Source organism: Vicia villosa, linkage group LG5, assembly GCF_029867415.1.
Source record: "Vicia villosa cultivar HV-30 ecotype Madison, WI linkage group LG5, Vvil1.0, whole genome shotgun sequence".
Lineage (NCBI taxonomy): Eukaryota > Viridiplantae > Streptophyta > Magnoliopsida > Fabales > Fabaceae > Vicia > Vicia villosa.
Genome location: NC_081184.1, coordinates 171,851,711 through 171,912,658, shown reverse-complemented (window position 1 = coordinate 171,912,658; position 60,948 = coordinate 171,851,711). Strand labels below are relative to the sequence as shown.

At 35.3% G+C, this 60,948-nt stretch overlaps 6 protein-coding genes across 10 annotated transcripts; 3 read left to right on the top strand and 3 right to left on the bottom strand.

The window, feature by feature from the left end:
* The first annotated feature begins 410 nt into the window (after positions 1 to 410).
* LOC131603967 (probable serine/threonine-protein kinase SIS8) lies at positions 411 to 7,023 on the top strand. 3 transcript variants are annotated; one of them, XM_058876448.1, is made up of 13 exons: positions 415 to 1,777; positions 2,734 to 3,174; positions 3,262 to 3,365; positions 3,458 to 4,686; positions 4,808 to 4,848; positions 4,950 to 5,018; positions 5,171 to 5,271; positions 5,436 to 5,514; positions 5,613 to 5,711; positions 5,800 to 5,868; positions 5,991 to 6,040; positions 6,136 to 6,312; positions 6,429 to 7,023. In XM_058876448.1, the coding sequence occupies exons 1-13, from the start codon at positions 1,322 to 1,324 to the stop codon at positions 6,565 to 6,567; spliced, it is 3,054 nt and encodes a 1,017-aa protein (XP_058732431.1). In that variant the 5' UTR covers positions 415 to 1,321; the 3' UTR covers positions 6,568 to 7,023. The 3 variants fall into 3 exon arrangements, with proteins under 3 accessions (XP_058732432.1, XP_058732431.1, XP_058732433.1); XM_058876450.1 differs by having other exon boundaries at positions 1,640 to 1,777; positions 2,715 to 3,174; XM_058876449.1 differs by lacking the exon at positions 6,429 to 7,023 and having other exon boundaries at positions 411 to 1,777; positions 5,800 to 5,878; positions 6,136 to 6,274.
* Positions 7,024 to 13,073: 6,050 nt separating this feature from the next.
* On the top strand, positions 13,074 to 14,284 carry LOC131603968 (peptidyl-prolyl cis-trans isomerase FKBP17-2, chloroplastic). The gene is made up of 3 exons (XM_058876452.1): positions 13,074 to 13,490; positions 13,566 to 13,610; positions 13,736 to 14,284. Exons 1-3 carry the CDS (start codon positions 13,123 to 13,125, stop codon positions 14,088 to 14,090), a joined length of 768 nt encoding a protein of 255 aa, XP_058732435.1. The 5' UTR covers positions 13,074 to 13,122; the 3' UTR covers positions 14,091 to 14,284.
* A 4,262-nt stretch (positions 14,285 to 18,546) lies between these two features.
* On the top strand, positions 18,547 to 23,275 carry LOC131603965 (uncharacterized). Of its 3 annotated transcripts, none has more exons than XM_058876445.1 (10): positions 18,547 to 18,763; positions 18,859 to 18,928; positions 19,017 to 19,084; positions 19,168 to 19,229; positions 19,765 to 19,846; positions 19,926 to 20,159; positions 20,957 to 21,085; positions 21,168 to 21,229; positions 21,310 to 21,426; positions 22,947 to 23,275. In XM_058876445.1, the coding sequence occupies exons 1-10, from the start codon at positions 18,713 to 18,715 to the stop codon at positions 22,993 to 22,995; spliced, it is 924 nt and encodes a 307-aa protein (XP_058732428.1). In that variant the 5' UTR covers positions 18,547 to 18,712; the 3' UTR covers positions 22,996 to 23,275. The 3 variants fall into 3 exon arrangements, with proteins under 3 accessions (XP_058732428.1, XP_058732429.1, XP_058732430.1); XM_058876446.1 differs by having other exon boundaries at positions 18,549 to 18,763; positions 22,906 to 23,275; XM_058876447.1 differs by having other exon boundaries at positions 18,551 to 18,763; positions 22,953 to 23,275.
* A 951-nt stretch (positions 23,276 to 24,226) lies between these two features.
* Positions 24,227 to 27,606, bottom strand: LOC131603964 (putative pentatricopeptide repeat-containing protein At1g12700, mitochondrial). Its single transcript, XM_058876444.1, has 4 exons — positions 25,691 to 27,606; positions 24,985 to 25,241; positions 24,702 to 24,809; positions 24,227 to 24,607 (listed from the first exon to the last, which is right to left on the bottom strand). The coding sequence occupies exons 1-2, from the start codon at positions 27,355 to 27,357 to the stop codon at positions 25,211 to 25,213; spliced, it is 1,698 nt and encodes a 565-aa protein (XP_058732427.1). The 5' UTR covers positions 27,358 to 27,606; the 3' UTR covers positions 24,227 to 24,607; positions 24,702 to 24,809; positions 24,985 to 25,210.
* Positions 27,607 to 31,499: 3,893 nt separating this feature from the next.
* On the bottom strand, positions 31,500 to 38,597 carry LOC131603963 (golgin candidate 2). Its single transcript, XM_058876443.1, has 10 exons — positions 38,350 to 38,597; positions 37,062 to 38,171; positions 36,697 to 36,807; positions 36,490 to 36,549; positions 35,959 to 36,016; positions 34,735 to 34,787; positions 34,449 to 34,538; positions 33,052 to 33,177; positions 32,501 to 32,548; positions 31,500 to 32,419 (listed from the first exon to the last, which is right to left on the bottom strand). Exons 1-10 carry the CDS (start codon positions 38,401 to 38,403, stop codon positions 32,054 to 32,056), a joined length of 2,076 nt encoding a protein of 691 aa, XP_058732426.1. The 5' UTR covers positions 38,404 to 38,597; the 3' UTR covers positions 31,500 to 32,053.
* Positions 38,598 to 43,280: 4,683 nt separating this feature from the next.
* On the bottom strand, positions 43,281 to 45,040 carry LOC131608221 (ras-related protein RABA6a-like). Its single transcript, XM_058880141.1, has 2 exons — positions 44,683 to 45,040; positions 43,281 to 43,827 (listed from the first exon to the last, which is right to left on the bottom strand). Exons 1-2 carry the CDS (start codon positions 44,901 to 44,903, stop codon positions 43,398 to 43,400), a joined length of 651 nt encoding a protein of 216 aa, XP_058736124.1. The 5' UTR covers positions 44,904 to 45,040; the 3' UTR covers positions 43,281 to 43,397.
* Positions 45,041 to 60,948: the final 15,908 nt, after the last annotated feature.

Genomic DNA, 60,948 nt, shown 5'->3' with positions numbered 1-60,948 from the left:
CATCCATAACAATATTGTATCACATATGACAATGAATTCAAAAAGAATAATGGTACAACTTGTTACTCTTTTGTCCGTTATTTCTGTATAATAATGATAATACTCCCTCGTAATAAATTATAAGCAAATTTTATTTTTTAGGTTAATTGAATAATTGATGTCTCTGATTTAAATAATTATTTAATAAAAAATAAAATTTGTTTATAATTCGTTACTGCTGAGAAGTATTAATTAATAAATAAATCCAAGATGATACAAATTTTTATTTATATTCATTAAAAATAAAGTAGAGATAAAATGATAATTTAGAGATAACTTGATAGAATATTAATTTGAAGTAGTAGTGGTTAGAGATATGTACGGTGCATAAGTAAGAATGAATTATGAAATGGCATTGAAAAGATGAACAAAAAGGTGTGGTTTGCACATGAAAAATGAAAGTGAATTGAGTTTTATTTCCACTTCCACTCTAAAGTCCTTTGTCCTCTACTCAGAATCACTAAGGACAAAGATTGGGTTTTCTTGATATAGCAAAAGCTAAACCTCAAAGGGACCATTTTATTTTAGAGAACTTCACAACAAGCACTCCAACTCAAACTCTTCTCTCAACCACTTCCATCTCCGAACAATAAAGTTGAACAAGATTAAGAAAGACAAACCAACTTGGTTCTTCTTTGCTCTTGTTGGTTTCCACCATCAACACAAAAACTCCACTTTTACTTTTTTTCATGTCTGTCTCCCTGACTCACTCTCTCATGAATTGTGGGTCATGTTTGTTTTTTTCTTGTGTTTATGTGGCCCCTACTATCCTCTCCCACTTGCTTCTTCCTTTGCTGTCTTCTTAGCTTCTTCTTAATTACCCGCCCTTTCATCTTATGTTGTCTCTCCCATTTTTGTCACTCTTTCTTTCATATAAAGATCCATTCTTTTCTTCCATATATAGCTTCTCTCATTCTTCTTGTTTTCATGCTTCCTAAAAGTGTGGTTTTTATGCTACAAAAGCTTTGATTCTATTTCTATGTTATGTTATGTCTGCTGATTAGGATACTTGTTTTGTTTCATTTCGATTCAATTCAACTATCCTTATCACTTTCTTGATTCTCAAACGTGTAAAGTTTGTTTCTTTATAGCTTTTTTTATATGATTTTCTATTTGATTTCATTGTTTTGGTTTCTGGGTTTAGGAGCTTTTTTGCTGAAATAATTGTTTTTGTACTGTTGTTGTTTTTGAGACTGAGATTCATTCATGCTTGGTCTAATAACAACACTATGGAGAGGTTTTCACTTCTTTAACATTCGGTTTTTGAACAAGGTGAAAAGTTATGAAGAACATTCTTAAGAAGCTTCATATAATGTCTAATAATCAATCAGAAGATTCACAAGGTGAAAGGAGTAACAAGGTCAATGATGGTTCGTCTTCGTCGCCTACTACGCGAAAGAAGCTTTCGAATTGGTTGCAGTCAGTTTCTTCTAATAATAGGCAGAGTCCATGTAGTCCTCCATCTCCAAATTTGGCAAGAGGGGAGAGAGTGGAGCTATCGGATTCAGTGAGTTTTGGTGGTGGTTTGGATATGGTTTGTGAATCGGGGAAGCGTGATTCGGAGTCTAGCAGTTCAAGGGATCCTGAAGTGGAGGAGGAATATCAGATTCAGCTTGCTTTAGAACTGAGTGCAAAGGAGGATCCTGAGGCTGTGCAGATTGAAGCTGTTAAGCAGATCAGTTTGGGATCTTGTGACCCTGATAATACACCAGCCGAAGTTGTCGCCTACCGATACTGGGTAAGTACTTTTGTTAATAGTCCTTCCGTTGACTTACAAATTACAAGGTTGAATGAAGTCACATTCTTGTGTTGTTGTGAATTACTATAAAAAAAGTCCCAAGGTAAAACTTTACGGAACAACTATACAATCTGCAACTGCAATGTTGTATATGAATGCTAAGTGATGTAGAGTTGACAAGATATCAATGTCAATATTGTAAGATTAGAATTCTATGATGGATAAGTTGTCATGAAGTTTGATTAAATGGAGGACAATTTAATAGTAAATAATAGTGAGAGACCAAGGGAAATTATAGGGATAATCTTTGAGAAGAATTTATATTAAGTGATTTATCATTAGAGACGATTTACGATGGGATAATATGACGTTGTTTGATCTATGTAGTTGACGTTACCTCATTGGAAAGGATTTTTTTATTATGTTTTACACCAAGGGTTCGTGTGAGATTTGGTGTCTGCTTTGATAAAATGACATGTATCATATATGTTTAGAAAATGAATTTCAACAGTTCATCTTTGAATTAGTCAGAAAACATATTTTCACGTCTAATCTTCAATTGTTTGGTCATACATAATGTTAGATTATGATGTAGCTAGCTATGCGTTGTTGGGCTGGTTTCCTCAAATTCTATAGCTTTTAGGACTTTTACGTATTTTGGTCTTTTAACCTTATTATAAGATATTTGGTTATGGGACTGTCATCTCGGTTTTCCCCTTCACAGAGATATAACAACAATAGTCAAAGTTTTTTCCCACTAGATGATGTCGGCTGCATAGATCAAACGGTGTAATAATGCGTGGCTAAAACATATCTAAGCTTAAGTGATGCTTTTATTTAACAGTTTGGGCATAAAATGACTTGTTTGTGTAATTTGGTTACTTAGTTCTAGTTTGCTGTAATTTATATTATTTTTCTAACTTATCTCATATCGTAGACTTATACATGCTTCACAGAATTACAATGCTCTTGGTTATGATGACAAGATCTCAGATGGTTTCTATGATCTATACGGTGTCTTAACCGACTCAACCTCGACAAGAATGCCTTCTCTTATAGATCTGCAAGGAACCCCAACCGGAAATGATGTAAAATGGGAAGCAGTCTTGGTCAATAGGGTTGCTGATTCCAATTTGTTGAAACTTGAGCAAAAGGCCATGGAGCTTGCAGTGATAAAGTCAAGAGAAGATTTTGAAATAGTTATAGATAGAAATCTGGTGCACAAGCTTGCAATACTAGTGGCTGAATATATGGGTGGATCAGTTGAAGATCCTGAAAGCATGTTAAGAGCATGGAGGAGTCTTAGTTTCAGTCTAAAAGCAACCCTCGGTAGCATGGTTTTGCCTCTTGGTTCGCTGACCATGGGACTGGCTCGGCATCGTGCATTGCTATTTAAGGTACTTGACTTATTACACTATCATTTTCTTTTCTTAAACTATATCAAGGGAATTAGCGATCACAACCGCTATATTAATTGTCTGTAGGTATTAGCCGATAGTTTGGGTATCCCTTGTCGGTTGGTGAAAGGAATGCAATATACAGGTTCCGACGATGTGGCAATGAACTTTGTCAAGATTGATGAAGGAAGGTAAGTGTTAAATTTGTATACTTCTATTCTAACGGACGACGAAGCAAATTCGTTGTTATGTGTCTATAAGTTATGATATATCTGAATTTCAGGGAGTACATTGTTGACCTCATGGCAGCTCCTGGAACTCTTATTCCATCCGATGCAGCTGGTTCGCATATTGAGTACGATGATTCTTCTTTCGTTGCCAGTCCTTCATCAAGAGATCATGATTCGTCTCGGATTGCATCGTTCAGCAGCGGTGTTGGAAGTTCGTCCGGAGAAACTTCGGAGTTTGGGACTTTTGAAAAAGGAAACAGGTACAAGCATTTTGCCTATGCAGGGAAGGAATCTGATACTGGCAAGGATGAAGTAAAGAAACCGTTAAATGAATTCAAAAATATGCCGAACGTAGAAAAGATCAAGGCGAGGGAATCTGTTAGCAGACCTAATAATTATCCGTACACGCACGGAAGATCTCCTTCTTGGACAGAAGGGATCAGTTCCCCTGCAGCACATAGAATGAAAGTCAAAGATGTTTCTCAATATATGATCGACGCTGCAAAAGAGAACCCTAACTTGGCTCAAAAGCTTCACGATGTTTTACTTGAAAGCGGTGTTGTTGCTCCTCCTAACTTGTTTTCTGAAATTTATCATGACCAGATAGGTTCTCAAAATGAGGCCAATCAAAACGAGGACAATTCTCCAACTGAAGAAGTAGATGAATATAAATATGGAAGTGCACAGAAAGAAGCCAAGGTTGGCGATAATCAAGCTACTCCTCGATTTTTGCCTCCATTGCCTCCACACAGAACTCATCCCAAAGCAAGTCCTAGCCATCTGACGGAGCATTCTAAGCCTGTAGAAGGTTTAGGAATCGGCCATTCTCTTGATACAAGGGAATCTGCTGGACAGCAGATACAATCCGATACAGAAGCAGCACAAGTAAAGTATGGGAAAAATGTCCCGGTTGCTGCTGCTGCAGCGGCTGCGGCTGCTGTTGTCGCTTCGTCTATGGTAGCTGCCGTGGCAAAGTCAAGCACAGATTCAAATTTTGAAATTCCTGTAGCGGCAGCTGCTACTGCCACTGCTGCGGCTGTTGTAGCAACCACTGCTGCTGTCAATAATGTCAATAAACAGTATGAGCAGGGGAATCGAAGTGATGGAGAGACAGGTAGTGGTGATGGAGAGAATAATGCTTTAGGAGTAAACTCAGAAGGCGAGCGAAAATCTGATAGATCAGTAAGTAATGATAGCTCAAAATCTGATTCTGCACTAGAAGATGTTGCTGAGTATGATATTCCATGGGAGGAAATCTCGATGGGTGAGCGTATCGGACTTGGTATGAACTTTGCTTTTACTATTATGTTAGGTGGTGCTACTTTGTATAGGAACACTTGTTTTTCATTCGATTTTCTGTAGAAAAAAATAATTGCAGCCTGTGCTGTGTGTTTGGTATGCAGGATCGTATGGAGAAGTGTATCGTGGTGAATGGCATGGAACTGTAAGTTTCTTTAATTTTGATATTTATCATCTTTCATATTATGTTGTAAACTATAGATTTTAATATATATTTAAAGTATGTTTCTGCTTTTTGATTTGTAGGAAGTTGCTGTAAAGAGGTTTCTACTTCAAGATATCTCTGGGGAATCACTTGAAGAATTCAAAAGTGAGGTATAAGCCACCTCAACTTTTGCAATGTCTACTTATTTATACTCGTTGTTGATTATTGATTTTATTGAGGTGTATGATAGAAGTGCTTATTTAGTTATTCTTGCTGTGTATAATAGAAGTGCTTATTTTGATTATGATGTAAACTACAATAGGTCCAAATTATGAGAAGATTGAGGCATCCAAATGTTGTTCTCTTCATGGGAGCTATAACTCGGCCTCCAAATCTTTCAATTGTTACTGAATTTCTTCCGAGGTAACTTACAATCCTTCATTTGCATATTTGCAATTTATCTGGAAGTCGATATTTGCTAGCACTAAACTGTACTGTTTTTCGTATAAGCACTAAATGGTGTATTTTAATGTTCACGAGAAGCTATAAATGGTGTATTTACTGAGATAGATATTCATGTTTTACAGAGGGAGTTTGTATAGATTACTTCACCGACCTAACAGTCAATTAGACGAGCGAAGGCGATTGAGGATGGCCCTGGACGCTGTATGGAGTTTGTTGTCTTTAAATTGAATCAATGAAGCTTCTTCAGTCACCAAATCATTGCTATAATAATAACTAGTGAATCTCTTTTGACTCTTCAGGCTCGAGGAATGAACTATTTGCACAACAGCACACCAGTGATAGTGCATCGGGATTTGAAATCCCCAAACCTTCTTGTCGACAAAAACTGGGTTGTAAAGGTGCTCATTGAGTTGAATCTTGTGACTAATTAATCTTCCTTGATAGCATATATGCATGGTGATTTTTATTTTTTTTACTGTTGAATAGGTATGTGATTTCGGCTTATCCCGAATGAAGTACAGTACATTCCTTTCTTCAAGATCAACGGCGGGAACAGTAAGCTATCGTAATTTTTATTTCCTTCTATTGTTTGCATTGATGTTAGATAATTAGCTTCCAACTCGTTACTGCAACCGAATATATTAGTTAATGGTTGTTATGTATAATATTTTTTTCAGGCCGAGTGGATGGCTCCAGAAGTATTGAGAAATGAACTTTCAGATGAAAAGTAAGCTTTGTATTCTTTCTCGGTATTTGTTATTATATTACGATAACATGAATGGATAACAAACAGATTGTATGATTCATTTTCTTTTCTACTAGGTGTGATGTTTTTAGCTACGGAGTCATATTATGGGAGCTCTGTACTTTGCAGCAACCCTGGGGAGGAATGAATCCAATGCAAGTTGTTGGTGCTGTTGGTTTCCAGCATCGTCGTCTCGACATTCCAGACAATGTGGACCCTGCTGTTGCAAGTATTATTAGACAGTGTTGGCAGACGTAAGTGTGTTTGTTTTTCAATTCTTTTTAATTCTTCCGTTTTGAACTAATTTATGATTCAAACATATTTCTTTCTATGATAAAATGTGACTTGATATGCGATTTTTTGATTATAGAGATCCAAAATTGAGACCTACGTTTGCTGAAATCATGGCGTTGCTGAAGCCGTTGCAAAAGCCAATTACTGCTTCTCAAGTGCATAGAGCAAATGCTCCGACACCATCATCGCGAGTTCCTGAAGATCCTGAAGCATAATAGACGATTATACAGCTAACGCCATCATCGCGAGTTCCTGAAGATCCTGAAGCATAATAGACGATTATACAGCTAACGAAACAATTTCATCTTACTGCTAAAAAAGGCGAGGGCAATTTGTAAATTATTTTCCATTACTGATAGGTTCAAAACCATATCAGTTAACGTCCATTCTTATTCAAGGTTTTTTCGTGCCAGTCTTTTTTTCCTTTTTTTCTATCTGCTTCCTTTCTCTTCTGTAATTTACGACGCAGCCATTGTCAGGTTGTTCCATTCTGTTTGTACAAAATTCTTTGGCAAAAAAATGTTGTAATCAGAATCTAAATTTTGTTGTCCATAAATAGTTATTAGAAGTTGCAGTTGTAACTTCAACAGAAGAAAGGATTAAATGTAAGTGAAAAATGCTTGCTTCTGTATCTAGTGATCATGTAAATTCAGTAAATGTGTTTTGTGCCACTATTTCTCTGATTTACATATTGTTGAAGGAGTAATCTTCTTTTTTCAGCTCAAGAGTAACTGATGTATCTGGTCTATAATTTAGATCAAATACATGAGTTAGTCGATGAATCTGAAAATGAAATACTTACTTATAGTAGTGATAGAGGGAGTATTATGTTCGGAGAGAATCTAACACTGTTGGAACATTATGCATATATTCCAATATAGGGAGATGAATTGAAAAAGTTCATTAAGTGGAGTCCCACAATGTATATTAGTTGAAAAAACTTCTTAGTCCCACATTGCTTAGATTAGAAATCTTAGCTAGTTTATTTCATTATATAATGAAGTCACTTGTTTCATTTCAAAACACACCAAAAACTTAATTTGAGTTTTTCCTTCCTCACTCTCATAACTCTGCGTCTTTCGAATTGTCGAAGCGCCAACTTCTCCCTCTTTCTTTCTACTCGTTGAATTTTCCGAGTACCTTCTTGAATTCTCTTTAGAGAATAATGTTAATTTCTCCTCGTTTGAGTTGAGAAATTATAAGTATAATTTTTTCTTGGATTCTCTTTAGAGAATTATTGAAATTTCTCTTGGTTTGAGAAATTACTACGACTGGTCTTTATACCAGATACATATTTGAATGGTCCTAGTACCATTTGAGGGTGTATTTCTAGACCGATTATCTACCGTGCAAGTAGTAATCGTATAGTATAGAACTGGGCTGTTTTATCTTGGAGGCGTCGTGGTTATTAAGAGCTGCTTTGCATAATTTTGGCAGTACCGCGAAACGTCTTAAAGAAAGCGTATCGATCCGCGACTCGACCCGGTAATTTCTTTGGTGGCAAAGTTGTTAAAATCGTGATCCAACAATTTTAAGACGTTTCGAATTGCCATGGCTACTGAAGAAATTATTGGTACTTCTGCGGATACTTTCTTTGACAAACCGTCATGTTTGAGAGATGTCACTTCAAATGTTGGCAACAAATGATGATTTTCTTCTTAATGTTGAAAAAAAAATAGCTAACATTTTGACCGAGGACATTTTGTTGCTCCCTTTGGATCAACCGAACATACTAACGGTAAGAAATTTGAGGATCAAAAGGAACACATAATAGTGTTGAAGCTGAATCTGCTGCACAGATTAAAGCGAACAATTTACAGCTTAGGAATGAAATCACCTTATAGAAAGAATGATTATAACATTCTGAATAGAATCACAAATGATCTGTATGACTATTACATTAATTGCGATACTTCAAAATATGTTTAAGAGACTCTGAAAAACAAGTATGACATTGAAGAAGCTGGAGAACAGAAGAATGATTTTAGCAGCTACGTGAAGTATCAGATGGTAGTTGAAAGGTCCATAGAAACTCAAAGTCACGAACTTCAAAATATTGCTCATAAGATCATCAGTGAAGGTATGTATTTATAAGCAATTTGAATTTCTTTTATTATTGACAAACTGCCCCTAGTTTGAAAGTTTTTATGAATTATGCCTTGTTAGAAAATAAAATAATATTTTATTTAGAGACTGATTATTCTCATTAAAGAAGAATATCAGAGACATGATTAAATAGAAAAGTCTTGGTTGCTTTAAACAACAAAAATAAATTCGGTATGGTTCTAAAGCCATATGGCAAATCATTATAGAATTAGAACTGCAATATTGTGAACCGAATTAAGAATGGGAACCCTTCTATGGCCCCAATTGCTCCAACTAGACAACAACCACCACCTCAAAGAAATGACGTGGTTTTGCTTTTGTTTCAACTGTGGAAAACTAAGTCATATGGCTAAGAGATGTAGCATGTAATGCTTGAACTTGGTGTGGCCCGTAATGCACGAGTTAACCTGGCTAATGGAAAATTTATTCATATGATCATTGAAATCAACATGGATGATAGATTTGATGGTTGGTGGATAAACACAGGCGTCTCTCGTCGTGGTTGTTATGATCGTGTTATGTTTAAAACATACACGAATACTAAAGATAAGAAAGTGTTGTTGGGAGATGCCCACACCACTAATGTTGTCGATATTGGAGAAGTGGAACATGGTCCACCTATGAAAAGACTTTAATCTTGAAGAATGTCATGTATACTTCTGATATTATAAAGAATCATGTTTATGTTTTCTCTTCTTCTTATAAATAAGGAAATATTTAGTCAATTTATTGGGGTAGATTTGTACACCATCATCATAAAGAATGATATTTTTGTGAATGAAATTGATAAGTTCAAAAACTTTGTAAAGAATTTGAAAATGATTTAGTAAGAATTTGTAGTGATAGGTAATATGTATGATTCTAGTTTATTTAATAATTTTTATAAACAACATTGAATTGTACATGAAACGACTGCTCCATATTCTCCTGAAATAAATGGTAAAGCAGAAACAAAGAATAGAACTCTTATTGAATTTTTTGTTGCAATTATGATGAATTCTGGTGCTGCACCTCACTAGTGGGGGGAAATTTTATTGACTGTTTGTTATGTCCTGAATAGAGTTCCCAAGTCAAAGAGTAATATATCTCCTTATGATATATTAAAGAAAAGACAACCAATCTTGTCTTATTTGAGAACTTGGGGATGTCTGGCTTATGTCAGAAATCCGGATCCGAAACGAGTTAAACTCGCTAATAGAGCATATGAATATGTATTCATTAAATATGTAACAAACAGTAAGGCATATAGGTTTTATGACCTAAATGCAAAAGCGATCATAGAATCAAATGATGTTGATTTCTATGAATATGAATTTCCCTTCAAATTGAGAAATAGTGGGGGCACTCAATCGAGTCACATTCTTGTGATAAGAAGCACAGAAAGCAACAAAAATGTAGAAATAGAACTTCGACGAAGTAAAAGAGTAAGAGTTTCTAAAGATTATGGGCCTGACTATGCGGCTTATAATGTAGAAGAAGATCCAATAAATCTTCAAGAAGCTTTGTCTTCTCTGGATGTAGACTCATGGCAAGAAGCTATTAATGATGAGATAGATTCTCTGGAATCTAACAAGACCTGGCACTTAGTAGACTTGGTTCCTGGTTGCAAACCAATCGGTTGTAAATGGGTTTTGAAAAAGAAACTAAAATATGATGGAACTATTGATAAATACAAGGCTTGTTGTAGCCACGGATTTTAGACAACGAGAAAATGTAGATTTCTTCGATACCTTCTCTCCTGTCACTAGAATAACATCCATTAGGGTACTTATTTCAATTGCTGCTATTTATAATTTAATAGTACACCAAATGGATGTTAAAACTGCTTTTCTAAACGGTGACTTAGAAGAAGAAATCTATATGGAACAACCAGAAGGGTTTGTGATCCATGAACAAGAAAAACAAGGTTTGTAAGTTAGACAAATCTTTGTATGGATTAAAGCAATCTCCTAAACAATGGCATGAAAAGTTTGATAACTTAATGATATCGAATGGGTATAAAGTGAATGAAAGTGACAAATGCGTTTATTACAAACTTGAGAATCGCATTTACACTATCATATGTCTATATGTAGACTATTTACTCATATTTGGATCAAACATTCAGACCATTAATGATGTGAAATCATTGTTGAGTAACAACTTTGATATGAAAGATCACGAGATTCTTGGTATAAAGATCACGGGACCCGTGCAAGAAATTTCTTAGGATCAATCACACTATGTGTAGAAGATCTTAAAGAAATATAAATACTTTGATTGTAAACCTGCATGCACACCTTATAAACCAAGTGTTAAACTGTTTAAGAACACTGGTGAAAGTGTGAGACAAACTGAATATGCGAGCATCATTGGCAGCCTTAGATATGCCACTGATTGTATTAGACCCGACATTGTATATGTCGTAAGATTGTTATGCATATTTACGAGTAGACCGAGTAACAAGCACTGACAAGCTATTGAGCAAGTCATGAGGTACCTTAAAAGGACCGTATATCTCGGTCTACATTATAAGAAATTTCCTGTTGTACTTGAAGGATACAGTGATGCAGATTGGAATACCTTGTCAGGTGATTCCGAAGCTACTAGTGGCTATGTATTCAACATAGTTGGAGGAGCTGTATCTTGGAAATCAAATAAGCAGACTATCCTGGCTCAGTCCATGATGGAGTCTGAAATGATCGCATTAGCAAATGCTAGTGAAGAAGCAAGTTGGTTAAGATGCTTGCTAGCTGAGATTCCCTTATGGGAAAAACCTATGTCAGTTGTGTTGATCCACTGCGATAGTACCGCGGCTATTGCAAAAATTGAGAACCGTTATTATAATGGTAAAAGACGTCAAATAAGAAGAAAGCACAATGCCTTTAGAGATTGTATCTCTAAAGGAGCTGTAAGAATGGATCATGTACGCACTGATGAAAACTTAGCAGATCCTTTGACGAAAGGATTAGCTAGAGAGAAAGTCCATAATACATCTAAAAAAAGATGGGACTAATGCCTATACAGAAATGAGTTGCTCATGATGGTAACCCGACCTAAATGACTGGAGATCCCAAGAAATAGGTTCAATGGGTAATAACAAGTTGTGAGTAATATGAGCAGATCATGCTAGAGTAAATAAAAGAAGCATGAATCCTGAAGTAATAAGAGGATGAGATAATAGAAACTCTTAATGAGATCTATACTTTGTATGAGGGAGTACCTAGGCTACAGGAGTACTCTTGATAGACTCACCTATGTGATTGTGGAACTGAGGCCGGTTCCTATGGAATTTCGAGGCAGAATTCCTAGAGCCTTCACTAAACCGGGATACACGTGCAGGGCCATTAAAGCACGGGCTATTAGAATACACCTTAAGAAAAGGTTGTGTGCGAGTTTGATGTCTGAGATAGAGTTCAAGACAATTGTGTCACTCTTGTTGAATCGGAATCCTACTTGCTACGCAAAGGTTCAAGTCGTAGACACCTCTGCTTATGCACAATCTTAGAAACGTTTGACGTTATTTCTGAAACACTGTTTTAAATTCAAGTGGGGGATTGTTGGAATATTATGCATATATTCCAATATAGGGAGATGAATTGAAAAAGTTCATTAAGTGGAGTCCCACAATGTATATTAGTTGAAAAAACTTCTTAGTCCCACATTGCTTAGATTAGAAATCTTAGCTAGTTTATTTCATTATATAATGAAGTCACTTGTTTCATTTCAAAACACACCAAAAACTTAATTTGAGTTTTTCCTTCCTCACTCTCATAACTCTGCGTCTTTCGAATTGTCGAAGTGCCAACTTCTCCCTCTTTCTTTCTACTCGTTGAATTTTCCGAGTACCTTCTTGAATTCTCTTTAGAGAATAATGTTAATTTCTCCTCGTTTGAGTTGAGAAATTATAAGTATAATTTTTTCTTGGATTCTCTTTAGAGAATTATTGAAATTTCTCTTGGTTTGAGAAATTACTACGACTGGTCTTTATACCAGATACTAAGATGGTATTCATACCATATTTGAATGGTCCTAGTACCATTTGAGGGTGTATTTCTAGACCGATTATCTACCGTGCAAGTAGTAATCGTATAGTATAGAACTGGGCTGTTTTATCCTGGAGGCGTCGTGGTTATTAAGAGCTGCTTTGCATAATTTTGGCAGTACCGCGAAACGTTTTAAAGAAAGCGTATCGATCCGCGACTCGACCCGGTAATTTCTTTGGTGGCAAAGTTGTTAAAATCGTGATCCAACAAACACTTATGACACAAGAATGAATTCACGTTGTTAGTGTGAACGGTGTTAAGAGTCTCACACCGAATAATATATGACCTGAAACATGCTTATATGTGGAGACAATTCTCACCTTACAAGTCGGTTTTGTAGAATTGAGTTAAACTCAATTTCAATTTTAAGATGGAATTAGAGCTCGGTTCAAGATCCTTTGAATTATTTCCTAATCTGTGTTACGCTTAACCACACATAAATGTGTCTGAGTGAAGGTTAGTGAGAATGGAGGGAAAAACTTTGACATGTGCAACAAAAGACTACGATGGAATCAATGCTTGGATGCCCTCAAAGTGAGGATAAGGTGGGGACTAGCCCTTCATTGCAGCCAATAACTTTAAAGATATCTTTTTGCCTTTTTGTATCTAAACCAAATTATTATCATTATTATCCTAAACATGGCTACTATCTTTGGTTCCCCACCAATTTCCTCACTCCCCCTTACCAGAACCACTCATCTCATAGCATCTTCTTCACAAACACCTCCACCACAACAACCTCAACCCTCAGGTTCATCCTCTCCACAGCCAACAAATTTGAATGAAGATCAGACAGTGCAAGTCTCTATCAGTTCACAGCAACAGAAGCCTATTAAACCAGTAGTTTCATCAACTAAGGTTGATTCCACAGATTGGATAGCCACTTCTTTAACTAGACGGTTCGGCCTCGGAGCTGGTCTTGCATGGGTTGGCTTTCTCGCTTTTGGCATCGTCTCAGAACAAATCAAAACTCGCCTCGAGGTTTCCCAGCAAGAGGCTAATACAAGGTCTCTATCGCTTTTCCAAATTTTATTACTAAAAGATTCTGTTAATGATGACTAATGATATCGTTGTATTCGTAGGAATGTCGAGGAGACAGAAGAGGTCATTCTGCCTAATGGCATAAGGTTCGTCATCTCACACTATGATTAGAAGCTTTGAAAATTATATACAAAATTGTATGTATGTATGTATGTATGTATGTATGTATGTATGTATGTCTCATTTTAGATACGTTACGTGATTTCTGCAGATACTATGACTTGAAGATTGGTGGCAGGGATACGCCGAGGCGAGGTGATTTGGTTGTGATTGATATAATGGGAAAAGTCGAAAGCACGGGTGAAGTGTTTGTGAACACATTTGAAGGGGAGAAGAAAGCATTGGCACTAGTGATGGGGTCAAGGCCATATAGTAAAGGAGTGTGTGAAGGGATAGAGTATGTGCTGAAAAGTATGAAGGCAGGAGGGAAGAGGAAGGTGATAGTGCCACCTGAATTGGGATTTAGAGAGAATGGTGCTGATTTAGGTTCTGGTGTGCAAATTCCACCACTTGCAACACTTGAATATATTGTTCAAGTTGATAAAGTTTCCATTGCACCAGCTTGATGATGATTATGATTAAATGTAACTGTTATGCTGATTTCTTAAGCAAAAATGCAGGGTGCTTTGGATTTGTCATATGATAAATGTTCATTTTTTATGTTGTCATTTTGTATGGAGTGTGAAAATATACTTGAGGTTACTTGCTTGATACACTTGAAATTTTGCTATATTTTGTGATATGTACAAAATGTTTATGATGACTTGTGCATGTCAAATTTTAGTTGACATTCAAATGATTTTGGGAAGGAAAGTGGTCAATTTTAGGCATTGAAAAAGAAATATTCAGTTTTTGTGGCACAAATTTGAAAATAAGAAATCTTGACCAATTCTGTTGGCAATTAAAACTATTGTCTTGAAAAAATTAAGATGCTATAAAAATAAACATCTAAAATAACATAAAATTTTTCTTCTGAAACACAAAAGCTCATTGACACTTTTGCTCTTATAGCTTAACTCTTACACTTGTCGTGTATTTTAAACTTCAGCAAACTATGACTAATCAGCATTTAAGACTATCCTTGAAACTAGCCCATGACCTAATCATATATAACTTTAACAATTTTCATGTGGTCATGTTTATTTCCTATAACATGGTCTAATTATCTTTTTAATTCTATGTAAATACTTATGCAAATAAAATTAATAACTTATCAACACTTGATATAAATTTTTTTATCCTTGATTCAAGAATTTTAGAGGAAAATAAACAGTAAGATAAAATTATTATTTTAAATATATTACTTTTCAATGTCAAATCATTTAGCGGTTAGTAGTCTCTCTTTCTTTAAAACCTTACAGAAAAAACACTTTTCGAAATTACAAGAAACTAAAAATTGTAAATACTGTTAGGAAATCCTCAGAACCTCATGTAGACAGTCCAGCGACGAAAGTAGGAATCCACCAGATATTAGAAATTGGCGGCGACAATTTGTGCGACGGGGGCTTGGTCGGGCAGCGGTTCGAGTCGGTTCGCAATGGTTTAGATTTTTTCACAACAAATATGAACCCGCACTTCAACTTATAAAAAATTATTACATATTTTTATCATATGAGCTTTTTTTTTATTATATGAGATGTTTTGAGGAAGAGAATAAGAGAGTAATCAAGAGGAATTGTGATAGTGAGAGAGAAGATTATATTATTGAACTATAAGAGTTATTTATATATAAGGTAGTTGTTACTTACTCAACAAGTAATTGTCTCTTAACCCACTAAAAGTCAAAACAAACTACCACTAACTAACTATTATTAGTATAACTAACTTCTATTATAATATATTGTATTAAACTCAACATTCCTTCTTAATTCAAGCTATTAAATACTATGACTCAAAGATCCCTTCTCAACTTTATAAACTGCAATCTTTTAATGGCTTTGGTGAATAGATCGACCACTTGTTCTTCTGTTGGATAGTGGAGAAAAGAGCTTCACCTTGCTCGTCTACCAACTAGTTGTTCTTGATCTTCTTGAACATATCAAGTTGGCCCAAGTCTAGGCCAGGAAAAAGGCCATCTGCTCTTTAACACATTAGAAATATACGTCTGAAGTCTCGACCAATTTGTCTTGACACTTTGAAAATTTGTCTTCTAGCTTTTCTTGGGAGAGGAGGGCCACCTTTAACTTAGTTTCATTTTGGGAGAGCTTCTCACCGACTTCTTTGGCATCCTTCTCCGCCTTTTCCGGAGGCCGTTCTTAGCTTCAACTCTGAACACTATGACTTATCACACTCCTCAATGATAGTCTTTGGAAACTCTTGCTTCTGAGTGGATACCTCCCTCACACTATTCAAGTCAGCATCAGCTCATCGAGGAACTTGTTCGCCTGATCATAAGTACTAAGAGCACTCACTCCAATATCAAGACCAAGAGAAAAATGGCTCTCCACCATATGGGATAAATATTTGGACCCTATTCAGATCACGACCTTGAAATAGTTGGGGGAAGTCTTCAACAAAGAAGAGGTGAACACTAACATAACTTTTGGCATCATGACACTTGTTCCATCAACATGGTTGGGTAACACCTTCAGGTTAACGTATAAGGTCCTCATCCCAAAATAGGTGACCCAATCTGGTCGTCAATCTCGACCTCTTTCTCTAAGATAATAGTCTCAGTGGGCATTACGCCCTTGTACTTTTAATCTAGGGCAGAAGGAACTTCCTCCGAGCCCTTCAAGACTCATTATCTAAAGGGATCTGGGACTCATAATGGCATCCCCGACGTCTCTCTTGTTGCCCTTAATCATATTGCTGCTTGTGTGGCTTTTAGAGTTGTCAATCCATTGCTTGCCCCAAGTCGTCTTCTTTTTTGCCATGTTTGTTTTTCTCTCAACGACATTCAAAGGGGCCATTCTTTCTACAAAAAAGAAAATAAATGGTAATTGTTAAACAATAAGAGAACCCTAATCAAGCGCGCGTACGAAAATTAAACTTACGCAAGTATTTGCCAATGTCGTGATCATTTCCCCAATTAAGCTCACAATATCCTTAGAGCTCATGATATTAAACTCATCCAATACATTGACCACATATCTCTCTACTTTGGTTAAGAACCCAAATTAAATCCATTTGTAGTCATGGGATTCCACGTTTAATATAGGGGAACGTGATATGCATCATCTTCCCCGATGGTGATCATATACGTCCCTTTTCACCCTCCCACTCTCACAAACCTATATTTTCAATTTTTGTAATGGTTAGAATGATGGTGAAAAAGACCCTCCCCGAAAGGGCGCCTATAGTCACCCAAGCACCTGCGGATCATGCCTTAGTACCGTAGAAAGAAAATAAGATTCCAATGGTGGGGTTAATCTATAGGCGACGATAGACAATCTCAAACGACCTTATGAAGGCCAACCATTGGGTGTTATCTAGGAGAGAGACATTAATTATCGTGAGTACCTTAATGTCGTGAACGACTAACAAGCGTGGGGGAAATTTTCTAGGGCTACCATGGTAGCTTGCTCCACTTCAGAACAAGGCTCCAAGATCACTTTCCTCTCATCACCTGTTCCAAATAAGTTTAGATGTTTCTTGAAGGAGGCCATTTTTTGCTTACAGGTGTAGTATGTCTCGAAGTCCTCCATTCACGAGTGCTTGGATGAATCAGTCACCATTGATAAATTCAAATTTCCTGAGAAAGAACATGGAGAAATAGGATCAATATCACTACTAAAATCAGAGGTGCTCTTGTAACTCCCAAACATTCTACTTCAAAAAGCCTATAATCGATTGATCCATCAACTCTCTTGGCGTGGTTCATGCAATGTTCATACAACTTTATAATTGATTGAAAAGAATAGAAGAATTTATGAATTTATTTTTAATCAAAAATCAAAATTTTCCTAATTTAGAGAGCTAAAAGAAAATTATATTTAAGGACGATTTTGAATGGTTTAGACAAATTACTCAAATATATTTTTTTTTAAAAAAATTCTTTACAATAGGGAATTCTGAATAATAGTAAAAATAGGGAATCCTTTCCCAAAAATATCTAATAGAAAAGAAGTGATAGACTTATTATTAAAAAAATTAATTATTTTTTTAATAAAAAGATGTATAATTCTTTGAAAATGTAATTAAAGTACTCATTAGTATCTTTTGAAAATTGTAGAAATAAATTAAGATGAAAGTTAAATTTTATCAATTTTTTTACAATTCATAAAATAAATTAGATGATTTTTTATAAATTATAAATAATTTTTTAAGAAAAAATGTTAATAAAAGGATTTTAAAAAACTAACATAGTTATTTCATTATTATTTTTTTAAATATATATATTTATTTTAAAAAAAATACTTGCATGAAAACCAATATATGGCTTTACAAACAACTAATCACAACTTTTTATTAATTAAAAAATAAAATAAAATTTTTCTCTCTACCTACCCCGTGAATTTAATTAGAAACGAAATTAATTTTTTTAAAAAAAATTTCTCTTCTTAAAATGTATTAGTATTTAGTATAATGGCATGTTATTTTTAGGATACTAACCTCTTCTCATTTTATAGGTGTCTTTGAAAAAGCATGAATAACAAATTAGTTATAGGGCTTACCAAAATTATGATCATAATTATCCAAACTGCCATTAACAAAAACTATATAAAACAATGTGTTTCCTGTATGTTGTAACGCAAAATTATATTGCAAACCTGAAAAACTGAAGAGAGTTTCAGAAAATAGTTTATTGAAACAAACTTTTCAAACAATTTTTTTATATGTTATTTTTGAAAACTAAAAACTGTTTTTAAGAAAATATTTAAATAAAAATAAATAGGTGTGTGAAGGTAAAGATAAAGATAAAGTTGAATGAACAATAGTTCCTTCCTTCCCCGCAGGCATAAATTGAAAATGCAATTCAAGTTAGGGGTTTGTGTGCATTAAATGTTACCCTTAGCCAAGTATAGAGGAAATGTATTAAAACGACTAGTCGTATCGTATGGTGCTTTGCTGTCTATCGTCTTCCAATCTCAACCGCAAAATATTATTCAATTCATAAAACACCAAACTCTCTTCTTCTTCTTCTTCCTTTTCTATTTTCAAATTCTATATAATACAAAATTTCACAAAAACCAACCAATATCTCGAAAGTGCAAAGCAAAGAATATAATAATATAACATAAAAAAAATGGGCACTGTTATTGACTCTCATTTCTTAGCCCTCACTGCCATTATCACCGTAACTAAACTCTCTCTTTACATTCTTAATTCCATCATTAATATTAATTAATCTCTTTCTTCTAATATTATTAAACTAATTAATTGTTTCTTCAGATTGTTTATCAGCTTCTGTTTTTCATTGTCACTGCACTTCTCAAATTCGATAAGGTCACTGATTTTGCAGGTACTTTCTTCTTTATCTTCCAAAACTATACAATCAATTCAATTCTTGTTTATTTACTTACATATATAATCGATTCTTCAATTTCTAGGAAGTACCAATTTCGTTATTGTCGCTGTATTGACCTTAGTACTCAAAGGCTCATGGCATTTTCGACAGGTAATTGAATTCTAACGTCACTTTCATTTCATTTTTCTAATCAATTTACCTTATTAATGCTAAGAAATTACTCTTTTTTTCAGATAATCCTCACTCTCTTTGTTGTATTATGGGGTCTTCGCCTTGGTTTTTTTCTCTTACTCAGGTATACTTTCAAGGTCCTGAGTTCGAATCCTGCTAGGTGCTATCAATCCTTGTGTGGGCCAGTCCATACAGAACAAAGTTCTGGCTTTAAACGGGCCCCCCGCTAGTGGACGGTGGGATTGGTCCCTCTTGGATTAGTCGGTCGCAAGGCCGGATACCAAGATTTCCAAAAAAAAAAAAAAAAAACACTTCAATTCTGTTCAAATTATAGGGTTTCATAATTTTCTGTGCTTTTTTTGTATTGTATAATTGCATAATTGAGCATGTTTCTTAGTGTGTGTTTGGTTCTGCTGTGACAAAAATTGATTCTGGTTGAAAGTGAGTTGGATGTAAAATGATTTATAGACCAATTCGTGTTCAATCAAGGTATCGTAGCATGGCACGGTGTTCTAATCGGAATTTTTTTATATAGATTAATTCTTCTGAATTTCTCATGCTCAACTAACATAGTACCAAGACTAGTGTGAATTATCATTGGGTTGACTTTTTGAATGTTTGTTTTCTACTTGATTTCATTTCTGAATATCCCTTTTCAGGATTTTACAGTGGGGAGAGGATCGCCGTTTTGATGAAATGCGTAGTAATTTGGGGAGATTGGCTGTGTTTTGGATATTTCAGGTTTTTTATATGATTTTCTCATCTTTGGTCTTGGTTTTTATTTGATGTCTTGCAGAGTGTTTGATTTGATTTTTCACAGGCTGTTTGGGTTTGGGCTGTGAGTTTACCTGTTACAGTGGTGAATGCAAGTGATAGGAATCCTTTTCTAAAGGCTGTGGATTTGATTGGGTGGCTTATGTGGGCTGTGGGTTTTATGTTTGAAGCTACGGCCGATCAACAAAAATTGACTTTCAAAAATTCTTCGGAAAATAGAGGGAAGTGGTGCAATGTTGGACTCTGGCAATATACTCGTCATCCTAACTATTTTGGCGAGGTTAGTCTGTTATTACTTTCAAATCAGAGTGTTTTTAAGTTGGTTCAGCAGTTGAGTGCGCTTATTTGTGATTCTGTAGTTCTGCTTATTTTGTCCCTAAAGCCTCTGAAAACCCTTGTAGGTTATACCTGATAATGCTATTCTTATTATGATTACAATTTCTTTGTAGTTGATTATAGTTTATATTTTTGTCTTTCCTTAAGCAAAGATCCTCCTTATTAGACGTTGATTTGTTTCTGAAGTTGGTTTTTATGATTTGGGGTTAAGTCTTGTTTGGCTGTCTCTAAAAGTAATTTTTCCCGCTGGATGGAAAAAACGTATCAGAGATGAATGAAAAGTGTTCACCATTTAGTATATAACGGTTGAGACAAGTAAATCCTGTCACCCAGGGGATAGCTGAGTAACCTCTTTTCATGGGGGGGGGGGGGGGGGGGGGGGGGGGGGGGGGGGGGGGGGGGGAACTCTAGCAGTTAGTTCTTTAGAAATAAAATTATCGGGTTTGTAAATGGATTGATTCCCTTGTACAGTTCTGAAGCGTTTGAAATCTATCATGCTTAGAAATTATCTAGACAAATCACAGATCATATGACTTGGTAGTTGCTACATGGTTTTGGTAAAATGCCTGAATTTTTTATGTTGCTGTCTCCCTAAAACAAAACAAAGTGACTATTTTATCTTTCCTTTTTGGTGATTGGCTAATGTTTGGTAGAAGAGGTGCTTCATTTTTCTAATATATTTTTTATTTTATTGAAAAATGGTGTAAAGTATTAATCAAGCTTCATGAATGCTTAATTCAGATATTGCTTTGGTGGGGAATTTTTGTGGCATCTACACCTGTACTGAAGAAAGCTGAATGGCTAGTAATCATTGGACCGATCTTTCTCACACTGTTGCTTCTTTTCATCAGTGGCATTCCACTGCTCGAGGTTTGCTTCTTACCTCTGATTTAGTCAAAATTATGAAGCTTTTTTGTCGCATTTCTAATGATGAATTGCATAATGGAGGCAGGAATCAGCAGATAAGAAGTTTGGAAATGTGGAGGGATATAGGGTATACAAACAAAAAACCAGGTAAATTTACCTGCTCCATGTTACTACATATTTCATTGTGTCATTAAGGAGAAACAACTAAGTCAAATATTTTTTTTCAGCCCTTTAATCCCATTGCCACCAGGAGTCTATGGAAAGTTACCTGCATGGTTCAAATCAGCTTTTCTCTTTGAATTTCCACTCTACAGTCGTAATTTTCCCTCGGAAGAACAAATTTGGTGAGGGGCGATTCTAATTTCACTCTTATATAATCTTTCTGTCTGCAGAACTGTACTATTATGCCATTTTGGTTTTCATGAACACAAGTATTTTGTATTTATCTCTATTTATCATTGTGTTAACAACTTATCAAATAACATTTATTAGAAAGGAAAATAGTAAGTCTTGAGATTTTCACTTTTGATTTGATTCATGCCTGCTCTATGTATTAGAAGTTTAGAACAGTCATTAAGAACAAGATAGCAATACTTTTAACTTTTAAGCTTGTTGGTTATTCCATCCTGGTGTCTCAGACCGTTCAAATTGTGTAAAACCCGAGAGTTATCACAATCCCTAGGTTGTTAATCTCAGATAGCGGCGCGTAGCGCCGGACCTCCCAAATGCTATAGCGGCATAGCGGATAGCGGGATGACCGCTATTGTGAGCTTTTAAAAATCAAGCTAAATATTTAATATGAAAACATAAATACTAAAATAGGTTCCAACAACATACATAAATAATAAAAATAGGTTCCAACAACATTCATAATGACTTGAAAACAAAAGTTGCAACATACATAAACCAAAAGTTGCAACATACATAAACTAAACATAATGACTCAAATTAGGAATGTACTCAAAATGTCTAAATCAAATTCTAAATGTAAACAAAATGACTAAATCACATCCGCCTCATCTTCACTTCTAAGTTCCACCACATTAATATCATCTTGCTCATCACTTGATTCAATTTCAAACACTTCTTCTTCTACCTCCAACTCCTCATCTCCATTAGATACTAATGTAGCAAGTCTATGCCTAGTAACTCTTGTTGGTTCATGCCTAGATACTAATGTAGCAAGTTTATGCCTAGATACTAATGGAACGTTGAAACTAGGGCAGAATGGAACGGCTGCTGGCTGCTGTTTTTCAGTGAAGAAAGAGAATATTTATGACCTAATGCTCACTTTTAGCTTTTATAGTAGTTAAATAAAAGGGAAAGATACAAATTTGCCCTTAAAAAAATTCAAACTTACAGTTCTGACCGTATCTTCACAATAGCGGTCTGAATAGCGCTACAGAACCGCTATTGCGCCGCTATTCCACCGCTACGGCACATGAAATCGCGGCCGCTATTTCCGCTATTTCAGATAGCGGTAAACAGCCCAATAGCGTCGCGGCGAGGGCCTCAACCGCTACGCTATACCGCTATAGCGCCGCTATAGCGCGCTATTGACAACCTAGCACAATCCACATCAAGGGTGAGGAGAACCTCATAATTATGCAGCATGTTTCCTCTTCAACACAACAAGTCATCTAGCCTTTAAGCTTAATTTGCTTAGTACTTTCTGTGTTCAATTATAGATTTGATTCAAAACCTTGCATGTCTATATCATCAAAGTATCTGACTACCATAATCAGGAATTGTGATCAGATTTTAATGTCTGCGAATGTGAAATCATCTCTGAATGCGTTAAAATTTCTATTTATAAAATGTAGGTCTCAATAAATGGTATTGAATTATTTACTGTTTGCTCAAGGTGTAGAACAAGCAGTGGGAAAAGCAGTGATACTTTGAAAATCGAGTAGCCAACCGTTGGTTCTCTTGCATCACACTAAAGTTATAGTTGCCATCGTTGTCTGTCGCTGTTAGGAATTTTCTTTGGGGTTTTTCAAGCCATGTAATGTTGTTGCAACTTGCAACTTTTCTTCTTGTTTTTATCCCTTTAATTTGGTTCTTTTCTTGTATGTGATATATACTTTACGCAACTGTGCAGGAAACTAGATTATTTCTCTATCATCAATTCTTCTACTGCAATTATCATTTTGGGCCTGCATTGGCAAATATTTAACACAAATGCTTTTCACACATCTCACTTTTTAATTCTTTTGCTATATTAAATTTTTTGAAATATGATTCTTTTATGAACATATGCTGATTGTTAGTTATATTCCAATTACAAACTGGCATTCTTAATGCTTGTTATTACAATTTCTTCTCTAGTTTTTGAAGTGTATTTCTGGCCACGTTTGTTTTTAAAAAATGTGAGGTGTGAAAAGAAACTCCCTTAAATGTATGTTTAGAGTAAACACCAGTTTAGTATAAAGATTTTCAAAAAATATATTCATTGCAAATGAACAACATCAAATTTGACTTTAAATTAGATTATTTAAATATGATTATTAGTTAGAAAAAGTAATATATTTTATTCAACTAAAACCATTGAAGAACTAATTTGACATGATATTCTTGAGGTTAACAAATCATGTCTGTAAAATAGATTTCACAAAGGAAGCTGCTTTCTTTTGCTATTGTTATTAAAGAGTTTTTTTGTTTTCACAAATTGTGTATCCAAACCATACAGTGTAACAAAAAATATGTATCTAAATGGCATAAATTTAGCAATTTCTTGGATTTACACATCTACATCTGAACTAATGTCGGACCAACTGTGCAGTTTTTGATTCTACTCAACCCAAAAGATCTTCAATATGGAGAAATGGTTAAACCAGGTTGTAAAACATGAGAGAATAATTTGAGAAGACCATTTGTCTATGCAAGAGAATATGTCTATTCTTCCATGAAGCCAGAGATTTCCAGTTCTTACTAGGCAGAAAAAGAATCATGGTACATAAAAAATGTAAATAACCAGGCACAACCATTAGTATGAAACTAAATGTGATTCAATAAAATATACGCAGGTTTTAAACCTTTATGCCTACCAAAAATGTATTTGAAGAACTGAAATTATGAAACTGCAGTCAAAATAGCATCTATTTATCATCTTATGCAGTATGCACCATTGTCCAGAGCATGATATACAAACAATGTAAATAAATACAATAAATGAATATTCTATGTTAACTTCTGGATCCTCACCACCAGTTCCCAGAGCCACAATGCTATTCTTCTCAAGGTGTACATTATATTATTTACAAGAAAGACACTGAAAATAATTCAAATCTATAACCTACTTCTCAACTTTCCATGTATATGATTTACTTTATAAGGATGTTTTGTTGCCGTATGAGACTCCAAGCAACTACTGGTTAAGAAATTAAACAAAAGCGATTCTGGATGTTTCTAGTTAGTCCAATTGCAAATCTGCTACCTAAGCTCACATATCTCCGGCAAAGACCATAAGGTAGTGCATTGAATCTTCACAAGTTCCCCGTACAAGAAACTAAGCAGTCTGATAAACTGAGAAAAACAATGTAAATATTAATGGTAAGAAGAAACTCCGAATCCTAAGAGCAAAACAATCACTGTTCTCTTAAGATAGTTCAACTTCTACCTGTACTTTCCTTGGGGATGGAACATACACTTCTCCATAGAGTATGAAGGATCACAGGGATTTAGCTTACAAGCAAGAAACTTGCTCAGACGTCAGAGTGAAATGAACCTACAAGTAAATAGCACATTACATATTTAATTGTTTGGGAATGAAATATGTAAAAATCATGAGATGCAAGGCTCCAGATTCATCAAAATCAAATGCAGCATTTGCGAGCTTAGTAAAAAGGGAAAGCGCAGGATAGAGTAGAGGTTATGAGAAAAATGGAAGCAGGTAAGTCTACCAGATTGAAAGCCAGAATTTGTAGGCAAGAATATAGCGTAACTCTGGTTCCAGCTGTTGTCTCCAATCAACCATTGAACACAGAAAATCTGATATTTGGCATTGAAAAATTATATTCTGCTTGCATAACCGTTTTGGCCTTCGCAGTCTGGATTGCCCGACGCATGTAAATCTTGACTTGCTTTGGTTGTCATGTGAAAATAGAACATGAATGACAAGTTCGGCAGTCACAGATTCCCTCCCTGTTCGCACATCAACCTGTCAGGGGTTCTAATCGTTAAAAAGGTTGTCATTTAGATAATAAAACTCAGTAATTTGGCAACAGGTCAGATCGCAAAGGACCTAAGAGCTAAGAGTTAATCCAGGAGCAAGAAAAGAGAACCAATTTCTTGTTAAAAAGACATAGTAGCTACGCACTTATGAAGGAAGAAGGGTAATAGTCTTGGCAATTTATACAAGAAAAGTTCAACCAGAGGCAGCAGCAATGACTCGAGACAGAGTATATGTTAAACATGGAAACACACACACACGTATATATGTAACAAGTGTTATTTAATTTTAATCCAACTTCTCTGACATAAGATACACATTTTCTAAGCATTTACAGTGTGTGAGAGATAATAGATTATAGAAACATAATCTAAAATGGAACTTAAGTTGATGACCAAAAGTAAGTAAATAAATAAAATGGAACTAAAGCATCTCACCTTTTTTCAATATTTACTAGACCTCTCTCCATCATCTCATGACGAAGTTTCTCTGCCTTATCGGTCTCATTTTTCTTGAGTAGTGCACCAATAATTGTATCAAAAGTTACAGCATCAGGGGAGCAATCATTGGTATCCATTTTTGATAGTAAGAGTATAGCTTCATCAAAAGAGCCATCTTTACAAAGTGCATTGATGATGATAGTATATGTTCGGACATTTGGAGGACAACCGAGCATCAAAAGGTATTGAAGAGCATCTTCTGTAATCTTCAACTTTTCACCTTTGCACAAATTGTCAACAATTAAATAGTTTGTGTAAAAATCAGGCCAAATTCCTTGAACAATCTTCCAAAATAATGAGATTGCCTCGTCAAAAGGTCGGGTTTTACAAAGCGTGTCTAACAATATATTGTAAGTGACTACATCTGGGGGTTGACCACTATCCCGCATTTCATCAAGAAGTTCCTTCACGTGTGGTATTCTGTGCAAATTGCATAAGCCATCAATAAGAGAATTGTAAGTAGCAATACTAGGGACTAAATTTTTGCGACGCATCTCTTTAAAGAGAACCAACGCTTCATCAACCATTTCATTCTTGCAATAACCATTAATCAAGACATTATAATTCAAAACATCAGGTTCCAAGCCTCTTTTGACCATTCCATCAAATAGTTCTTTAGCCTCGTCAACACTTTTTCTTAAACAATACCCATCCATCATAGCATTGTAAGTAATAATATCCGGTTTCTCGCCTCTTTTCATCATCATAACAAACACACCCTGTGCTTCTAATACCCTTCCTTCTTTACATAACGCATCAATCAATATGTTAAACGTAAAGTCATCCGTATCAACGTTTTCCCGCACCATTCTCATTAGTAATTGATTTACATCTTGCCATCGACCTACGCTACAACAACCACGAATTAAAGAGTTGTAGGTAACAACATCAAGTAAAACTCCCCTGTCACCCATCCGAGAACACAAACTAAGCGCATCCGTGACAAGTCCATCTTTGCATAGTCCATCAATGACTGCACTATACATTACTAGATTTGGTTCAACCGACCGTTCCTCCATCTCGTGTAACAAATGTAACGCAGCTTTAGTTTGCCCGTTTTTACACAACCCATTGATTAAAATCCCATAAGTAAATTCATCAAAAAGATACCCTTGGGCTACTAGGTCTTGGTAAAAGTTCAAGGCTTTATAAATCATCCCATTCGTACAAAAACCATTGATGATTGTATTAAAAGTCACCAAATTAGGTTCATATCCACTCTTAAGAATGGTACCCAATAATGAAAAAGCAAAACCCATATGAGATTGATGACAAAAACAATTAATCAAGATGCTGAAAGTAGCAATAGAAGGCGAAATTCCCCTAAGTTGAAACTGCGAAAAAAGCGAAATTGCAGTGGGATAATGTCCCATTCTCACAATAGCTCCTAAAACCTTGTCAAATTCACAAGTGGGTGGCGGAGAAAGTACACGAATCATGCAATTGAAACGAGTAACAGCAGCTTCAACATTATGAAACCCAGAACTTTTTCTGGCATAGTGGCGTTGCAAATGGCTGAAGAAGCGATAAAGAAGCAATGTAGAAGAAGGTAGAATAGGATTACGAGAGAATTTGGAAATGGCATACCTTGGATTTAGAATCATCAGATAAAAAAACCAATAGAATGATGAGATTTCAACCTCAAGATGTGTTCCGTTCCTCTCTCGTTTTCTTCTTCAACTGCGGAACGGAACTTGTTTGTCACTGTGTGTTGCAGCGAGGGTAGTGTGTGATTTTTGTCTTTAAATCAGAACCATTCTTCATTAAAAAAATGATAATAATGCAAGGTGAATAAAAATGTTATGCTGCCTAGGGTTTATGTTTTGATTCTTTTTGAGTCTCCACCTCCAACATTAGCTCAAATGCTTTGTTGCAAGAATTTTGTGTATTTCTATGTTTTAGAATATATATTAATTAAAATATTTTATTGATTTTCATCTTATCTTTTTATCATATTTATAAATGAGAATTTTCTAGAGTTTTTAAGATTACGTGCGTTTCCAAAAATACTCTCTGTTTCTGTAGATGTATCTCCGGACACACATTTTTTTACTTAACTTTGATTTATTTCGTAGGTGCATCTATCAAAACATTTATGTTATGTACCTCCGAAATCATTTGATGTTAAACTCGCGTCAGATTCTTCTCCCTCATTCTCAAAACTTTTCATTTCACCAAAGTTTTTAAACTCTCTCAAACCCTCTCAGCCTAAAAAATCTTTCTTCCACCAAAGTTCTTTTTCTCTCGAGTTCGACATCAACATCAACGACCAACACACTCAGACTCGTTCAAAGTTCAATTTAATCGATAAGTTTATGAGTTTCTGAGTCACTTTCGAGTATTTTCCGTAATAGAGTTAGAATACACTTTTAGGTGCATAAATCATTAGACAGTTTTAGAAATATAGTTTAGAGACAATGTATGTATTATTTGTTGTGTAAAACGGACGATCAAGGGCTCAACAATTGGTTTTGCAAGGTTTTGAACAGTACAAATGCCATTGTTGCATTTTGGAAGTTGCAAAACGTTCCTTAGGTGCATCTACAAAACAAGTAAACGTTAGGATAGTCCCCTAGACGCAACTCTGGAACAAACCCAGTTGTTATGAATGCTAGGTGCTTCTGTAGTTGTATCTACGCAAGCGTTCCACATGTACATCTACGGAGTTAATTTTTTTTTACTTTTGTTTTTATAACTTAATTATGGCTAGTTCAAATTTATTTCTTATACCTTGCAGACAGACATTAGGGTTGATGAGACGGACTGACTCATACATGAGAGGGTTGTACATCATACATCTGTGCAACGTCCACTAAGCCAGATAGTGTTAGAGGGTGTTGACGCCTCTGTTCCAGCAGTTCTGACAGAGACCACAGTTGAGGCTACGCCACAGCCTACTTCGCAGCCTAGTGCACATGCGCCGTCCACTTCTACTTCTTCATCCCGGAGGCGTCGGGATGATGGTGTGGGTACATCACATGCGCCGTCCTCCCACAGTCCTCATCGGGATATATCTCTGCCACCTCCATCCGGTTCTGCCTCTCCTGTGCCACCTCTAACCGATGCTGGTTCTCTTATGCCACCTCCAGAGGGTGTTGACCCAATGTGTGAGGATGCTGATGAGGCTTACCTGGAGGATCCCTCTGATTTGTTGTTGCTGACAGGATACGCCGACCAAACCGCAAGACATGTCTAGGATGGAGAGGTAACATTTATTTCTTCATTGGAAATTCTTTATTTTTTCATTGGAAATATATTATTTGTAACATTTATTGTTATTAACATTGTTTTCATTGGAATTTTCCAAGAGAGGTAGCCCCAGAAATTCTATAACCATGGGCGGAAGATATTAGCTTTGGAGCAGCCATAGGAGGCGTGGTTCCAGAATGTCCTCACAGCCTCTGATCTGAAAGACATTTGTGAGATTGGGTACACTGTGATCAACAACGGGATGCTCATGGCATTTGCGAAGAGATGGCACCCTGAGACGTCCTCCTTCCATCTACCTCATGCTGAGGTCACTATTACATTGGACTACGTCTCATGTCTGTTGCATATACCTATTAGGGGTGCCCTCCTCCGTCACGGTAGGATGACGAAGGAGGAAGCGAGAGAGCTTCTGGTTGAGGAGCTTGAGGCTGATCCATTAGATGCGTTTGAGGAGGTGAATAAGACCCGCGACACTCACGTGAGGTTTTCCTTCCTGCTGTAGAGATATTCTGATGCGCTAGTTGCGGCACGACAGACTGATAGTGACTCAGTTGAGGTGGAGATACATAGATAGCATGTTCTAAGGTGTTTCTTTTTATATTTGATTAACACTCAGCTATTTGTGGACACGAGCTCCACGTATACGGACGTCGCTTACCTCAGGTACTTTTTGGATCCCGCACGGATCCACGAGTACAATTGGGGGCGGCAACGCTGACGTACACCCATTCGAAACTGGGAGAGGGATGCCTTGTGGAAGACCAGGACTATCGGAGACAATTATTCACTATTAGTGGTAACAATCTTATATCCTTCTACTTTCTTCACTACTCTTCTACTTTGATCTCGGTATCTTTTTCATTTCAGGGGTGAATATTACAACACTTCCCGATGATCATTAGATGGTTGACATGCAGTTTGACCATCACTGTTCCATATCTTCCAGAGCGCGTCATGCGGCAGTTCGGCTACTGTCAGTCGATAACCTGCCGCCCTTCTGTCTGTGCTCGTCTCGACTTGACCCGTAGGCAGATAGATGACATATTTGCTGACTATGAGAACCACATGGTTCCGGACAAGGCTTGGGCGACTAGAGCAGAGAGAGACTGGAGCTGCGCCGATGGTACATCATGTGGATCTTCACTGTCTCACACCCCTACATGGTCCCCTTGCAGAGGGATCACCGTCCATACCACCTCATTAGGAGATATTACAGGAGCAGCAGTCTCGTTCGAACCACACTCAGGATGTGCTGCCTCATTGTCATTAGATAGTTGAGATAGAGCGAGAAGGCATTGAGGGAGGTTTCTTCCCTGAGGGGTCTGGTGCTAGATATATACTGGATGACATTATGGAGGTGGCACAGGGGGCACTGGTGTACCGCAGACATCACACCAGGACGAGTGAGATAGTAGACGATAGATGTAGAGGAGCCAAAAGAGGATGTGGTGGACGTACAAGAGGTGCTAGAGGCTGGAATGCAGATGTTGTCAAGCACACGCAATAGTAGCGACTGTGCTGGACAATAAAATTAGGGTTTATGAACGATTCGTTCATGAGTGCCGTTTTGAAAAAAATTAGATAAAAAAAAGTTTTGAAAAAAATTATACCAAAATAAGTGTTTTAAAAATAAGTGAAATACTATTTTTTTAAAATTGTGTTAAGCATTTTTTATGTGAATAGACATCTAAACAATCTTTTGTAATTTGTTGATAAATAAAAATCATAATATATAGTTTTTTTTATAAGTATCAATTAAACTCGATACTCCGAAAATTATAACATCAAACATAATGCACGTCAATAAACTTCAATGGTAAATTAATAGATAGAGTTTGACAGTATGATAACATCATAACCATAATTGGAAGAGTAGTCAAAATAACTATAATATGGGCTCATCCAATGAAATGTTTCATATTTGTCATATAATTCACAAGATAATATTATTTTTCAAAAAAAGAAAACTTCTGTAGCATATTTTATATACAAAACTCAAATCACTCTTTCAGTATTCTTTTTACTAGCATATTAACCACACTATTAAGTAATTATAATCGCTGAAAGTACGAGTGTGGTGACTAAGATTTGAACCCGGATGCCCACATAATGCGTTTCACAGTCAAACCATTGGACTATAATACCGAAATCAAAACTCTTCTTAAAAGTGACAATGTAAAGATGAAAAATGCATGTGGAAGTGAGAGTTGTTGAGATGTGCTAGAGAGCATAAGAATGGTTGTTGTTGTTGAGGGTTTTGGTGGTGGTGAGAAGTAGAAGATGCTTGGTGATGGCGTCAATAATAAACATTGTTATAAATTAAATTGTAAGTGATGGCAGAAGTAGTTGATTAACTGTTAAGTGTTTTGATTTAATCCAGTTTATTGGCCTTTGACGGATGCAGCACTGATTAATTGAACAAAATCCAAGTCTAGTGAGACAAATACTTTTTATTCACTCAAGAAACAATTAGACTTTATATGATGTTATACTCATGAAAAAAGTCATCAAGATTCCAATGCATTACAGAAATGAATGAATATATAACTAATAACTGTATATATACCAAAAATGAATCGCTTCTTCTTTACAAATTCAAACGATAATAATCCTGAAACTGCAAGCTGCATCTTTAATTAACAGTGCACTCACAACACAACTATGTCCTTCAAAGCCACCGACTAGAGGCTCATTCTGTGGTTGCATCAATGCATCCGCTGCTATACTGTACATGCTGAATACTAGTACTTACTTTTATCATATGACAAGCATTGAAAATGCAAACCCAAATCATCCATTCTTCAATAAAAATACAGCAGGACATGGCTTATCTCTGATGGAGTACCTTGTTCTCGAGTTATCTTCCACAAATCCAATGAGATTGAACTCATGGAGATAGGAAGGTATACAGTCCTATATTTTCCTTCATCATTATTACATTTTTGTGGTTATGGCTAAGTATTTTGCAACATTTCTACATGTTGACTGCGTATGCTTGATGCACTCCAGTGTAACACATCATATCCAATGTACTGAAGACAAGTTAAAATCCAAGGAAAATGAAAAGCTATAATATACATCACAACACAATCATACTCCTCCCGTGTTATTGATGTTCTCCAATGAGATTACAGCACCAGATTTACCTTCTCCCGATGGGCCGGAATGTGATGTCAGAATGTAAATCACCCACAAATGAAGGCAAACAAGGTAAATCACAGCCCATAGTTTGGCCGTTGGGTTCCTTTTTAAAACAAGTGCACCAGTCACAAAAATATAATCTAATTGTTGAAGCAATGACCCTAGCTGTTTTTTGCCAGAGTGAATTCTGGCTTTTAGCATAGGCTTCAATTTTGAATTAGAGAGCTCCCACATTCCAGATTCTAAGTCACTTGATGATGAGGCAGGATTCATAGCTGACACTGACGTGTTCTCCTCCAGCAACCTTGATACTGCCTGCTAAGTTGAAAATGAAAATTAAACATCAAAGGTATTGTGATTTCAAGAATTAGTATCATGACCTCCGAAAAAGCATACCTCAATTCTAAATGTAAGGCTTGCCTTCTCCGAAGAGAGTGATTCAACCTGTTGACAAGCAGAATAAACTTTTTTTTAAATAAAGGGGTCTCAGGTAAGTCACTAGGTTCCATTTTTGTTGCAATGAACTTTTTTTTTTTTTATATATATATATAAAAAGTTTGCATTTAAACCGATTGGATTCTGTAAACCAGATGCAGATGGTTTGTCGATCATTCTTTTTACAAACTATTTTTTACTGCAATATCACACTAAAGATTTTATACAAACTGCTAATGTGTTCAGTTGGTTTGTAGAACTTGTTTTTTTAAATAAAAAAAGTTTGCATTTAAACCGACTGGATTCTATAAACCAGATGCAGATGATTTGTCGTCGTTCTTTTTACAACATATTTTTTACTGCAATATCACACTACAGATTCTATGCAAACTGCTAATGTGTTCAGTCGGTTTGTAGGACTGAACAGACAGGCTGGTAGAGCCTGAATTATAGCAGTGAATCTTGAGCATATGCAAAAATATTACAGCCAACTGGATGTCTGGAAGACTCACCTTAGATTGTTTCTGTATTAAATGATCAGTCATTTGATTAAGCCTTCGCTTAAGCTCAAACTCTACTTCCGACGGCTCTTCTATCTCCTTCCTTGTCATTTCGATGTCAGTTTCTAGCTTCCTTGCCTGTGATGTATTAGTGTATTAAATAGCTACAAAGCCGATAGCATTTATATTGACTTTGAAAGGCCCAATGCAAAACTTAATAAAGTTGGATGTGTAGCAAAACAAGTGCTAGCAATATATAATGAAAATTTTCAACTTAATGAATCATAATTATATAGGATCATGTGGTGATGAAATCAGTAAGCTATTGGACAAGTAAGGTGGTGGATTGCAATCTTTTGTCGTGAAAATTGAAGCTTCACAAGCTAACCAAACCATCTTTAGCCTGTATGCAATTGAAATCACTTCACTTAATTCAAAACTCAATTTTTTTCACACATTGCAGATCTCTTCCTCCGATTTGGAAAGATGTTCATTTTAACCAGAGGGATGCCATCTTTGAATGTGCGTTGTTTGCCGCTGGCACCACCACACCAGATGGAGGCAGAGATAGGGTTTTCACTTATACAATATTTTCTTTCTTTTTTAAAAATCCTAATAGAGGGATGTATAAGTAAATATTTACACATACTTACACATGCAAGCTGCCTTTAATATATCACAACTGTTAACTATTTTGCTATTAAATCTAATGGATGATAATGATTCTTCACCGATGAGGCACCTTTATCATGCCACACCTTAGACAAGCCATGGCTAAGGAAAACCTTTTCGTTTTGCGTGAAGTCAAAAGTGGATACCAACTGAGAATAGAATAGATTATTTTTTGGTGTTAACCCTCCGGTTTTCCGGGGAAGGGGACCTTGGTAACACACATAGTCTGACCGGGAGGTAAGTAAAGCCTGACCAAGAATTGTTTCACTCAGAATTCAAACTCAGGTTCTCTCAAATGATTCGTCCTTAAATAGAGCTCATTAACCACTTGAACTCAAATCAATTGGTTGGGGATAGGATAGACAACACAGCATATAACTGGGAACATTTTATAAGCATGAAAAGGTATGCAGAACATGCAAAAATTCCAAGTTTCTGGAATTCAGTATATTCCAGTTATTTATGGAATCTACAAGACTAATCATTTAATGAGAAGATTCATTTTGATCCTTCAAAGACTTCTTTCTTTATCTTCCTAAAATATAATTGAGGTTAGAATAAGAAAAACCCTATTTAATGCAAGGAAAGAAACAGAGAGATGCCAAATTTATAGATAGAAAATTCTAGACAAACTATTTAAAATAATGAAATACATTACATCTTAAATATAATAGCTCTTCAAGGTTGCGGAAAAAGAAGTGAATATAATAGGCACGCGGACAAGTATAAAAGCTTACCTTTTCCTGTAACTGTGCAACTTTATCATTAACAAAAGAGTGCTCAGCCTCAAGAATTTCTCGTTCAAACTCAACTCCTTTTGAAGCTAGCTACAACATCAGCATAAATAAACAGATGTCAAGAATATTCCACTAAGAGAAAATGAGTATATAAGTTTAAAAAGGGTAATATATGACCAAACAAAAAGAAAATACCACAAAGATGCCCTCTAAAAATCCCCAACTAAGGAAAAAGTAAACAAAAGAAGCCAAAATACCAGCTTCAGCAAAGAATAATGTAGCTTACTTGATTTCGTAAAGCTCCAGTTTGATGAGGATTCCTCGTACTCTTTTTGAGCTCTACAAAAGTTAAAGGGTTAACTTATTATCAGGCCAGCTCATCAAAACATAATCTCGACTACTCCAACACCCTAAATAACCAATTTGCGATGATACATAATGATTATTAAATGTTCACCGGTGAATGATAAGCAAGGCTACCATTAATCTATAGAAAGAAAGACATTTCCAGAACATATTTTTAGTCAAATATATTCTCAGGCAAAAGAAAGGGAAATCCTAGTTGATGTGTGTGCTTGGGCAATCCTCGTCTCTTGGGCTAGCATATAGAGTTGAGTTAAACCTAGCCCAAATTATAATATGGCCATTCTGGATTTGTAATTGGGTCGCCTACATTTTTTTTTGTGCTCATAAGGGGCATCTTGAGATCTCAAAGGTCAAAGTAGTCCATGTAAAGCTTAAGCAATCCTTACCACTTGAGCTAACTTTTGGGGTGAGTTAGACCGAACCCAAATTCACATAATGTGGCTCCTGAAAACCCTATTGAAGCCTAATACAACCTTGTTTGAAACCTAAATGGCATGTCCTTTAACTGCATACTAACCACCAATTTTGTCCAACCTGTAAGTAGCTAAAGTTCAAATCATGAATAATCATTATTCTATTGGGCAAATAAATGTACCCTATAATTGCAGTGCATATGCTCATTATGCTGTTCAACAAGCTAAAAAATTTTCCTTATAGGCATATACTATACTAAGTTACTAACCCAAATTATCTTTATAGGCCTATTCTAATCTTTTGCCATTTTCTATTAAGAGCTCGCAGACTAATACATACTGAAGATTTGAAAATATTTTTCAAGTTAAAATGAAACAAAAGTATAAACCTTGGTATGAGCCCCACAAAATGACACAATTAATGGTTGAAATGAAACATCAGGATCTGTTTACTTTGAAGAAAAAGTGATTTGTTTTTATTTCACGTTTTCATTTTTAATTATAAAACGGATGCTAATTTCCAACGATTTGTACAAGAAACACTTGATAAACTTCTTTTTTGCTTTCAAAATTTCCTGTACAAATCTTGGAAAACAGAAACAGAATGAAAACAATGTGGCAGCCTTATATTAAAAAGAGAAAATAGGAAAAGAAAACAGAAGATACTTTTTCAAAGAAAAGGGCCCCAATATTTCAGAGAACAAATCGATGACTTTGCAAAAAGGCAGTACCTTCGAGAACAGATTCTTTCAATGCAATTTTTTGTCTGAGTTCTGCTACTTCTTTGGCCTGAAACGCATAATAATTTAATACACTTTCCCAGATATGAAGATGGCACAAAGATTTGGTTAACTCAATTCTAATATAAAAGTCTCATTCTAATCCATTAATAAGCTACACTTGTAATCAAAATATCTTTAGGGAGCTGATAAGTCAATTCAATTGAACTTTTAAGCTTTTAGTTCCAGCAGTATTTAGGAAAATTTTCCAGAAAGTGTCAGAGTCAATATGGAGAAAAAATCTTCGATTAACTGTCTCTCATCAGCTTTCATCATGGTGCCAGTTTAGCCGTACTATGTTACTATTTTAAGAAATCATAAATTCCTTTCATATTTAAGATTAAGTCCAAAATTTTGTGATAAACAGTGGCAAGTCTATTTTGTAATCAGTAACTTCAGAATTTTATCAACACTACAGCCAAAAAACCATGGATTTTTGAATCATGAAAAGCGGAAGTAAATCAACTTAGAATTTAAAAATACCTCTACTTCAAGGTTCCACTGTACAGCTGCGAGGGATCTTGCAAGATCAGCATTAGCAGTCTACAACCAATCCAATCCAAACATTTATCAATGACAAGCTTATCTAGATATTTTTGCAAAACTAGAACATCATGAACAAAATATTTATCAAGTGTACTGTAAGCTTTATATTACAGCCAGATGGCTTAACACGTTCAATTAACATACCTCCAGTTTAGCTAACCGTGTAAGAATTTCCATTCTAGTATTATTATGTTTTTGCTTTTCTAACTCAACAGCTTCCATTGTTTCCATCATAGTACTCTGAAGCTGTGAAGCCTAAGGGAAAGATTAAAAGAGGATCAAATATGTAATCAACACATCAAAAACATCAAGTGCTATTCAAAACAGTGATCTAGACAGCAATTAATTTCAATGCGAAGTCAGCTCATTAGGAGAAGCTCTTCTCATGTGAAAGCTTGAGTAGGCATTTTATTTTTCTACACTAGATATCCCTAGACATTCTGTGCATAACCAGTGGTATAACACAGAACTTAAAAGAGCAAATGTTCAAAGAACTATTGTAAAACTACCTCTTGTGCCTGTTGGTTAGCTCGCTCCTCAAGTATTTTCTCTAGACTTTGTTTCTCCCCCTCTAATTTGGCCACTATATTCTCCTTTTCCTTGATAGCAATCATTGCATTAGCTGCGGCTCTCTCAGCTAGGATCCTTTCTCTCTTCTTTCTCCTTTCTTCCCTCTCATGCTCACTTTCAGAATCAGATGTTGAACCGGACTCTGTATCTGAATCAGAACTTTCGCCACTTACCATGGAAGAACCCCTTTTCAAATCACTGGATGTTAAATTGTCAGATGCTGAATTAAGCTCACGCCTCCCTTTTATCACATTTTTCAGACGACTGCCAACATCAACTGGGATCTTAGCTGCACGCACTTTATCAACCCCCCTTACTGGTATTGCCTCTGCAGCGGTATTTTTGTCATCTTCCCGTAAAGATTCAGGTGAAGAGAAGTCCCTATAATTAAATTGTTGCTCACGATCTTCCTTTTCCTTATTGTTGACCTTAGTCGTGGGCTTATCAGGACTGCTATTGCTAACATATTCCTGTCCTCTAGTACCATCGGTTTCCGATTCTACATTAGACTGCCTATCACTCGAACCCGGAGAGGTAGATTCCTTCCCATCATCACTGGCTTTTCCACTCAATTTAGCTCCTTTAACAGAGTCTAATCTCTGCAAAGTCCTTGAACCACTGCTACCACTTTTATGACTCCTCTTTACATCAGACACAGGTGAACCCTTCTGCTTCCTACTATTTTGCCGTAAAAACCGAGCAGCAGGTACACCGTTACCATGATTCCCCCCAGAAGCAGAAGCTGTAGGCTGAGTAGGTGAACTAAGAAGTTCAGTCCAATCACCGTCCGTAATTGTAGGACTAGAATTGGGGGAATGCTTGGGTACAATCGGTGATGTAGTTTTTTTAAGCACGCTGAAATTAGGATCACTCCGCAATTTTCCATTATAATCATTATTCTCAGGGGTTTTCTTCTTCAATTGATTCTTCAATTGATCCTTCAGAGGCACAACGCTCCCTGGTTTCACAGGAGCATCGATACTGGCTTGTTCCTCTAATTGAAGCCTCTCGTCGTTCTTCCGAAGCGATTCCGCCGCTTGCTGATCGATCTGAACCGTACAAGTAACACAATTGCGACGGAAAAATTGAAATCAAATAAATGCTAATAGAATAATACATAGTAAACAAAATTTATAATCATGCAATAAATTGATGAAAATTGCAATTTCGCGGAATGATTATAACGGAGATAAAGAAAATGAGAAGTATTGGTGTAGATGGACTTGCCTGATGGAGAATGTTCTCGGCGGCTTTGAGTTTGGAGGAGATCCAATTCGCCATGGTTACAGCGAGTGAGATGTGAAGGATAAAATCAGTACGTGGTTGAAGAAACGGCGATTTGGAAGGAAGATTTGTGTTCGCAGAAGAGAAAATGGAAGAACATGATGAAAGAAGAAGAAGACGGTGAAAGGAATTAGGAAGAAGATCGAGAGTGAGATGCGAGTTCTGAAACGTGTTTCTTGCCCAAATTACTGTTTTGGGTCCCACCGAGTGTTAACCCAAAGACAACTACTAACTAACTAACGGGTCTTGGGTTAGGGTCGTTAGGCTTTATGAGCCCAATAAGATGTGAAGTGTGATTGAAGCCCATGGGCTTATACCCGTGATAGTATTGACTCCTGATGACGTCTATGAACTCTTTTACTCTCCTACCCGCTTATTACTCTTGTGACAAATGATGTGTCAAATTATTAAAAGACAACTTACTAAGAAGCTCCTTGACTTGTGCATATTTACGACACGAAACTAAAGCATCGGTGTCGATAAAATAGGATTTAATCATAGTTTCATCATCCTAAATCACGAGAATGATTCCCAACTTGTCATTGCAGACTTACATTGTGAAGTTGTCGATGAACGACCTTAATGTGTCGAGAATTCGCATTTCATAAATTGATAATTGCTTCAGGAAATAGATCAATATATTGGCTTTCTTTACAAAAACGGTTTTTCGACCGAAACTAAATGAATTGGTAAATGTCTTTGATAACCAACAAAGACCACGTCGATGTTGGTCAATAGACGCCCATCCTCACCGGAGACACCTTTCTCCTTCACAAAAAACTTGACGGTGTCATGTATGGATCTATGTGCTTACAAGTATAAAATTGATAACTACACAGAAGACCTTATTTGAATTTTTAATGACGACAACATCAATTGTGGAGATGAAGTCGGTGACAATGACTTTCAAATCTCTGTTGATGGTGACCTAACTAGAAAAATATCTCAAGACTCATCAAGAAAATAAACTCAAGGTTGGAGTGCTTATTTGATCGTCACATCTGACAAATAATCTTTAATCCTCAAAGTAATGAAAGAGAGAAAGTGTGAAAACTCGTCAGGTTATGTCTATTAGAGTGGCCAAAATGTTGTAAATGTAAGGAAGTAACTCCTAAGTTTTAAGGCAATTAACACACACAAACACAAAATTTGTTTTCTGACATTTTTACATATTTAAAATGTTTTCAAAACTGAGCCAAGTGACTAAGGAATTGTCCCCTGTCGTTTAAATTGTTTTTTGAAGTAACCAGTCGATTGGGGACTTAAGTCAATTGATTTGAAAAACTTTTCCGTGCCAACCAATCCATTGGAACATTAAGCTAATCGATTGGAGAAGGAAAAATGTTTAACCAAGTGATCGGGACAACACCTAATGACTTTTAACGACTCTATATTAAATATTTCCATTTTGGGTTACACAATCGATTAAAATCAGGACATCTAATTTATGCATTATTTCAATCGACTGGCTCATCAATTCTACCCATGGTCCATTTCCTTTTCTAGTTTTTCCATCACCTATATAAAGGAGGCTCGTATCCTCTTGATTTCACACTACTTTCTAAAACTTTACATTTTCTTTGGAATTTATCTCTCCATTTTCTCTCTTTCTCTTTCTAGAAATATTATTTGTCACTTAAAGTTTACCTTAGTGCTTTTGAGTGAAACTTTACTTATGAGAAAAAGTTTGTAAGAGGTTGTATTGGTAGTTTTAATTCTTGAGATTGTGATACTCTTGGGAGATTGAGTTTGTTTCATGAGATAAATGTGTCATAAAATCTCTATCTTGGTTTCTTGAGGTTTACGGAAAAAAGCTCTCTTTGGTTATTGTGATAAGCCTGAAAATCTCTATACGGTTTGTTAGTTTAGCCTGAGGTAAAATCTATCTTTGGTTGGGGATAAGGCTGCAAAATCTCAAGATCAAATTGTATTAAGGTTCGTGAGCATAACTTGTAAAAACTAAAAGTTTATAGTCAAAATCTCAAAAAGATCTCTTGGGGATAAGAGTAGGTCAATGTTCGGCCGAACTTGGATAAATGTTTGGTGAAATATCTCTACCTCTTATCCTCTTTAATTTTCGCTATTTACTTATTGTTCTTTACTTTCCGCTGTTATACTGTCTCATTCCCAACTCTTTGTGTCTTCAAACCGTGTTTCAAAGTCTTTTTGCATTTTCAACGTCTCATTTTAAACTCTCTGTGTCTTGTTTCCTTGTTTCAAAGTCTTTTTTTTAATTAAAAAATGGATGTAAATATTTTGTTTGTTATCAGTGAAAAGTTTGTTGATTTCAATGATTTCGATCGTTTTTAGCTAAGGAAAGTTGTTAACAAACAAAGGTTGAACGGTTACTTTCACATTCTACAGGGGCCCATATATACTAATCTCGTTAAAGAGTTCTGGATGAATGTCTCTGTTGTTTCAGGTGGACACGATGAAGTCATCCAGTCCTATGTAAATGGCTCTCATTTCTTCATTACTCCATCACTTATTGTTATGACAATCAATTGTCAAGAAACAAGTAGTTGTGTTGAACATTATCAATTCAACAATGTCTACTCAACCCAACTTCACCAAATTTATGCCAACCAAGATAAACCCACCAGTCATGCTTCTCTACGACCTATTACAACATATGGTTTCAACTTCAATTGACAACCATTTCTTGTACTTCCTCACCTACAACGTCAGAGTTTATCTTCCTCTTACCATTTTCAACTTTTTAAAGGAATGATAAGCATTTCTTGGGAGAAAATTACTTTCCTCATACCTTATGGAAGATTTCTTTTTGAACTTTTCTCTAACTTAGGGATAGTTAGGAATAATGTTGAAGTTGAGTTGACTGAGAAGTTTGAATATGTGGAATAATTTTCTCTGTTTTATTGTTTTTTTATTATCAATGAAATATTTTTTTTTCTATTATTGCCTATTATTGTTTGTTGATAACAAATATTTTGAGAATTACTAATTAACAAAGAAAAACATGGAATCTGGAAAGGACGCCAAGTGATAAATCGTTGAAAAAAATTAAATGAGGTAAGGAGGATTCAAAGCGAGATACCTCATAGCTATATTACCTCAGTTCTAAAAAAAAACTGAGAGAATAGGTTTATTATTATTTTATGTATAAAATATGACGCTCACTTATAACTTTGTTACCTCAATTTTTTACAACACCGAGGTAAAATGTTGTTTGTTTTATTAAAAAAATCAGACATAGCGCTCCCTGAACATATACTCTCGGTTTTTAGCATGTTCAAGATGAAAGTTTTGACATAAAAAGTGTTATTCATTGTAGTGTGTTCAGTCCAGACTTTGTCTTCACTCATCTTGAATAAATACAAAGTTTACTTGAGGTAGAGGCGATTGATCGACGATTTGGTCATGTATAAACCTTCAAGTTTCATCCACACACCACTTGCAATTTTCTCCTTTGAAACCTGTCGGAGAACCTTATCACCAAGGCTCAAAATGATGGTGCTGTGGGTTTTTCCTATCATCGTCGTCTTCTCCTTCGACGTTAGGGCAAGATCCATTTTTTTAGATCCTTTCAACGCTTCTAACAAACTCTGTTGAACAAGAAGGACTTGCATCTTCAACCGCACCGAATCATTCACTCTAGTGAATTTTTCATTCTCATACTTTATTGATGCCATCTTCTCCTCCACGTTCATTGCACTAGTTTGTTGTAATGTGCACCGTCAAGAACAAATTAAAACTATGAGAAAGATTGAGTTTCTTGAACAAACGCAAGAAACCCTTCAGTTTAATGATAGAGAGATAAGAGGGAAGAAGAAGAAAATTAGGATTGGTTAAAATAATTTTACTATTCACTTTCTCTATTAGAGTTAAAAAGTTACAAGTGAATAACAACAACCAATGCTCTCTTAACAATCTGAGAGAAATAATCTATTTATAAACTACTAGGTTAACTTAAGCAACAAGCTAACTTAAGCAATTGGGCTAATGGACTGACTCAATTCGACATGCTAACGACCTAGCATACTACAACACCAGCATGCTTGAAAGGACTTCAACTACAACATACAAAACTTCGATTGTTGTCGAACCAATCCTTGTCGAGACGTCGATCAAATATACTACAAAATATATTGTAAGATTAGTGAGACCAATTTAAAATTTTAAAAAGTAGTATGAATATTTAAAAAATGTATTTTAATTATTTAAATAATTATAAAATGTAAAATAATAGTATAATATATTAAATGAGATTCATTAATACCACCACACTAGATCACGTGAATGAATGGGGGTGTTATTAGAATGTCTATATAAGAGCTCTTAAACTAGAAGAAAAAAAATAGACACAATATCTAATAGCTCACACAATATCTTATGTTTAGTAACTCACTATCTTGAGCTTGCCTCAGAGTTCTTAGAGGCACCCCATTTACCACTCATCAATCCATTGAGTCACTTACTCTCTCTTTGTTCTCGAAAGCCATTCATCCTTATTAAATTTGGATCAAGATACAACTATCATGTTAAATGAGTGGTTTTCAAACTTCATTTGATGTTTGAGATTGTTCACCAAAGTGCATGGTCATAATGTAATATGTCTATAGTATCCTTCACCTAATCATTATTAATTATGACTGTAAAAAATAAATTGGATCGGATTTCATTTTATTAAACAAATAACTAAATGAGAGCAAAACTGTTTTCTCTCCCTCATGATATTTTTCTCACCTAAAGTAAAGAAGATAAAATAGACAGAGAATCATTTTTCTGATTGAACCAAGCAAATAACAATGTCAAAGTATTACACAACAAGACAATGACAAATATGGCTCAATGCTCTATGCACTAGTCACTAAAAAATAGCATCATTTTTTTATGAACATCTCCAATATAGCATGTGATATCAAAATCCATGTATGATATAAAACTCAGCATGTATAATTACATTGCAACAAAAAAACCAATCAAAAAGTTGATGAATGAACCAAACATAAAACATTCTTGCAAAACCATCATGAGCAACAAGGAGGCTGTTTAGTTGCAGTGACTTCATCAGCCAAATAAATCTCTCTCCCATTCAAAAGCTTAAGTGGTCTTTCATTCCTTTTGGCTTCCAAGCTTTTCTGGCTTGTGATTTCAAATATCTTTGTGATCATTTGCAAGAACACTTGCTCCACATTCAGATTCTTCAAAGCAGAAGTCTCCATAAAACACAGCCCTTCTTTCTCTGCAAACTCCTTACCTTCTTTTTCCTCAACTTCTCTTGATCCAACTAGATCACTCTTGTTTCCAACCAGAATAACCACCATGTCTTCGCCGCCGAATTCTCTCAGCTCCACTAACCAGTTTCTCGCATTCTCAAAACTCGATCGCCTCGTTATGTCGTACACTAGCAATGCTCCCAAGGCTCCTCTATAGTATGAACTTGTGATAGCTTTAAACCTGCCAGTTGCCACACAAATAATGAATCCATTAGTTAATTAGGCCGAGGCCTCGGTCGATATATGAGATTTCGATATCGGTCCATGAAGTGTTTAAGAAGTTTTATATGATTAGAAAGATGAAACTGATTGATTATGTTGTTGGCAACCAAATCAACCTTCACCACCTCACTCAATTTGACTGTTTATCTACCATTATTTTGAACAAGGCCATTTCATGAACCCACAAAACCCAATAGTTACGCTATTAATTTAAGATTGCATAATCATGAATGAAAAATCAAAAAAGAAAACTTCATTTCTACACTTTACACAACAAAGAGTGAGTTCTACTCTTTCAACTCACTCATTTTTTCATTCACGTTAGTCAACTCAGTGAGAATTTTTCTGCTTTTTTTCATCATGAAAGTGTGCATGCAAATGCAATTACTCAAATTAAAGACAAAAAATAGTACTAAAATTCTTTTCATAAAATAGTATAAAGAAAAAGTTACACCTTTAAAATTGTTCATACAAATCACTCACATTGATTGAACATTCTCAGTTTTATAAAAAGAAACAAAAAAGTTTCAAGATGCACCCACATAAACGGAGAAAATTACGGCACTTTTATCCAATTCCAACAAATTACAAAGAAAGTTTCTGTGTCACAACAAAAAATCATACATGATAATACTAATACAAGTATCATATATCATAAAGTATTGACTCGGACACGAACACGATAGTGACACTGACACGTATCAAACACCTAACATGTTCTTGATGAAGATATTAAGAAATAAAAGCAAGAACAAGAAGAATGATAGAAAAGAAAAGAATAAAGAAAGAGTTAAGTTGTTGTTGTTGATGATACCTTTCTTGGCCTGCAGTGTCCCATATTTGAGCTTTGATGAATTTATCTCGAACTCTGATGTTTCTGTAAGCAAATTCAACTCCTATAGTTGGTTTTGAATCCAACCTGAATTCATCTTTTGCAAATCTTGATAACAGATTTGATTTTCCAACTCCAGAATCACCAGTTAGTACCGCTTTGAACAGATAATCACACTCTTCATCATACATTGGATCACCCATTAATCAATATGATCCTTACGAGATGTTAACAAGGTTAATGAGAAGAAGAAGAAGAAGAAGAAGAAGAAGAAGAAGAAGAAGAGTAATACTTAACACAAGAAGAAGAAGATGAAGAAGAAAAAAAGGTGGTAAAATAGTGTAATAGTGTGCAAAGTGGTGTGATCTTATGTTTATATTGCAATGTTACTATAAGAAAACTCTTTGATATTGTTTTTGGTCCAATGGAATTGTTCCACGTGTCTTCTTCTAATTGAAATGAAAAATTGGTAATTTCATGCTTACGTGGCATTTCATGATTGGCTTTTTGTTTAGGATCTTATATCATAGCCGTCTAAAATTTGATAAAAAAATTATAGAAAGGGGTGGAAAAATATAGATTAGAAGTGATGATTTGTGTTTGTGGTTGGTTGTGTTTGTAATTATAGAATTAGCAATGGGTTTGGCAGAAATAATAAAGATCTAGCTTTGTTTAACAAGTAATTATCGGATATGATTTTGTCACTGTAGGGTAATAGGAAAAGTAATTCGTTTTTTTTAAACAAATAAATTTCCATGAAGAGAACTTTGTGTTTTTTCTATTTTGCTCATTTTTAATCTTTCTTAAGTTTTGTCATTTTCTCTTTGTTTTCTAGCAACTATCTCTTTTCTTGTATTTATATAGTAAAGTAATTGTAACACCCATTTTATCTATATCATGATGTATAATATAAAGTTTTTCTTTAATTATCAAAACAAAAGATGTTTTATTAACTTAAGTTAAAAAGGCAACAATACTTTCTATTCCGCTAGGAAATCAGAAGTACTTGATGATCTGACATAGTGAAATTTAGATGCAGTGAAATAAATTTAGAGATAGGGCAAGGGTGAGTCTGTAAGGTTATCATTTCAATGTTTAAATCAGTAAGAGAATGAGGAGTAAAGTGAATTATAGATCAGAGAAAGAATACCTCAAGTCTCATATGAGATGTCTTATATATGAATGATACTTGAATTTTTCTGCCATTTTAGCATGGAATGTAAGAGGTCCTTCAATGACATCTAACGGTAGACAACAATCCTTGGCGTGGATCCAATGTGGAGCTCTAGAACATAATTACATTGTACCTTTGGTGCTTCAGTGAAGTGGTTTAGACTGATGATCATACCTCCTTCTTTTGGGCCATTGGCTGGTCTAAAACATTTGTCCCCAAGACTTATCATGGCACAACAATGAGAAGTCTTTTAAGAAAATTGGGTCAGGCTTACCGTGTCAAGTCCATCGCTTCAAGAAGTGGGAAAATTTTGTGAGCCAGCATGAGAGACCTTGGAAAGAGACGCATTAAATATTATTCTGATTATTGAAATGTCTCACATAATTCTTCTTACACGTGACCCTATATTCTTTGACTAGGACGTGGTGTTTCCCTCTAGGATGCTCAAGTATACTCGAGTGTCGTTGCATTATCGTGGCAAATGTAACCATTGTTTTTAATCTACCCATTTTATTTTATTTTATATCATTCATTACTTGCTCCTTTCCAATATAGAAAGGTTACTTCACCTTCCTTACCACGTTTTTAGTATTTGGATAATTGTAAGCCTTAACTTCTTCAATGAATGCTTTCCCATTATTTCTGGTGATTCATATTCTTTACTTTAATTATTTCCTCAAGCTTCAACTATTTCATGTATCATATCTCTCCTTGTTTACTTCTTGTTGTTTTTCCTTCTTTGTTTTAGTCAATGGAAGATGACCCTGCAAATATTCTATTCATATCGAGTGATGCGGGTAACACTTCATCTCACACTAAAATAGTAGACTAAAAAATGTCAAACATCTCATTTTTAGCAGTTAATCAACCTATTGCGAACATCATTGCCATTAATGTCACTTTTGGTTATGGTAAGGGTTCTTCAAAGATGGTAGTGAACCCTCGAGTTCCCAACTTGGAAAAAAAACAAATGATCATGTTGGTCTCGTTATTAAGAATACTAATGATGTAAAGGCCAACCAGGATGAACCCTAAACTCGCCTCTTTATTAACTCATTTATATATGTAAATGGTTGGGAACCCAGTGATAAAGATGTTAGGGATCACCTCAATTTTCATAACCATTTCCTGATTCATTATAAGAATTAGCTTTTTCTTGACAATTGGGAATATATGGTTTGCAAGGATCACCAAGGTCTTATGACTCTTGATGTTGTTCAGTAACATTGGGAGGAGATGGAGTTAATGGGAACAATTCCTTCTTCATCAAAACTCATAATTAAGTTGGAGGACACTTACATAGACGTGGGACCATTATCTGATTCGTTTGTTTCCTTTATTGACTCTGGCAAAAGAATATGTAGCCCCTTTGATAGATTCTCCATACCTTTCAATGAATGTCTGTTTACCATACTAGGATTCAAGATCCTTTCAACAACTTCGAGTAAGGGCTCTTGACTCACTTGAGAATTTCACCCTCTTAATTGCACCATATAGCTTGGGCTTTTGTCAAATTGTTCTAGTATTAGTGTGAGTATCAGAGAAAGGTGCCAACCCTGAGGTTATTTTTCCATCTCTTTCACGTTACATGCAATTCAGCCACTAGACATCAGGGACAATGGATGATATAACTTCACCAATTGTTGAAGATGTTTTATGTCTACCTTAAGAGCTGAAAAACTTCAAGAACCACTACTATTTGGTGACTCCCTAGAATAAAGAGGCTCACTGTTCATTTTGAATTCTGCTAGAAGGCGGTCCTTCCTTCTCTGGCCCCCTTGTTCTAAATTGGTAAAATGTAAAGACAGTATCCATAAATGTTGGACCGACAAATTTTCTTTTGTGCTATGAAAATATATGTCTTTGCTTTTGATTCTTTAACCCTGGAGGAAAAGTAAGTGAGAGATAACTTAGTTACTTTACGGGAAAGTTTAGGTTATGAAGAAGGAGCTGGACTTTTGAATATATGACCCTCAAAGTATAAAACGTGATACATTAACACACATTCGGTTGTGGAAATAGCCTATGCCCTTCCGAAAAAAGATTTTTTTGGCGATGAGAGAGAACTATCTTAACAAAACATTTCTAATGTTCGTCTTCTATATTTTGTTTTGAAGATAACATGGGTGTGCTAGGGAATTAATTCAAGATAAAGGTGTTCCACCTCACAAAGGATGATCCTCCATTTCCCTCCCTGACTCCTACTCTGGTGTAAGATCCTATTATAGGATGTGAGTGACTCACACTTGTGGGGGATAACGTTGAGTGCAAGTGTGAGTGATTAAAGTTCCACATTGTCTATGAATGGGTGAAATGTTGGATTTATAAGAGAGATAACTCATTTACCTAACACCTTAAGGTTTTGGGTTGAGATGTGGCGTCTTTCTCTGTTGTGATCCTAAAACATTGGTCTCATTGGTGCTCCCGACTTTTTCCAGACTCCCCAACACTATAACCAAAAAGTTTTATTGTATAAATCCTGTCTAAAAATTATGGATGAGAAACTTTGGTCGAAGTGGGTTGACCTTTTTATTGTCACTAGTATTTTTCTTCATGGTGCAATATAAATTAAACGTGAAGGTGTTGATAAAGTTTTTAAAGTCAATGAACAATGCCTCAAGTTATTCCATGAGAATTTAGTAATACTTGAAGGTGTAATAATAGTAGAGTTTTTCTCAGAAAAGCCTGCTTACCCTGCAATTTAAATAGTGGTCTCTTTTTTTCTTACTCTTATTTTATAATTGTTTCTCTTTCATTGAGAATAATGTATGATTTAAATGTGGGAAAGGGGATAAATTATTTTTTATTACAGCTTAAGGGTTTTTGACAGGGATATAAATGATTTTTTTTTGGCATTCTTAGAAGGATAAGTTGAATTTGATACTAAAATGTACATCTTTTGTGATAAATCAATATTTTTGTGAAAAAATTTGTGGGGTTGAGTAGGTATATTGGTTATATTTAAAAAGTTGGTAGAAAAAAAGAGAATAATAAGGAAATATAAGAAAAAGGAAAAGAAAAGTATTATATTTTTCTTCCTACCTCTTTTATAAAATGAAAATAAAAATAGAAAAAGAAAAAAAAACTGTAAAATAAAAGTTGAAAATCAATTAATTATTGTACAGTTCAATCCTCGTATTTTCCTTTCAATTCTTTTTTGTTTTCAGAAACATTTAGCCTAGCACCCTTTGGATTTTTCTTACCCCTACCTTAATCACGTTACAACCTAATAATGTCCTTTTGATTTTTCTGTGCATATATTTTAAAGTATGGATTTAAATTTTTGTCAAGCTTATAATAGTGTGAGGTTTCATGCTATGATTTGAGTGTAAACATACAACCTAAACTCTTGAGATTGAGAAAATTTTATATCATGTGAAGATCTTATCACTAATTAATGATATATTAATTATTTGAATGATATATTATTTGGTTAATTTTTTTTATTATTTACTTTGATTATAGAAGAAATTATTAATGGTTTTTATAATGCCTAAGAGTGTGTTTAGATGAGACAATTAAAAATTTTCAAAGAATTTATTTTAAACAATTTAAATGATTCAATTGAAATTCCTTCAATTTTAAATTCTTTTGTTTGGATGAAGTATTAAAATGATTCATTGTTAAATATTTTTGCCATTTTCATTAATTTTAAAATTTTTGGGCCAAATTTAAAACATGAAAAATAGGGACTAGTTTGCAAATTTTAAGAGACCATTTTATAAATTTGGAAAATTATTAGAGACTTATTTGCAATTTTATGAAATTTTCTGAGATAAATTTATAATTTTAATAAAATATAAGGACCATTTTGCAAATTTAGAAAAATTAATAATAAACAATTTAACACTCAAGTTATGGAGCAATTTCAAATTCTTTACTTTTTGGTGTCATTTGAAATTCTTTAAATTTAACTTGAATAAAATACTTCATAAATTTACATCATTTTAACAATTCTCCATATTTTTCATCCAAACAATAGATTTTAGTCAAATCGTTTTCAATTCTCTCAAAAAATTACTTTCTCTCGTTAAAATGCTTCATCCAATCACTCTAAAGATTAGGATGATGATTTATTTGCCACATTGCATGCTTTGTTTTTTTATTTTGAGGTGTGAGTTGAAATTTTCTCCAGAGTACAAAAGTTTCAATGCGGAGGAATTTGATTCCTACATTGTTAATCTTTACTAGTATTAGATAGGGGTGGCAATACGGGTCGTGGCCCGCCGGACCGGCTCGCGCACCCGTCATAAAATGGCGGGTTGGGTTGGGATTTTAGGCCCGTCGCTCGCCAAAACACGTCCCGCCAAAATCCGCCACCCGTCATACCCACCCCGCCAAAGTCCGCCCCTCCTCTAAAACTCACTCTTTTTTTAAGTTAATTCTAATAATTGTAATTCTTGATGGTTTATTTTATACATTTATTTATAAATATATGTAATATTTTTTTAAGTAAATTTGTTAAAAGTTGCTTTTATAAAAAATTGTTTTAAAAAATAAGTGAAAAGTTTAATTAAAAGGTAAAAAAACCTATTAATCTATTAAAAAAATATAAATAAAAATAGGCGGGTAAGCCGCCGTCCGTCAACCCATCATCTTGGCGGGGCGGACATAACTTTTATGCCTATTTTACTTGGCGGGCATGCCCGGCGGCAGGCGGTCCGTTTTGCCACCCCTACCGATAGGTGCTGAAAAGCTAATAGAAAAAGCTACAAGTTTTGTATTAATTCTAAAAGCTAGATGCATACTGGTATGTGTTGAAAAGCTAATAGAAAAATCTACAAGTTTTATATTAATTATAAAAGCAAGTTCAGAATTCTGATCAATTGGTTATTTCGTTTTCCATACCAGACTTGAAGCTTAGTTTGCAAAATTATATTTTGGATTACTTTATGTTGGATCACAGTTCTAAAAAGTTTGCCACCGAAGAAACTACCGGGTCGAGTCGCGGACTAGGTCGCTCTCTTTAAGACGTTTCACGGTACTGCCCAAAATTATGCAAAGCAGTCGAACTACCGCGTCGCCTCCAGGATAAAACAGCCCAGTTCTTTACTGTACGATTACTATTTGCACGATAGATAATCGGTCTAGAAATACACCTTCAGATGGTACTAAGACCATTCAAATATGGTATAAATATCATCTTAGTGTCTGGTTTGACCAGTCGTAGTAATTTCTCAAACCAAGAGAAATCTCAATAATTCTCTAAAGAGAATCCAAGAAAAAATTATACTTGAAAATTTCTCAACTCAAACGAGGAGAAATTAACATTATTCTCTAAGGAGAATTCAAGAAAGTACTCGGAAAATTCAACGAGTAGAAAGAAAGGGGGAGAAGTTGGTGCTTCGACAATTCGAAAGACACGGAGTTATGGGAGTGAGGAAGGAAAAACTCATAATAAGTTTTTGGTGTGTTTTGGAATGAAACAAGTGACTTCCTTATATAATGAAGTAAATTAGCCAAGATTTCTAATATAAGCAATGTGGGACTAAGGAGTTTTTTGCAACTAACATACAATGTGGGACTTGACTGAATGAACTTTTTCAATTCATCTCACTATATTGTAATACATACACAATATTCCAACAATCCCCCACTTGAATTTAAAAAAGTGTTTTAGAAATAACGTCAAACGTTTCTAAGATTGTGCATAAGCAAAGGTGTCTACGACTTGAACCTTTGCGTAGCAAGTAGGATTCCGATTCAACAAGAGTGACACAATTGTCTTGAACTCTATCTCAGACATCAAACTCGCACACAACCTTTTCTTAAGGTGTATTCTTAATAGCCCGTGCTTTTAATGGCCTTGCACGTGTATCCCAGTTTAGTGAAGGCTCTAGGAATTCTGCCTCGAGATTCCATAAGAACCGGCCTAAGTTCTACAATCACATAGGTGAGTCTATCAAGAGTACTCCTGTAGCCTAGGTACTCCCTCATACAGAGTATAGATCTCATTAAGAGTTTCTATCATCTCATCCTCTTATTACTTCAGGATTCATGCTTCTCTTATTTACTTTAGCATGATCGCCTCATATTACTCACAACTTGTTATTACCCATTGAACCTATTTCTTGGGATCTCCAGTCATTTAGGTCGGGTTACCATCATGAGCAACTCATTTCTGTATAGGCATTTGTCCCATCTTTTTGGATGTATTATGGACTTTCTCTCTAGCTAATCCTTTCGTCAAAGGATCTGCTAAGTTTTCATCAATGCGTACATGGTCCACTCTTACAGCTCCTTTAGAGACACAATCTCTAAAGGCGTTGTGCTTTCTTCTTATTTGACGTCTTTTACCATTATAATAACGGTTCTCAATTTTAGCAATAGCCGCGGTACTATCGCAATGGATCAACACAACTGGCATAGGTTTTTCCCATAAGGGAATCTCAGCTAGCAAGCATCTTAACCAAATTGCTTCTTCACTAGCATTTGCTAATGTTATCATTTCAAACTCTATCATGGACTGAGCCAGGATAGTCTGTTTTTTATTTCCAAGATACAACTCCTCCAACTATCTTGAATACATAGCCACTAATAGCTTTAGAATCACCTGACAAGGTATTCTAATCTGCATCACTGTATCCTTCAAGTACAGCAGGAACTTTCTGATAATGTAGGCCGAGATCTATGGTCCTTTTAAGGTACCTCATGAATCGCTCAATAGCTTGTCAGTGCTCGTTACTCGGTCTACTCGTAAATATGCATAACAATCTTACGACATATTCAATATCGGGTCTAATACAATCAGTGGCATATCTAAGGCTGCCAATGATGCTCGCATATTCTGTTTGTCTTACACTTGCACAAGTGTTCTTAAACAATTTCACACTTGGATCATATGGTGTGCACACAAGTTTACAATCAAAGTATTTATATTTCCTTAAGATCTTCTCCACATAGTATAATTGATCTAAAGAAATTCCTTGCACGGATCTCGTGATCTTGATACCAAGAATCTCGTGATCTTTCATATCAAAGTTGTTACTCAACAATGATTTCACATCATTAATGGTCTGAATGTTTGATCCAAATATGAGTAAGTAGTCTACATATAGACATATGATAGTGTAAATGCGATTCTCAAGTTTGTAATAAACGCATTTGTCACTTTCATTCACTTTATACTCATTCGATATCATTAAGTTATCAAACTTTTCATGCCATTGTATAGGAGCTTGCTTTAATCCATACAGAGATTTGTCTAACTTACAGACCTTGTTTTCTTGTCCATGGATCACAAACCCTTCTGGATGTTCCATATAGATTTCTTCTTCTAAGTCACCGTTTAAAAAAAACAGTTTTAACATCCATTTGGTGTACTATTAAATTATAAATAGCAACAATTGAAATAAGTACCCTAATGGATGTTATTCTAGTGATAGGAGAGAAGGTATCGAAGAAATCTACATTTTCTCGTTGTGTAAAACCCTTGGCTACAAGGCGAGCCTTGTATTTATCAATAGTTCCATCAGGTTTTAGTTTCTTTTTCAAAACCCATTTACAACCGATTAGTTTGCAACCAGGAACCAAGTCTACTAAGTTCCAGGTCATGTTAGATTCCAAAGAATTTATCTGATCATTAATAGCTTCTTGCCATAAGTCTGCATCCATAGATGACAATGCTTCTTGAAGATTTATTGGATCTTCTTCTACACTATAGGTTGCATAATCAGGCCCATAGTCTTTAGAGACTCTTACTCTTTTACTTCATCGAAGTTCTGTTTCTACATTTTCATTGCTTTCTGTGCTTCTTATCACAAGAATGTGACTCGATTGAATACCCCCACTATTTCTCGATTTGAAAGGAAATTTGTCTTCATAGAAATCAACATCATTTGATTCTATGATCACTTTTGCATTTAGGTCATAAAACCTATATGCCTTATTGTTTGCGGCATACCCAATGAATACACATTCGTATGCACTACTAGCGAGTTTAACTCGTTTCGGATCCAGAATTCTGACATAAGCCAGACAGCCCCAAGTTCTCAAATAAGACACATTTGGTTGTCTTTTCTTTAATATCTCATAAGGTGAGATATTAATTTTTGACTTGGGTATTCTATTCAGGACATAGCAAACAATCAATAAAATTTCCCCCCACCAGTGAGGTGCAGCACCAGAATTCATCATAATTGCAACAAAAAATTCAGTAGAAGTTCTATTCTTTGTTTCTGCTTTACCATTCATTTCAGGGGAATATGGAGCAGTCGTTTCACGTACAATTTCATGTAGTTTATAAAAATTATTAAATAAACTAGAATCATACATATTACCTATCACTACAAATTCTTACTAAATCATTTTCAACTTCTTTACAAAGTTTTTAAACTTATCAATTTCATTCACAAAAATATCATTCTTTGTGATGATGGTGTACAAATCTACCCCAATAAATTGACTAAATCTTTCCGTATTTATAAGAAGAAGAAAAAACACAAACATGATTCTTTATAATATCAGAAGTATACATGACATTCTTCAAGATTAAAGTCTTTTCATAGGCGGACCTTGTTCCACTTCTCCAATATCGACAACATTAGTGGTGTGGACATCTTCCAACAACACTTTCTTATCTTTAGTATTCGTGTATGTTTTAAACGTAACACGATCATAGGAAACACGACGAGAGACGCTTGTGTTTATCCACCAACCATCAGATCCATCAACCATGTTGATTTCAATGATCATATGAATAAATTTTCCATTAGCCAGGTTAACTCGTGCATTACAACTACACCAAGTTCAAGCATTACATGCTACATCTCTTAGCCATATGACTTAGTTTTCCACAGTTGAAACAAAAAGAAAACAACGTCATTTCTTTGAGGTGGTGGTTGTTGTCTAGTTGGAGCAATTGGGGCTATAAAAGGGTTCCCATTCTTAATTCGGTTCACAATATTGCAGTTCTAATTCCATAATAATTTGCCATATGACTTTAGAACCACACCGAATTTATTTTTTGTTGTTTAAAACAACCAAGACTTTTCTATTTAATCATGTCTCATATTCTTCTTTAATGAGAATAATCAGTCTCTAAATAAAAATTATTTTATTTTCCAACAAAGCATAATTCATAAAAACTTTCAAACTAGGGGCAGTTTGTCAATAATAAGAGAAATTCAAATTGTTCATATAAATACATACCTTTAGTGATTATCTCATGAGCAATTTTTTGAAGCTCACGACTTTGGGTTTCCACTGACCTTTCATCTACCATCTGATACTTCATGTAGCCGCTAAAATCATTCTTCTTTCTCCAACTTCTTCAATGTCATACTTGTTTTTCAGAGCCTCTTAAACATATTTGAAAGTATCGCAGTTATTGTAATAGTCATACAGATAATTTGCGATTCCATTCAGAATGTTATTATCATTCTTTCTATAAGGTGATTTCTTTCCTATGTTGTAAATTGTTCGCTTTAATCTGTGCAACAGATTCAACTTCAACACTATTACATGTTTCTTTTGAATCCTCAGATTTCTTATCGTTAGTTTGTTCGGTTGATCCAAAAGGAGCAACAAGATATCCTCAGTCAAAATGTTAGCTATCTTTTTCAACATTAAGAAGAAAATCATCATTTGTTGCCAACATTTGAAGTGACATCTCTCAAACATGAATGATTTGTCAAAGAAAGTATTCGCAGAAGTACCAATAATTTCTTCAGTAGCTATGGCAATTCGAAACGTCTTAAAATTGTTGGATCACAGTTCTAAAAAGTTTGCCACCGAAGAAATTACCGGGTCGAGTCGCGGACTAGGTCGCTCTCTTTAAGACGTTTCACGGTACTGCCCAAAATTATGCAAAGCAGTCGAACTACCGCGTCGCCTCCTGGATAAAACAGCCCAGTTCTTTACTGTACAATTACTATTTGCACGATAGATAATCGGTCTAGAAATACACCTTCAGATGGTACTAAGACCATTCAAATATGGTATAAATACCATCTTAGTGTCTGGTTTGACCAGTCGTAGTAATTTCTCAAACCAAGAGAAATCTCAATAATTCTCTAAAGAGAATCCAAGAAAAAATTATACTTGAAAATTTCTCAACTCAAACGAGGAGAAATTAACATTATTCTCTAAGGAGAATTCAAGAAAGTACTCGGAAAATTCAACGAGTAGAAAGAAAGGGGGAGAAGTTGGTGCTTCGACAATTCGAAAGACACGGAGTTATGGGAGTGAGGAAGGAAAAACTCATAATAAGTTTTTGGTGTGTTTTGGAATGAAACAAGTGACTTCCTTATATAATGAAGTAAATTAGCCAAGATTTCTAATCTAAGCAATGTGGGACTAAGGAGTTTTTTGCAACTAACATACTATGTGGGACTTGACTTAATGAACTTTTTCAATTCATCTCACTATATTGTAATACATACACAATATTCCAACACTTTATGTTTTCAGGTCCAGTGCTCTTAGAGCCCAACCTGTTTTTTATACTTGATTTTGATATCAAAACAACACTCGTGTAACACAAAAATTCTGAGCAAGAAATTGTAAGAAGCACATAACTCTTGGCTGGCTTAACTTTTCCTTTGATCCACTGTTTCGTCAATTTATCAAGACTCGAGTTTTTTACGTTAATTTCTATGACAATTCGGATGCTCCACAACTCTATGACAATTCGGATGTGTTGCACCCCAAAATTTGCCCATCTAAATTTATTTATATCTGGCTTATTGCTTTACAATCACTCGCACTAGGTCATATAACATCTTATGCATCATTAATTAATAATCTAGCACGGGATCAAGGACTTTAAAGAGTTTGGGTTTACTATTGTTTTGAGGTTCTCATCTCCATTTAAGGTTGATCCAAATCATTTCTATATCTATCATGGTTGGAAGTCTAGATTTGTTTTGTGAATCTCCTCATCAAATCATGGGATGTAATATCTAAACTTAACCTGAGTTTGTGTGGAGCTAATGAATCATTTCAAGAACAAGGCATCATCTCTTAATATATGGAATTGGATATACAAGTTTGAGCTAAATTGATGAATGGAAGTGAGTTAGAGGTCTATTGAAATTGCTAGAGGATTGGGGTTTAATCATCAAAGATATTCACGCAAGCATCGATTCAAATTCTATTTCAATTTCCTTTCCACTGTTCATTCAAAACTTACACATTCAAGTCCATCATTATCCAAATACTCATTCAAGACTCATTTGAAAAACAACACATGGAGAAAAGACTTGAAATTGGAAATGGAAGAAAAAGAAAGTTGTTACAAGGGGAAATAATGTATTATATGTCAAACTGCATTACAAGTCAAATTCATATCAAATTACAAGTACTACACAAGAAAACTATACAAAAAAGACCCCACAACGAAAACTGCTAGTACTCCCACCTCTGTTATTGTCGCTGCAAGAAGATTGATTTGAGGACCACTTTCCTCCATCTATGTATTGAGTACATTCATCTTCATGCTTCCACCAAGCTTCTATGTGATCCTACAAAAAGGAAACCATAAGAAAAACAGTCCCTGCAATCGGCAACCAAACAAAACTCATCAGTGAAAAACCAACATACATACACACATAACCATTCACACTAAAAAAGGAACAACCCTGCATAAATACATATATAGCCCTGTATTCACAAAACCAAAATCCATTCACAACACAGCAGCATCAATACATACATTCAAATTCCAAGCCACATTCAAAATAACCATAAACTGAACACAACCTCTCCCTAATTTCATACTAACTGTTAACTGACTTTCAAACCCTCTTAACTAACCCACATTTACTCACTCCTAACTGTTTTCTAAACCTGGGAATTCCCTAACACAATATGAACTTAACTAACCACTAACAGCACATAACAGAATTTTCTAACCAATTCTCTAACCGATTCATAACTACCAAACAAGTCAGTTACAAAAGCCTAACAGCATCCTAACTGAATCTCAACAGAAAATAACAGAAGAAATGGAGAAGGGTGACTAACCTGAAACATATATATACTCTGCTCCTCCTTCATTCAAAGCTCTCGCCATTCATTCTTCATTTTCCTCTCCATTTTTCTTCATCTTCAATCCTCATTCTTCACTCGATCCCTCCACTTCTTTCTCACACACTCCACCATTTTCACCCAGCTTCATTCATCATCGCTTCCACAATCAACACCCAATCTTCACTCTTCAACTCTCAACTCTTTCAAGCTTCTTCTCCAAGTTCAATGAAAAATGCTACGAGTCCTCATCTTCATAACCTTCAACTGCAACAATAAAGATTCGGCCTCTGAAGAAATCACCACAATAAACCTTCACATCATCATCATCTTCATCAAGTAATGACGCATCAGCATCCATCAACAACACTGTAGAACCAACATCATCATCAAGAACGCGTTCGAAATTCGAAAAGAGAAGAAGATAACGTAAGAAGAAGAAGAGCGAGAGAGATTACCTGAATAGAAGTTCTCCTCGCGCCAGCCACGCAACCGCGATCTCCATCTGAGTGAATTAGGTTTGAAATCTAAGAAGGAGTTCGGAGCGGAGAGATTGAAAACGAGCCTCAAGCACGCTTAATCTGCGATGAAGTTTGTGTTTGAATCGGAGAGATGAGAGAGATGAGCGGAGGTTTGATAAAGATTCAAGGCGGAGGAAGAGGTCGTGCACGGTGGTGTTAATTGGTCGTTCGAAGATGAGCTGCGCCGATCCCATCGCGAAGAAGGAAGAAGAGAGGAGAAGCTGAATCGTCACTCTTGGTAACCCTAGTTCCCAATTTTATTCTTCCTTTTTATTTCAATTACTTGTTTTATTATTATTATTTTGATTAATCTGATAATAAAATGGATCAAAAAATGATAATCTGTTAACAACAAAAACACACAATTAAGTCTGGGCCTTCACCACGAAATTGTTTTTCTCACCCCTTGTGGCCCAGTGCATCGTTTTTGACACTAAGCAAAATCTGAACAAAAAACCAAACTTTTGGGCCCAGCGCCTGCACTACTTTTCACACCCATGAATTCAGCTTTCACCCCCCGGTTCCTTTTAATTTTCAATTTAATTTTAATTAGTTTTTTTGCCATTTTCTTTTAGTTGATCAATTGCTAATTTTTCCACTAATGTTTAGATTTGTAATATAATTTTTGACACATAAAGATGTACATGAAAATATTAGTTTAGGCTTGTATTGTAACTCTTTTTGTTTGATTAGAATTCTTGTTTTTGTCATATAAAAGAATCAATAAAAATAGTATCTTTTAATTCATTTTGTGCATTATTTTGAATCATGTTTTGTATCATATTTTTAAGTGCTTCTCTTAGCCGTTTTACACTAATTTGGTATCATTTTACTTGTATTCTCGATCTCCGCTTATGCTTGTAATTTCGTTCATTTAATCCTAACATTTAGGTATAATCATGACATTAGGCTAGTTGATCATTTTAGGCTAGTTTTCCTTTCCCTTTCAACTTTTAAAACATTAATAAAGGACGACGCGAATCATGCCTTTTTTTTTAGTGTGAAAGAAATGATTGGGGTGTAGGCCCCGATGTATGTTCTTTCCCACTTAGCGGAAGAGAAATGATTGAGGCGTAGGCCTCGGTGTATTTCTTAACCGTTATTTAGAGAAACGATTGTGGCGTAGGCCTCGATGTGCATTCTCTAAATATTCAAAAATTGTATTTCATTTAGAGAAACGATTGTGGCGTAGGCCTCGATGTGCATTCTCTAATTATTCAAAAACTGTATTTCATTTAGAGAAACGATTGTGGCGTAGGCCTCGATGTGCATTCTCTAAATATTCAAAAAACTCTTTTTTTTATGGCATGATTCAAGTCACAAATTAATTTCCCTTAAAAGACACCCAACCAAAAACATTTCAAAATATCTAATAAAGGCCCAGACCTAAACAAAGTAAGGAAATGATGCGAAGCCTTGTAGTGGGTTTTCGTCCATCATGGAATTACACCTAAAAGACACAAACCAATTTTCTCTCTTCTCTCTCTTGCCTCCGAGGCATTCTTTCTCTTGCCTTCAGGGCATTCTTTCTCCTAATCGGACACGTTATTTCCGCTCCATTCCCAGCTTAAGACTCCAGAGGTCGAGCAGCGGAGTGTGAATGTAACTGTTCCACTAAAAAACACAAAAACAAACAAAAACTAAAGAGCCGAACTACGGCGCTCTGATTCCTGAAAAGGATACGTAGGCATTAGGTCGCGGGGCCTAAGCGAGCATAACTATTTATAAACCTTATTTTCCCCGTGTTTCTTTTCTTTCATTTGCATGCATTCCCTTAGCATTAAGCTTTAGATTTATACACCCTTTAGATAGTAACAAACATAGGTGGATACCATCGAGTACGATGGGCGTGAGGGGTGCTAGTACCTTCCCCTCGCGTAACCGACTCCCGTACCTTATCTCTGGTCGCAAGACCTTCTCTTATCCTTATTCTAGGTTTTCTGATATTCCTTTCCCTTATGGGATAAATATATTGGTGGCGACTCTGTTCATTTTCGCGAGCGTGCGACAGGATGCAATAGCCAGTGGTTATCTATCCTTTCAAGATGCATATAGAGATCTTGGTGTTAGTGCTTATTATGCTGAACAATCTGAGTTTGTTCAGAAAGCTAGGGCCAAGATAGCTTTAGAAGATAGTGCTAAGAGAAAAGGCTAGAAGAAAGAGAGTAAGACTAGTATAATTCATCCTCTTGTTTTGTTTAAGCATACTTAGTGCTTGTTTGGTTAAACTTTGGTAACTTCCAAAATTGAGTTTACAATGCTCAAATGTAAATGTTGCAATTGACAAAAAAGTTATGATATTTTGTTTATGCTATGAGAATCAACTTTGGTTCCTGATCTACTTCTATTATTTGTAGCTTTTATATTGGAGTTGAATATATTCTAACTTTATGTGAATTTGTATATACATAATGAAACTCTTTTTGATAATTACACTAAAAAAATTATGTCTTAAATATTCAAATTATGTCTTAACTAACTTTGATATGATATACAAAAGTATTGGGATCTATAATGTTTGTAAGTCCAACTAGTGTTGTAAAAACAATCATCAATAGTTCATTAGTGAATGTAACTGTTAAGAGT

Bases quoted from the DNA above. Each gene is read 5' to 3' on its own strand.
- LOC131603964 (XM_058876444.1), bottom strand. From the start codon at position 27,357: ATGATTCTAAATCCAAGGTATGCCATTTCCAAATTCTCTCGTAATCCT. The intron at 25,242-25,690 runs GTGAGATGCTTT...AACCCCTGACAG, and splicing joins CTAGTAAATATTGAAAAAAG to GTTGATGTGCGAACAGGGAG.
- LOC131608221 (XM_058880141.1), bottom strand. From the start codon at position 44,903: ATGGGTGATCCAATGTATGATGAAGAGTGTGATTATCTGTTCAAAGCG. The intron at 43,828-44,682 runs GTATCATCAACA...GGCAACTGGCAG, and splicing joins GACACTGCAGGCCAAGAAAG to GTTTAAAGCTATCACAAGTT.
- LOC131603965 (XM_058876445.1), top strand. From the start codon at position 18,713: ATGGGCACTGTTATTGACTCTCATTTCTTAGCCCTCACTGCCATTATC. The intron at 21,230-21,309 runs GTAAATTTACCT...ATTTTTTTTCAG, and splicing joins GTATACAAACAAAAAACCAG to CCCTTTAATCCCATTGCCAC. The intron at 21,427-22,946 runs GTGAGGGGCGAT...TGTTTGCTCAAG, and splicing joins CCCTCGGAAGAACAAATTTG to GTGTAGAACAAGCAGTGGGA.
- LOC131603968 (XM_058876452.1), top strand. From the start codon at position 13,123: ATGGCTACTATCTTTGGTTCCCCACCAATTTCCTCACTCCCCCTTACC. The intron at 13,491-13,565 runs GTCTCTATCGCT...TTGTATTCGTAG, and splicing joins CAGCAAGAGGCTAATACAAG to GAATGTCGAGGAGACAGAAG. The intron at 13,611-13,735 runs GTTCGTCATCTC...TGATTTCTGCAG, and splicing joins ATTCTGCCTAATGGCATAAG to ATACTATGACTTGAAGATTG.
- LOC131603963 (XM_058876443.1), bottom strand. From the start codon at position 38,403: ATGGCGAATTGGATCTCCTCCAAACTCAAAGCCGCCGAGAACATTCTC. The intron at 34,539-34,734 runs GTAAGCTACATT...CTGATGTTGTAG, and splicing joins CTGGAGCTTTACGAAATCAA to CTAGCTTCAAAAGGAGTTGA. The intron at 32,549-33,051 runs GTGAGTCTTCCA...GCTTGTCAACAG, and splicing joins TAATACAGAAACAATCTAAG to GTTGAATCACTCTCTTCGGA.
- LOC131603967 (XM_058876448.1), top strand. From the start codon at position 1,322: ATGAAGAACATTCTTAAGAAGCTTCATATAATGTCTAATAATCAATCA. The intron at 4,687-4,807 runs GTATGAACTTTG...TTTGGTATGCAG, and splicing joins GGGTGAGCGTATCGGACTTG to GATCGTATGGAGAAGTGTAT. The intron at 4,849-4,949 runs GTAAGTTTCTTT...TTTGATTTGTAG, and splicing joins GTGGTGAATGGCATGGAACT to GAAGTTGCTGTAAAGAGGTT.